Source organism: Anomaloglossus baeobatrachus, chromosome 4 (assembly GCF_048569485.1).
Source record: "Anomaloglossus baeobatrachus isolate aAnoBae1 chromosome 4, aAnoBae1.hap1, whole genome shotgun sequence".
In the NCBI taxonomy this organism is placed as follows: Eukaryota; Metazoa; Chordata; class Amphibia; order Anura; family Aromobatidae; genus Anomaloglossus; species Anomaloglossus baeobatrachus.
In genome coordinates, this window is record NC_134356.1 from 524,235,120 (window position 1) to 524,307,208 (window position 72,089).

Here is a 72,089-nt window from a genome sequence, read left to right on the forward strand (position 1 = left end):
GCCCTGGTCACATGTCTGCAGAGCTCTTCCTTTAGGCCCTGGTCACATGTCTGCAGAGCTCTTCCTTTAGGCCCTGGTCACATGTCTGCAGAGCTCTTCCTTTAGGCCCTGGTCACATGTCCGCAGAGCTCTTCCATTAGGTTCTGGTCACATGTCCACAGAGCTCTTCCGTTAGGCCCTGGTCACATGTCCACAGAGTTCTTCCGTTAGATTCCAGTCACATGTCCACAGTGCTCTTCCATTAAGGCTGTTTTACACATTACAATTTCATGTGCGATCTCGTATGCGATGGCACCCGCCCCCATCGTATGTGCGGCACGCTCAATTTGTTGCCCGTGTCGCACAAACGAGTAAACCCCGTCACACGTACTTACCTTCCTAACGACCTCGCTGTGGGCGGCGAACAACCACTTCCTGAAGGGGGAGGGACTTTCGGCGTCACAGCGACGTCACACAGCGGCCAGCCAATAGAAGCGGAGGGGCAGAAAAGAGCAGGACGTAAACATCCCGCCCACCTCCTTCCTTCAGCATTGCCGGCAGGACGCAGGTAAGCTGTGTTCATCTTTCCCGGGGTGTCACACGGAGCGATGTGTGCTGCCTTGGGAACATTGAACAACTGGACGTTCAATGTTAAGAAAATGAACGACGTGTATGTGATCAACGTTTTAACGCACAATCAGGGTCGCGCGTAGGTGTCACATACTACGCTATCACTAACGATGCCGGATGTGCGTCATTTACGACGTGACCCCGCCGACACATCGTTAGATATATTGTAGCATGTAAAGCCTGCTTTAGGTTCTAGTCACATGTCCACAGAACTCTTCCGTTAGGTTCTAGTCACTTGTCCGCAGAGCTCTTTTGTTAGGCTCTCTTCACATGTCCGCAGAGCTCTTCCACTCTTCCATTTCTCTGTCCCATTTAGAGTAGACGAAAGAGATAAAAGGAATAAGTATTCTGTGCATTTCTGTGTCAAATAGGCACAGAGGGGCCCATTGCTTTATATGGGACTGGGGGTCTGCTTTCCGTTTGAGGTTTATTTTGAGAATGAAAGAAAGGGTTCTTGCAGGAGTTTTATCTTGTTCTAAAACTAAACAAAGGTTTTGGTGACTAGTTAGCTGAAAAAAGGCTTCACAGCTTCAAGATTATTGCCTTGTTTCTCTCACTGAGAGCAACTAATTCTTGTTTTAAATAAACGACATACAGAAATCCAGACCAGACAGACCCCATAGACATCAGCGGGGCCCCTCTGCTAGCATGTGACTCAGGAAAGCGCAGGATGCAGATCTCATTCATCTGTTCTGTCGGTCTATTCTAAACAGAACAAATGAAAAATCTGTATGGACAGATGAACAGAGCCTGCCTTCTGCTAACTGGATTGTGGATGCAAAAAAACAACTTTTTTTTTGTTAAAAACAAGATAAAAATGAACACTTCTGTTTTGCTTTCTTATGCCATGTTATTTCTTTTATCATGGTTTTTATCACCAGTCTGGGGCTGACCTTTTTATTAAAGCACAGCAATGAGCAGACACAGACTGGTGATTATACTAAATAATATTAATTAGAAAAAATAAAATGCCCCTAATACCAGACTAAAGGCCCGGGGACCGAGCTTCCAGGTTGGGAGTTGCTGCCATCCCATAACCATCCAAGGCCCCCCCTCACTGGCAGAGTAGGTTACCACAAACACCAAGAGGGAAGCTAGGCACCACCTGAATAATTAGAAAAAGCCAAGTGCCATGTACCAAACATTAGGACCCAAAACAGCAAAAAAAAGTACAGGGGGAGCAAGTAGGTGTATAGGACACTTCCGGGCCCGATTCTGTAATAGCGGCGGCAGCTGTGGATTAGAGACCTGCATGGTAACAGAGCCTGCTATCACCATTCTGGTAAGACACCTGCTCTCACTCTGTATAATCATCTATCCCCCTCTCTGATAGGGCAATTATTTTGTTGGGGATGTATTTATAGACCCCCACAGCACATTAGGTGTTCTCCTGATGAAGCCAGGTTGACTGGCGCAACGCGTCGGGCTGCTACAGTTTCACTCCTGGTCCTGCAATTGTGCTCTGGTAACTTCATTGGGGCTTTCACTCCTGGTGCTTATCATTATTTTTGGCTACTTAGCCTTTTTGCACCATTCCCAATATATATACAATTTTTTTTTTCCAAGCCGCCATCGATAGTCTTTTTGGCTTTCCACCAGCCATTACTTTTGAGCTTTGCAAGTACTCTACATAGCACACAGGGGATATTGACAAAGGTATCTTGAGTTCCTTATAAAGGTTCACGGAACTTATTGTATGTGTCATTATTTCCAAATGATATCCCATGCGTGTTATTTCTGACCTAATCCATGGAGTCGATAGTGTACTATGTTCATGTTTGATTTTAACTATGTATGTGTCTATTGCCACCATGTTTAAATAAATATTGTATATTTTTGCACTGTTCAAGGTCCGCCCTGGTTATTATCTTCTATTCAAAGCCTGGTGCCACACATGTACTTTTTTTTTTTTTGCTGTTTTGGCAGAGAAGGTTCACATAACCGTATTTTCGGTCTGAATGCTGTCCATGGAAAAACGGATGAAGCAAGGACCAATGTTTTGTAATAGGACAGCGCCGATGAGCGATTTTTTTTTTTATTTTTTTCTTCACTAACCGATTCTGCCTGTGAGACAAATCGCAGCGTGCTCTACTGTCTTCCTTCTGTTGCATGGGACTCATCCATTCAAGTCTGTGGGTGCACAAAATAATCGGATGCCATATGGAATCACGGTGTAGCACTCGTTTTTTTATGGCTACAGTATATTATAAGAAATTGTAACCGGCCTTGTAATATATATAACATCTAACGTGCAAATTTGCAGTTAACAAAAAATTCTCCTCTTCTTTTTCCTCACCTTTTGTGGCATACAAAATCAGCAGCTTTATCAACTGTAATTCCCATCACGTAGTGTATAATATTATTTGTACCTCATGTAATTTGCAATACATTGGTTGTACCATTAGAAAATTAAAAAGAAAAGGATTTCTGAACATCTGTCCAATATTGAAGGCAAAAACACCACATATTCTCGTGCTGTAGACGTGTCTCAATCCATGACAGTGACATCACTCATTTTCTCTTTCATGGATTGGAACATGTCTCACACCCTATTAGGGGAGGAAAATGGCAAAAATTATTAATGTTATGAGAGGCTTTTTGGATACTTAAGCTCAACAGAAAATTTCCCAATGGAATGAATCACAAAAACAATTTATACTTCATATATTGATGCTTCTACTTCAAATTCAGATATTTTCTATGTATATAAGTCACAATATACCATTGTCATCTTAAATTCCACTTGTGTGTGTGTTTGGCATGATTCTTTTCTTGATAGGTGGTGTCTGTTCAATAAAATATTCATATTTTAATTTATTGTGTATTTTTTACGTTATATGCTTTATGTATCTATGTTCAACAGAGAATGTTTTGTTTTTAAGAGTTTTTCTATGTATTTGTTTCTTCTAAATAATTAATTTGGAATTTTGTATGTATTTTTTTCCTGTTATCCATTATATTTGGTGCAGGATAACAACTCATCAACAGTTCATCGTTTCATGTACAATATGCTATAAACATATACTGGAATTTTGTCTATGCTGACTATATGATGTTCTGGAGGTGATGCTGCTGATTAACATAGTTTTTTTGTCCATTTTGCACGGCTATTGCAGATTTTTTTTTTGTGGTTTCTGATCGTTCTAACATGTGATGCCACAAACCTACATTGAACCTCTTCTCCACTGCATCGCGATTCTTCTTGAACATGAACCACCTTTGTATTATTCTTGCCAGTTGGCACGGTATTTCCTTTGTTCACTGCAGCCTATTGTGAAATGTTCAGGTGTGCATTAAAGTACATCCACTGCTGTGTCTCTAATTAACTCAGATGTTGTCAATAAACCTATCAGAAGCGTCCAAATTCATGACATCATCATATTGGCCGTCCTATGTTGTTCAAAGGCATAGTACTCTTAGTGTATATAAACTTTTGACTTTGCAGCAAGTAATAAAAATGCCTTAAAACATTCTCTCTCTCATTATTCTGGCATTTGGCAAATATAAATCATTTTGGTTCCTAATTGACCTAAAAAAGGAAAGGTTTATTCTAATCTCATGTCAGTGAGTGAGAAAAACATGTATAGAGAGTGTATGTAAACGTCTGGTTTCAACTGTACCTGTGGTTTAGGTTTTCGATAAACCATGAGAATTTCTGTCTATATGATGAGTCCTATACACAAGCGCATAGTCCAATTACATCTCTGAAATAAACATTTTGAAGGTCTTAATAATAATAGTAATAATAATACAGCCAGCTGTTTACATCTTCGTCAGTTTTGATTTATTTAATACTCTTCATTTACAGTCTTGAGGTACATAAAATATTCACAGTGTCTGAACATTGGCTTTTACCTCGCAGTCCTTGCTTGAATACTAGATAAAGTGATAATTCTTGATACCTTAAATCACAAATTTGGTGATCACAATAGTGACAGTGCAATTGAAACGATCCCTCGACTATGACTACTTGCTGTGCAAAAACAATGTGCCGCAAACAAAAAAGTTCAGTTTTGTTGGATCAAAGTGGAATTCTGCTGTGAAGACTAAGAAAAATAAGAGGAAGTGTGAGGTCACGATTGTTGGTAATTGCTGTCATTTGGCACATTTCTAAGTCCATTTCCTAGAAGAAGAAAATTTGTAAGTTTATGACCATTCTAGTGTATTGATTAAGTATACAATAAATTTTAGGTCCCATCAGAGTAGTGGACAATATCTAAAAATAGGCATAGCTACATGGTTTCCTCAGTAGATACATTATTGTGAATATCTGCTGTCCTTATTGTATGTGTATCTTCTGGTCAGAAAATGCATCTTGTGCTTCTGCCAACCATTAACTAGTGTTCACACCACAAGACAAAAGACATTCATGCCCATAAATTAATCAAGTAGACATAGAAACTTGGCACTCAAGATGAATGTGAATAGTGGTCTTTTATTGAGAAGAACTTGTAGGACCAGCACAAGAACAGACGTTTCGGTCAAAGACCTTCATCTGTGTGCGTGCAGGGGGTCCTCAGAAGGTATAGCAACTGGCGTAGTCAGGTATGACGCGGTGTCACCCGCTGTCTATGTGGCGGTGGACACCGCATCATACCTGACTACGCCAGTTGCCAAGTTGCTATACCCCCTGCATGCACTGATGAAGGTCTTTGACCGAAACGTCTGTGCTTGTGCTGGTCCTACAAGTTCTTCTCAATAAAAGACCACTATTCACATTTATCTTGAGTGACAAGTTTCTACATCTACTTGAGACAGTTTTGGACCCTACTTGAGCACCACCCCAGAAGTGCCGTGTGTATCAACTCATAAGTTAACCAAGACTATGAAGCAAATTGGTTCAGCAATATTGATGTCTTCACTTCTTAGGCTGGAGTCATATGAGTGTAAGAAAAAACGGTCCCATTCTCATCCAGGAGTGTAGGACGATTTTTTCTCACTTGTCATCCGTGTGCTGTCTGTGTGCTGTCCGTGTGCAATCCATTTTTTTCTCAGCAGCTATTAGTCATTTACAGGACCATTTACAATGTTCTGTGCTACATGATAGTAATGTATCCATAAAAATGGACATCACTAGAATGGTCCGTGTGATGTCCATTTTTTTCTCGCACCCATTAACTTGTATTGGCGAGACTCACATGATTTCGGCAACAAATCGCAGCATGTTATGACTTTTCGCTCATCCAGAATCTGGATGAGAACAAAGCTGACCAACTGCTCTCCCTCACTGACTAACATTGGTCTGAGTGCAATGCTATATTTTCTCGCATTGTACTCGCGTGACTCATACGCTCGTGTGAATGTACCCTTAAAGAGATTATGGTACAGATGCAGCAAGGAGTATATAAAACTTAATCTGATTCATGTTGCCAAAAGCATGGTCAGCATGAATCCGAGCCTGGCTGCACAGTTTCAGCCAGATGTATAATTCTATGAAACACTCCTGCATTTCAGAAAATATACAGTTAAATGATCTGACCGGGAACCAGAGCCGAGCCTAGTCCGTTGCCTTCCCTGTATAGCTCAGCACTACTGCAGGTGATTTACAGGCCTCTCTCTATCACCTCTAGCAGCGCTAGGAAGAGCTGGCTGTTGGGCGCCACCGGACTATTCTCATCTATGGGTGTGGTCCCCGGACAGATCTTGTCTTTTCTCTGAGAAGCTGGAGTCTATTTATTGCAATACATAGAGTAAATCTCAGTTTTCCATTGAGCTCAGGCCCCTGGCTACCATGTAAACCTATTGGTTCCTCATGATCGTGTTTTCGAGGGCTGATGCGTGGAAGCAGCAGTGAGGATTCCATCTAAAGGTGCCTGACAGCAGCATCTAAATGATTAATGGATGGGTCTGTTTGCAATACATGCTGGCTATATAATATAGCTGGCATCAGCCTTGTTTTGAGGGAACTCCTGAAAACTCTCCATCTGTGTCTAACAGACGCAGTCATCAACCATTTAGTTGTTTCTCTCAGACACCTCTAAGTGGAATGCACACTACTTCTTGCATGCATCGGCTCTCATCGGCTGGCGCAACACAATCGCTCGGCAATGATGGGTTAATATGGTAGCCAGGCGCTGAGCACCCTCCACACATGCAGACCACTTCCCAGGGCACTAATTTACGTGCTGTTGTGGGCAGGGGTTAACCTCTAGTTTCTGCAGAACAGATGCAGAGATTAGAACACTGAAGTTATGTTTTTGTAAAGGGGTAATATCTCCTACAAGGCGATGTGCTTAGTTCATTCTGTCAGTTTGGCTACAGTCAGGATGGAATCAGAGGCATCTGTCCATCATAAGGAGCCACTGTAAAAAGAAACAAATACAAAATAACCTTCACCGCATGGTATACCTTTCTTTGTAATGTCCCTTTGTATAGGAAAACGCTGTCTGCTATAGTTTCGTATGCAGTAAAACAAATATTGTGAAGTCACACACCGGCAAGATGGAGGCCAAAATGACACACTTTTGACCTCTATTTGCTGAATGGAAGCAGAGCGGAATGTTACAGTATAAGGCCTCTTTCACACGTCCGTGAAAAACCACGCACGTTTTTCACGGACGTGTCAGAGGTGCGTTTTCCCCTCCGTGAGCCGTGTTTATGGCACACGTGTGTTCTCCATGTGTTATCCGTGATAACACACAGAGAACGGGAAATTTCTGCTCACCTGTCCCTAGCGTCGCTGTCTTTGGTGCTGATCTACGGTCTCCGGTCCTGCCGACTCCCCGCTGCTGCTGCTTCCGGCCGCAGTGAACTGAATATTCAATGAGCATAATGAGCGGCGGTGGGAAGCAAGTGACAGCAGCGGCAGAGACACCAGTGCTGGAGAAGGTGAGTAAAGTTTTTTTTTTCTCAAATGTGTGTTTTCTCCGGCGCGTGTCACACGGAACACCTCCGCGTGGTCCGTTTGCGTTCCGTGTGACACCCGTGATGCCGGAGAAAAATGGACATGTTCACATGTGGAGCACACAGGAACACGTATGCTCCACACGTACACACGGTCCATGGCAGAACACGCACGTGAGCGCAGACCCATTGATTTTAATGGGTCTACGTGTGCTCGTGTCTCCGGTATGTGAGGAAACGGACCAAACACGTACCGGAGACACGGACGTGTGAAAGAGTCCTAACAAATAGTAGAAAGAAACACACAAGTATCCAGTACCACCTGGAGGCTTTAAAATCCTTACCCCTTTTTTGCACAAGGTGTGACTTAAAGCACCACTCCAGTGTTTTTTATGATTTCATCGCTAGAGTGATATTTCTAATCTAAGTCCCTAGCCCTAGTGTTATACTCACCCTCCGGCATTTCCATTGTGACCTGCCGGTTGCTCTAATGTTTATTGGAGGTCACTCTTTAATGCAAGTCTATGAGAGCCCTGTGTTGCTATTATAGACTTGCATTGAGTGCTTGTGACATAATTTTTGACTTCCGGCCAGTCAGAAGTATGTCAAAAGATGGCACTACGGGAAAGGAGTGATGCCGAAAAATGGTGAGAACACCGGAGGATGAGTCTACGAGTAGGGGCACCAACCTTAGGTTAAAAGCACCTCTCCAGTGCTGAAAAAATACAAACTCAAAAGTGGTCTTTTAATGACATATTGGAGGAGGGGAATGATGGTCATAGGGAGCGGTGTGATTGGGTGTTGTATAGTATTTTGTATGTATTGAGTGTATTGATATGGTTCGTTAGTTGTTTTTAATTCTTTTCTATGCTACTACATATTAAAGTGTCACATATTTTATTGGCTTCAGTGGGCATTGATAATACTTATTACTTCGTATCATTTTATTGGTTGCTACTGTTAATTGTTAATATATAAAAAATCCTTAATTCCTTATTTCCATTAATTAACTTTAATCCTCATACGTGATAAAAAAAAAACCGCTAACTACTGACTAATGTGAGTTTTAACACTAAAAGTCCCATGAATTTCGAGCTCCATAGGGTTCCAATGGTAGAAATGTTAAATGACCCCTCTCTGGGACTTCTAGTGTTAGGCCGAAGCATCATATAAGTGAGGTAGAGACATGTAGACTTTCACAGTAGTCTTGTACAGTCTTGTACAGTTTAGAACCTGTCTGAGGTTTCCAACCTCCTATGAAGTGAAAGACCCAGTGAAATAAACGGGACATCCCGGTAGAGGTCTCCAAACTATTGCCAAAGACTGTGGGAACTCTAAAGAGCACTTTTTGGAAGGTGTGACCACACGGATCCCTACTGATGCCATGTTGTCACTCAAGCATGTGATATTTTAGATATCTGAAAATCTCCTTGGGCTGGAAGGATGTTCCCGGTGCTGATGTAGCACATTGTGACAGCATCTATAGCAATGTATGTAGAATATATAATGTGTTTTTGTGGAGGAAAAGGGAATAATAGTGATATATTACCAATTTACACATTGTCTTGAATGATCTGGACGCTGAGCAAGAGTCGCTGAGCATGATGAAATGGCTAATAGTCCATCAGTAGAAGAGGATCCAACGACAGCAGGCAGAATGCAGCCAAAAGCTGTAGACGAACCTTTACCATTAGGAGGCAAGTTACTCAGGGAACCAGCATAAGCTCCATTAAAACGATTTGGCTTTTTATTACATGGATTTTCTGTGGGGAAATAAAAGAAAAAAGTAATTTCCTCAAAGTAAATATAAGCAGAAATACATTACTTAGCCCAGAATAAGCACAGAACGTATCCTACAAGTTGACAGAGTATGTAGACGCTGGTACTTCCTATGGTCCCAGGGCCAGTGAGGCCAAAATTCTGTATCTTATTTTGTTTTTTTATCCTGTATCTTTTCAAATGGGGTTATAATGTTAATATTGCTATAAATATGCCCTGTAAGAATAGCCAGCAGATCTTAATTCAGATAAGTACTGGTATACACCGGACAATTCATTCTGGCTACAGTGCAAAAGAGTTACAATATGGAAAGTCTGTCCAATTTAAGAAGTAAACAATATACACCATTAGTTTGGGTGGTATTACATATATTTTTTCCATGTGATACAATCATTTTCGATACCATTTTATCTTTGTAGAGTGGAAATACAGCGGATGAACTAAGTATTGAACACATCACCAATTTTCTAAGTAAATATATTTCTAAAGATGCTGTTGACATGAATTTCTCACCAGATGTTGGTAACATCCATCTAATACACACAGGCAAAGAAATCAAATCAAAGCTGTCCATAAATTTAGTGATGTGTAATAATGAGAAATGGCACATGGAAAAAGTATTGAACACAGGAAGAAAGAGAAATGTAAAAACATGTAAAGTCATGGCACGAGCTGAAATCTATCAGTAATAAGAATCAATTCTGGCCTTAGTGAAAAAAAAAATATCAGCTGGTTTAACTGATAGCCTATAAAAAGGTGTATCATTACCAAATTGCCACACAAGAAACATCTCATGATAGGTAAAATCAATGAGCTGTCTCAAGACCTTGGCAACCTTATTATTGCATGACATACTGATGGCCCGTATGCACACTCACCACACAAGTCTCTATTGCTGATCAAAAAGCAAGTCCAAGCATATTTAAAGTTTGCGCAACAACATTTAGATAAGCCTGTGAAAATCCTTGGAGAATATAGTCTAGTTAGATGAGACGAAAATTGAACTCTTTGGATACCATAATACACACCATGTTTGGAGGCCCTGCATATTATCCCAAATCACCAAATTAACAATGAAGGTTGGAGTTGGGAAGACCATGGTGTATGGCTATTTTTCAGTATACAGCAATGGCAAACTTCATTAAATTGAAAGAAGGGTGAATGGACAAATGTACCGAGACATTCTTGATATAAATCTGATGCCATCTACCAGGATGATGAAGGTGAAATTAGGGTAGACATTTCAGCAAGAGAATGCACACAGTTCCAAGGAAACTCTCAATTGTTTTCAGAGAAAGAAAATAAAGCAAGCTGTTACAAGGGCCCAGCCAATCACTTGACCTGAATCCAATAGAAAAATTATAGAAGTAACTAAAGCTCAGCGTTCATAGAAGGAGCACATAGAACCTTCAGGATTTGAAGAGTGTTTTCATGGAAGAATGGACCAAAATAACAGATGAGCAATGCATGCGACTAGTTTATCCATGCAGGAGGTGTCTTGAAGTGGTCATCACCAACAAAGGTTTTTGTACGAAGTATTAGATAAATTTCAGTAAGTGTGTTCAATACTTTTTCCTGTATCATTTCTCATTATTACACATCACTAAATTTATGGACATGTATGGTTTGATTTCTTTGCCTATGTGGATTGAATGAGTTGTTACTGACATCTGGTGAGAAAATCATGTCAATAACACCTTTAGAATTATATATATTTAGAAAACTGGTGACATGTTCAATACTTAGTTCACCCACTGTGTGTTTCAGTCAACAGTACTTTGAAAAACCATGGCATGTAAAGAAAACAAACCTAATTACCATTTTAGTGCCATTAAATTCAAAGTTATTAATTATAGGGGTTCTCTGTCAATGACATTTCCTATTTCCCTGCCCCGTTAGGACCCAGTATGTCCATGCTTTGCATTTTAGATCACCAGCATGTACTCCTCTGCTGCCAGCAGAAGACAAATTCTCGTCTGCCTAGTGAGGATCTATGGGGCATCTAGGTACTTAATGCTGCACTTACTCTGCTCCACCTTGGCTTTGGCACTGGACAGTCTTATGTGGGTTCCAGTTTTCATATGTTTATTAAGAGAACTGTTGCAATTGACAGTAGTTATAGCTCGTATAGTTTGGGCTCCATTCCAGGTTAAGGGTTTATGATGTGTGTATCTTCTGGCTGCACAATGTGTAGGAGGAGGCGCTCCAAGTGCACCTAGGAGGCTAGAAAAGCCTGTTGAATAGCCCAAAGGAAATGGGTGCGCTGCAGCACCTGTCTGTGCCACTGTGTCTATTGTGCTGTTTCCCAAGTAGGACACAGGAACATGGGTCATGCTTCCACCTGTCTCCTGGCACATCACTAGTGCTTGATGAAACCGAGTCTGAAACAAAATTATATAACAAATAGTAAAAATCCACTCCACCATTCACTTACAGGTATCTTTATCAGGACTTAAAAATGTTAATTTAGAATTATTATATTAATACATGAATATTCAAGGATAGTTTTCCATTAATTATGATATAAGAATTATGGGTTGCGTTTGTCCATAAGGGAGAAACACTTCATATGTTCTTATTATTCAAAAATGGTAGTACATGAGTTGTCAGTATGAGGTACATGTACATAGAGGTGACAGATTTAGAGACAGGTAAGTCTAGGCGCATTCTTATATCATAGGTCTTTATTTCATACTTGATTTGCAGTTTGGGCATTCAGAAGACTGTGGTCAGGTGTTCTGGGCTCCTGAATGCTGAACAGTCGGTAGACATGATCTACAATGCCCAAGGCTCGAAGGAGCTTCTCTCTTTGCTGAAGACCTTGTAGTCGTTCCATTTCCTCTTTTTCATCAATTTCTATTGGCTTCATAGAGTCTACTTTTACTTCTTCTGCCTATACAAAAAAAGGGTAAAACCAACTGAATGTTATACAAACAAGTAATCAAAGTACTAACTGCAAACATGATGGATCACTTTCTGTGTCCAAGGTTACTATCATTCATCGACCTCAAGAATTCTGCAGTTATAACAACAGTTGTGGCTACATCCCAGTTGCTACAAGGACCTTGGGCGTGGGCAGCTTGGCTAGTGGTCATGGCTGGCTTGGTTGATGGGTGTGGTGATGTTTCCTCCTGTTCACTATAATGATGCAAGGGGGGCTTCACCCCCCTGCACCTCCCCATTTGTGGATCTTACCCCCAGATGCCCGTTTCTTTTATAAACAACTCCATGACCATGTGGACTTAAAAAAATAATGTTGCTTCCTGGTATCAGCTATGTTGGAAGCCCCGCCCCTTCTGGTCACATGGACATGAAGTCAGCAGACGTTCCTTAGCCCACTGGGAGTTAGCCATTACCTTATAACGACTGGGAATTGTAACTTATTACATTATGCAGTCGGTTGACATGATCCATTACCTGATGAAATCCCTATTGTTGTAGCATCACGGCTCCAATGTTCCCGAACGGTACCTTTGTACCCGTGTGACTTCTGCATCACATGGCAGATGCAGTTAAGTATACAGAAACTATAAGGGAGCAACAGGGAATTCATGGAGAAAGTAATGACTCTTGATATTTTATGCCATTTACTGTTTTTAGGCAAATTTTTGTTGATCCCCCCCCCAAAAAAATCTTCGCCCTGCTTACACTTTACCCATTATTTCCCATTCCAAACATTGTAAAACCACTAATTGTTTGCAAATATGTGTAATATTCCCCTTTATTTGGACTAGTGTACAAGTATGATAATACCTCTTAAAACAGTCATCATTCTGGTTATTCATCCTTACAAAATGAAAACTGCATGCAAATTAGAATTTCTCTATAAAGGTAGGCTGCAAAGGTGTAACAATCATGGTTTCAGAGGTTGCGACTGGGCCCTTAGGTGAAGTGGTCCCACCGACCTCAGTGCCTGCATTACCTGGATGTGTGTGCGAGGACATACGTCCAGCTGAGATGCATTCCTGCACAGAGACCTGTCGGGTCCCTGCACTGCAATACACGCTGTACAGAACAGAGGCCAGTCACTGACGCCAGCGGCACCGTAACTGGGGGCGCATGGCAGTGACACCATGCATCGCCATAGCAGGCACGCCGATGTCAGCTGCCGGTCACTGCAACTGCTATATAGGAGGAGACAGCATGACATGGTGCCAGGGAAGGTGAGTAAAATATTTGTTTTTTTTATTCATTACAGGCAAGCAGAATGGGGACTATATATACCAGGCAAGGGCTCAGGATAAGGACATATATACGAGGATGGGGGACAAATATAACAAGATGGGGGACACATTTCCCAGGATGGGGAAATATTTACCAGGAACATTGCCCATAATAGGGACATAACCAGGATGGGGACATATTTACCAAGAAGGGGCCCAGAATAGGGACATATATACCAGGATGGGGGACATGCAGTATATACCAGAATGGGGAACATTTTTACCAGAAAGGGGCCCAGAATGGGGGACATATATACCAGAATGCGGCCCAGGATAAGGACATATATACTAGGAAGGAGCCCAGAATGGGGGACATATATACCAGGATGGGCGGACACATTTATCAGGATGGGGACATATTTACCATGAAGGGGCCCAGGATGCGGGCATATATACCAGGATGGAGGACATATACCATGATGGGGACATGTATACCAGAATGGAGGACATATTTACCAGTAATGAGCCCAGGATGGGAGGCATATTTACAAGAAAGGGGTTTAGAATGGGAGTGGAGTGCGGGACATTACTACATAATGAAGGGGGGGGCAACACTTACACCTTTATTGGATTTGGAACACTACAAGGGCATTTGAGCAACATGCAGGAAGGGGGGGAGGTACGAGTATACACCGGGGCCCATCAGACTCTAGGTATACCACTGGGAGGCTATTTACACATTGGTGTCTTTGATTTGGCTAATATGCTTAGTCATCTTTCAAGGCTCTTTAATGGTTCAGACATTCAGAATAGCTACCTATAGAGAGACAGTTTTCTTCCTCTTGGAGGAAAGCAAACTTTGATTGAGATTTCACATAAGACTCCTGACACTAACTAGATCTCGTCAAGGAAAACCAGTACCTCCTGACAGCAAAATAAAATCTAAAATTCAATCTGCTACTCATCCAAAAAATTCTCCCTAGTGCTGGATATGCCTTATCCCTGACTACCATCAAACCAAAGCTCTTCATTTATTCACTACAGCTATTATCCTCCTACGTTGCGATGCTCTGCTCTTCTCTTGTGCTGCACGGATAATCTAAAAGGTTGTATATATCAGACTCTTTTTTTTAAAAGGAACCTGTCATATCCAAAATCACTATTTACCTGCATATATGATGGTAAACTGCAGGTAATTAGCATTTAAATCCTGTTTCGCCGCCTTACTGGAGAAACTACTATATGGAGAAATTGAAACCTATAGGCCTCTTGCACATGTTAAGTATTGGGTGATGTTTTGGTTTGGCTTACAAACATTGAGGTAAAAACCTCACCAAATGCTCAATGTGTGCACGTGGCCTTATTCTCCCTGCCTGCAGCTACTTGCTTCCAGTCAGCAGGGTGGTGCAGGAAGAGGATACAGTTGATCAATCTAAAGTGAGCTCACGGTATTCACTCCCTGACACTTTGACTGACAGCCTACTCTTCACACATATGCGGCAGACCAGGCTGTCAATAAAAGTGCCGGGGAGTGATTACAGCCGTACTCTCCATTCAGTGAGCGGAGACTGTAACAGCTTCCTGCACCGCCCTGATGACTGGAAACTAGCAGCTGCAGGGAGGATAAAACATAATTCTTCTCCCTGCAGCTGTTGCTCCAGTAAGCCAGCTAAACAGGAGTTAAATACTATTTACCTGCAGATTAGCACTATATCTTCATGTAGTGTTTCTAGATGTCTCAGGTTCCATTTAAGGGTGAGACCAGATGTGCTGTTGGCCAAACCTCTGGTGACCAATAGCCACATGACTTTATCTTTTAATTGCCATTGGGCACCATGGGTGTACAAGTTTTCGTACATGGCTAACCCCCACGATAGATCTGGTTCTTGATATTGACAGTTTTAAGTGTTCCTTGAAAACACATTTTTATCGGGCTACTTACAGTTTAGTGCAGTTCTCCTTCTCCTCCTATTCCTTGCCCCACACAGTACTTAAAATCCATACATGAATTCAGATCTGATGACAGATACATGCAGGTTTATTTTTAAAGTATCTAGTGCCAAAATCAGCTCCGTGACTGAGTTTGTGGCTCTACTTTCCCCCTTTATATATTAAGTGCTAAATGGATCTTTTCCCTTAACTCACAATTAGCAGATACTCCTATTCATTCTTCACTTACTTTCATGGCACCATTTTGCAAATGTGTTAGGTAAAATATTCCTGCCCGCTGGTAATGACGAATCTAGTTACGGTATATACACAATTCAAAAATAGGCATTAAAGTGAAGATATTATAAGAGATAAGAGGTGAGAAGAAATTCAAATGCAGTGAAGACCATAACACAGTAACAGGAATTGTGGTATAAATTGTGTGAACTGTCACAAAATCCTAGTTGTGGACACATGTGACTTTTGGAATTTCTCCGCCAGTTCAGGCCTGCTCTACTAACTTTTTGAAAGCACATATGATACTAAATGTCTGGGCTCCATATGTAGACAAATGTATTGCAGTATAGAAAAGTAAATTGACTATTGACTCTAAACATGGCGGACGACTCCTCAGCACATGGACAATGACAGACTTTGACTTTATTGCTCCTTTCTATCATTTTATAAGTACAGTGGAACCTTGGATTACGAGCATAATTGGTTCCGGGAGTGTGCTCTTAAACCAAGTTACTCTTATATCAAAGCGAATTTTCCCATAAGAAATATTTGAAACAAAGACAATTCGTTCCACAGCACAAAAATATTTTCTGTATTTATACAAACATATTACAGTAATACATAATACTGTACTGTATCCATATAAAATTATTACAGTACACTAATACAAAATACTGTACAGTGCAATAAAAAACATAAAGCAAATTAAACTGCACATTAGCTTACAATACAAATGTTGGTGACCAAGAGGTACAGTACAAGCAATGTGCTGTACTGGTTAGCCAAAAATGCAAATTGATAGACATGCTATATAGTATATACTGTACTGTGCAATGGTATACTGTATACAGTAAACAGTACATATGGACAGAAAGTTACCTCCAGAGCAGGTCAGAGCGTGGTGAAAGGACAGAACCGGAAGTATACACAGTGGGAATTTGCTCTTATTGCAAATCATTGCTCTTAAACCAAGTTACACATTTGTAAAGATCTTTGCTCGTCTTGCAAAACGCTCTCAAACCAAGTTACTCTTAAACCAAGGTTCCACTGTATATTGATTAGTGTAATGATAGAACCAAAGGTCTAGCTTACCTTTATCTCTACATTTCTATGGCCACTGGATAGAGCCCGCGTAGAAGGTCTTCTTGTCACCTTGTATTTCACTGGCTTTTCACCTGCTGACTCTCCTTGCAAGGAATCTTTTTGGTCTTTCTTCTTCTTTGCAAAAGGTATGTCTTTTTGTTCCTGTTTCAGTCGTAGCTCTTCTAGCTGCTGCCTGTCACATAAAAGTTTAATGGTATGTATACAGTTGCAACAAAAATTATTCACCCCCTTTGAAAATTAGGTTTAATAGCAAAATTTACAAACTTTCTTCTGTTTGCAATAAATCAATCAATTAAGAACAATTTAAAACCTCAAGACAACTACACAAGAGGTCAAAATTGCTTTTTTTCCAGAAATAATGTAATCTACATTGATCAACATTTGAAGGGGTTTTTTTTGTAAGTGGTACACCATGCAACTACAACAGGGTTTTACAAAAGATCCAAAGTTTATCAATATAAAACCTTTATTTTGCCCAAAATGGGATGATTATAATTAGAAAACAACAATGACTGTTGCACAGAGAAAGATTATAAGTAAATCTTCTGAAGGTAACAACAGTCACCAATCAGTAGGAAGTGTACAGGCCTTTGCTGTGAATTACTTCATAACATCTGCGGCCACAGGACATCACTAGTCCCTTACATTCTCTGGTGGGATTTTGGTCCACTCTTCCTTCAGTCTCTTCCACAGTTCTTTGACTCTTGTGGGTTTCTTGGCCGTAACTTCGTTACCAAGGATTTTCAGAGGTTTTCGATTGGGTTTAGATCATGACTCTGGGCTGGTCATTTCATTGTTTCAATGTTTTCTGTTTCAAGGAACTGCTTTACCCGTTTTGCTGTGTGACAGGGGACATTGTCCTGCATGAATAATGCTGGTTGATTGAGTGATGAATGCAAGTAAGAAACCACGTATTTTTGAAGAAGGTTCTGATACAAACTTGCATTCACTCTGCCATGTAGCTGTATGAGAGGCCCAACTCCTGCTGCGGAAAACATTTCCCAAACCATGACACTTCCTCCACCACCTTTCATTGACTTCTTAACACTTTGGGTTCAGTCTTTCCCCAGGTTGTTGATGAACATACTGTTTCCCATCAGACCCAAATAGATTAAACTTGCTTTCATCACTAAAATGAACTGTGGACCACTTCTTCGTCTAGCCTTTTGATTATTTCTGCTAATGAGAGGTTTGGTCACTGCAGAATGGGCTTTCAGTCCAAATGCCCTTAAACGTTGTGACACTGTATAACGAGACAGAACCTTAGTCTGTTCAGAGCTGAACTGGCAAGCAATGCCAGCTGCAGTGTTGAAATGATTACCCATGGAGATTCTCTGCATTATCCCGTCCTCTCTTGCATTTGTCTTTCAAGGGCGCCCAGCTTTCTTGTGGGACTTGAAAGAGTTTGTGATGTTGTAAAGATGCAATATTCTCGAAATCACAGACTTGGAACGACCAACTTCCCTTGCAATGGCTGATAGGGTCACCCCTTTGGCCTACATCTGGACAACCTGCTGCCGGAAGGTTTCAGTCACTTTGGAACGGCACACCATTTTTGAAAAGTCATTGGAAACTGGAAAGTTAGGCTGTCAGTTACATAGGGTTTATCAGATAATTAAGAAAATTAGCACCAGGTGCCAGATTAGCACCAATAACTTGCAGTTATCTGAAAGTGTTCTCTAATTTTCATCAGTGTTCTTTTTCATTTATCACATTTACGTTGTTACTAGAAGGTGGCCCAATTCTACGCATGGGGTATTCTAGAATTTACGTATTGTGTAGTTCATGTATGATTTTTGTTATATATATATATATAGATGTTGTTGTGTGTAGTTACCAAGTGTTTGTGTAGGGCGCTGTACATGTTCTGGGTGTTGTCTGGGTGTGGCGGGGAGTGAGAGCGGTGTTGTTTGTGTGTTGCGTTGTGTGTGTTGCGTGTGTTGCATTGTTTGTGGAGCGCTGTGTGTCTGTAGCATTGTGTGTGTGTTGCGTGGTTTGTGTGTGTTTTGGGGGAGGTATGTTTTGTGCAGTGTGTGTGTTGCGCGGTATGTGCGTATATTTATGTATGCCGCGGTGTTTGTGTGTTGGGTGTTGTGTGTGTGCAGCGTTGTCTGTGTGTGTGGGTGTTTGTGTAGGGCGGTGTTTGTGTTTCCCAGTGTGTGTGTGTTGTGCAGTGCACGTGTGTGTTGGGGGGAGGTGTGCACCTCCCATCGTGCTCCATCCCCCATGCTGTGCACCCCCCATCGTGCTCCATCCCCCATGCTGCGCACCCCCCATCGTGCTCAATCCCCCAAGCTGCGCACCCCCCATCGTGCTCCATCCCCTAAGCTGCGCACCCCCCATCGTGCTCCATCCCCTAAGCTGCGCACCCCCCATCGTGCTCCATCCCCCATGCTGCGCACCCCCCATCGTGCTCCATCTCCCATGCTGCGCACTCCCCATCGTGCTCCATCCGCCATGCTGCGCACTCCCAAACGTGCTCCATCTCCCATGCTGCGCACTCCCCATCGTGCTCCATCCGCCATGCTGCGCACTCCCAAACGTGCTCCATCCGCCATGCTGCGCACTCCCAAACGTGCTCCATCCGCCATGCTGCGCACTCCCAAACGTGCTCCATCCGCCATGCTGCGCACTCCGAAACGTGCTCGATCCGCCATGCTGCGCACTCCCAAATGTGCTCCATCCGCCATGCTGCGCACTCCCAAACGTGCTCCATCCGCCATGCTGCGTACTCCCAAACGTGCTCCATCCGCCATGCTGCGCACTCCCAAACGTGCTCCATCTGCCATGCTGCGCACTCCCAAACGTGGTCCATCCGCCATGCTGCGCACTCCCAAACGTGGTCCATCCGCCATGCTGCGCACTCCCAAATGTGCTCCATCCGCCATGCTGCGGACTCCAAAACGTGCTCCATCCGCCATGCTGCGGACTCCTAAACGTGCTCCATCCCCCATGCTGCCCGCAGCATCAGCCTCTGTGCCCGCAGCATCAGCCTCTCTGCCCGCAGCATCAGCCTCTGTGCCCGCAGCATCAGCCTCTCTGCCCGCAGCATCAGCCTCTGTGCCCGCAGCATCAGCTTCTGTGCCCGCAGCATCAGCCTCTCTGCCCGCAGCATCAGCCTCTGTGCCCGCAGCATCAGCCTCTGTGCCCGCAGCATCAGCCTCTCTGCCCGCAGCATCAGCCTCTATGCCCGCAGCATCAGCCTCTCTGCCCGCAGCATCAGCCTCTCTGCCCGCAGCATCAGCCTTTTCTGTCCCCAGCATCAGCCTCTCTCCTCCCAGCCTACCCCAGCCTCAGCCTCCCCCAACATCAGCCTCTCTTCTCTCAGCCTCCACCCTCCCAGCCTTCCCCAGGATCAGCCTCTCTCCTCCCAGCCTCCTCCAGCACGCTGTGCTCCTCTGCCGACACTCACAGATCCGATCGTATACACACACACACACACCCACCCGATCGCATACACTCACACCCACCCGATCGCATACACTCACACCCACCCGATCGCATACACTCACACCCACCCGATCGCATACACTCACGCACACACACATTGACGATATTACACATACGCGCTCATACTCACAACTTCTGGCCATGTGATCCTCCGGCAGGTCCTGAAAGCTCACAGCACAGTATCGCGGCCGAGAAGCAAGCGATATCCCAGGATGTTGTGAGTGTGTGGATGTGATGTGTGTGTGAGGTGTGTGTGAGAGTGAGTGTGATGTGTGTGTGTGTGTGAGTGTGTACTCACCTGGGGCTCCGTGTCAGTTGGGGGAATGCGTGTGGGGGGCGGGGCCAGAGCGAGCGTGCATTGCGTGAGGGGGGCGGGGCCTGCAGAGAGCCGGGGCGAGAGGCCAATCCGTGTGGGGGGGCGGGGCCATGGCGAACCCAGCGGCCAATCAGCTTTGTGTCACCGTAAGGACATGTCACCGTGACACAATTTTGGAGCATGACAGACAGACAGACAGAATAAGGCAATTATATATATATAGATTATGTGCTTTTGAAAAAAAATCAATTTGTGAAATAAGCTTAAAATATTGCTAGTTTACTCATGTTAGGATATAATAACATAGGACTACACAATGACCTTAACATTTAAGAAATTGTGTGTTGTTCTCTAATTTTAATCTCTAGTGCAATTAAATAGTTTCTCCATATTCAAAACATTTAGACCAATTCATTAAGGCTAGCATTGCATATGCCAGTATAATGATGGGGTGTGGTGGGGTAAGTTGCACCAAATTCATTAAGAGATGTGAACCTCACTAGAACTGCTATTCTAGCTAGGGACTGGACTAACATTTCTGGTGTAAGAAACATCACACCCTGTCTGTGCTCTGGCCACTTTGGTGGAGCTGGTTGGAGCATGAACAGGGTGTGAGGTATCTTACATGGAGCACATGAAAGTGCCAAAAGTCGCACACTTTTTGTGAAAATTCTCATTACACAAAACATATGTAACTTTTCAAAGAGCTTTAGACCAGTTGATATAAAAACTTTGACAAATCAGCCCCAAAATGGTTCTTGTAATAAAGACAGCAGACTTATAATTCTTCAACCCTCATTATTTGTCTGAAGCATACCTGATGCTATTAGTCAAGCGTTTCATTAGAAATCTGCATTTGATTGAGTATTAGAAATACGGCAAAGTCAAAAAAGCGATCCAAAAAGTTGAGAGGAGAGATCATTGCCCAGCACAAACAAATAACAGGATACAAAAAGATAGCCAAGGCCCTGAATGTTCCTAGATATACAGCCGGAAAAAGAGGTCACAAGTTCAGTTATAGGAACACTATGGTAGCTACAATACCTGGATATGGCAGTAAGGGGGAGCTATCACCGGCTGTCACCAGATTCAGATGGGAGAGATTCACCAGATGGGAGAGAGGTGTTTAAAAACCACTGAGTGACTGCAAAAGTCCTGCAGCAAGATTTCGTGGCAGCAAGCACGGAGGTTTCAATTTGCACTGTAAAGTTAATACTAAACGCTGAAGACCTCTATGACCAGATTCCAATGGCTCAAAAGCACCAGAAAAGTTGTTTCCAGTATGCTCAAAGCCATATAAACAAAAACAGAAGATTTAGGATTCTGATCTGTGAAGAAATGAAACAAAACTGGAACATTTCAGGCTAAGGGATTAGCCATTTATCTGGTGGGGGAAGAATGAAGCATGTTGTAAAGAAACCAGCAGGGGGAGCTGGAACACCTGGAGAGTGCTAGGCAGAAACTCTCCACTAGATGGCACTAGACTGTAATAACCCAGCAATGGGAGCTAGAGCATCAGTAGGTGCTAGGCAGAAACTCTCCACTAGATGGCACTAATCCCCCTAGTGGAAGGAGTGGAAGGTCATACGGGCAGAAGTCAGAGCCATGAAGTCGACGAGGTACCAGGGATCAGACAGAGGCAGAGTCCAGGAAGAGCCGAGTCAGAAAACCGAGAGAGCGTCAGAGACCGGGGAAGAGCGAAAATCAGAGTTTAAATACAAGCCAAAGTGGGGAAGAGGGAGAGCAGGTAATAGCAGACAAATACAGGAGGATGGAACAACAGAGGAGGAAGGACGGGTGTCAAAGAGGAACGGATGCAGTCAGGATGGGAAGCAGGGAGGACTGACAGTCAAGATGGGAGACAGGGAGAACGTACACAGTCAGGACGGGAGCAGGGGGAAAGAGACACAGTCAGGATGGGAGGCAGGATCAGAACTTACAAGGATCAGTGGCACACTGCAGAACAGAATTATAACTGGCGCCGCATGAACAGGAATGCTCCATAGATAAGGCGCCGTGATCCTGGGAACACGGCTCGGAGGGGGGGCCCCTCCCACTGGCCATGCTCCGGGGAACCCTGACAGCCGTGAGTCATGACACAAGTGTTGAAAAGAACACCTCACCCACAGTCAAGGATAGTGGTGGCTCAGTGGTGCTCTGTGGCTGCCACTGGAAACCTTCTGCATGTGGAGAGCAAGGTTGATTGAGATACATTTCAAAAAGACCTAAGAGAAAATATCAAGTCTTCTGTGAGGAAGTTGAAGCTTGGTCATCATTGGATCTTCCAACAGGAAAATTATCCCAATGATAACTCAAAGTCATTCAAGTCTTAGTTTTAGAAGGAGTCCTCAAAGAAGATTCTGGAGAGACCATCACAGTCGACTGACTTGAACGACATGGAAAATGTTTGTGGGATTTGAAGAAATCAGTTGCTGCACACAATACTAAGAATATTAGTGAACTAGAGGCCACTGACAATGAGGAATGAGCTAAGACTTCTCAGGAACGCTGCCAGAAGCTGGTGTCTAACTATGCATCATGTTTGCAGTAGGTAATAATAGCCAAAGGGGCTCTATGACAAACTAAAGACACTTGTCATGAAAGGGGGTGAATAATTCTGAGACTGCAGTAGTCAGTAAAAGTGACATTTTGTGTTGAATTTGGAGGAACCACTTGTTATATTAGTTGTGTTGAGCTATTTACATTGTTCTTGTTTTAATTATTGTAAACAGCAGAAAGTTTTTAAATTTTACTAAGGCTAAGTTCACACTTCCGTTGTTTTGCATCAGTCACATGCGTTGCATGTGACTGATGCGTTGTACAACGGATGACAACGGTGACAAAGAAAAGAATTTCTTTGTCGGACTCCGTTGTGTGCGGGGGGCGGAGTTCGGGGGGCGGAGCTGAGGACGTCAGTGCAGTCTGCATGGCTGGGGACAGGTGAGTGAGTGAGTGTGTGTGTGTGTGTGTGTGTGTGTGTGTGTCTACATGCGTGTGTACATGCGGAGTGCGGGAGGGGGCGGAGCGTGAGGGGGCGGAGCCGAGCGGAGCCGTGGAGCTGAGGACGTCAGTGCCGCGGGGACTGCAGGGCTGGGGACAAGTGAGTGAGTGTGTGTGAGTGTGTGTGTGTGTGAGTGTGAGTGTGTGTGTACACATGCGGAGTGCGGGAGGGGGCAGAGCCGAGTGGTGAAGTGTCGGCCTCCTTGCACACTGTATCCAGGGTAAATATCGGGTAACTAAAATCAAAGCACTTTTTGCTTGGTTACCCGATATTTATCTTGGATACCAGCTTAGCGCGGGCTCCCTGCACCCGTAACCACTGTAAATATCGGGTAACTAACCAAAGCGCATTGCTTGGTTACCCGATGTTTATCCTGGTTACGGGGGCGGGGAGCCAGAGAGCGCATGCGCAGCGAAATCCAACGGATCGCGCTGCTCAAAAAACGTTACAGGCTACGTTGCTTCCGCCCGGCGGTCAGTTAAAAAACGACTTGCCGCGACGCAGCGGATGCAATGCAGCATCATCAGTCACAATCCGTCACTAATAGAAGCCTATGGGGAAAAACAGGATTCCTGCAAAATATTTTGCAGGATACCGTAATTCCTCAAGGCTACGGATTGTGACTGATGCAAAACAACGGAAGTGTGAACTTAGCCTAATAAGCCTAATTTGCAATGGGGTTGAGTAATTTTATTACAATTGTATATATACCATATATATGCTCCTTCCCCATTTTGTTATTGTTATGTCTACACTGTGTGCAGAATTATAAGGCAAGTTGTATTTTAGAGGATTTTTTATTATTATTGATCAACAACTATGTTCTCAATCAACCCAAAAGACTCATAAATATCAAAGCTTAATATTTTTGGAAGTTGGAGTGGTTTTTTTTAGATTTGGCTATCTTAGGAGGATATCTGTTTGTCCAGGTAACTATTACTGTGCAGAATTATTAGGCAACTTAATAAAAACCAAATATATTCCCATCTCACTTGTTTATTCTCACCAGGTAAACCAATATAGCTGCACAAAATTTAGAAATAAACATTTCTGACATGCAAAAACAAAAACCAACAAAATTAGTGACCAATGTAGCCATCTTTCTTTATGATGACACTCAACAGCCTACCATCCATAGATTCTGTCAGTTGCTTGATCTGTTTACGATCAACATTGCGTGCAGCAGCCCCCACAGCCTTCCAGACACTGTTCAGAGAGGTGTACTGTTTTCCCTCCCTGTATATCTTACATTTTATTTGGGACCACAGGTTCTCTATGGGGTTCAGATCAGGTGAACAAGGGGGCCATGTCATTATTGTTTCATCTTTTAGACCTTTACTGGCCAGCCACGCTGTGGAGTACTTGTATGCAGGTGATGGGGCATTGTCCTGTATGAAAATTATGTTTTTCTTGAACGATACTGACTTCTTCCTGTACCACTGCTTTAAGAAGTTGTCTTCAAGAAACTGGCAGTAGGTCTGGGAGTTGAGCTTCACTCCATCCTCAACCCGAAAAGGTGCCACAAGTTCATCTTTGATGATACCAGCCCATACCAGTATCCCACCTCCACCTTGCTGGTGTCTGAGTCGGAGTGGAGCTCTCTGCCCTTTACTGATCCAGCCTCTGGCCCATCCATCTGGCCCATCAAGAGTCATTCCCATTTCATCAGTCCATAAAACCTTTGAAAAATCAGTCTTAAGATATTTCTTGGCCCAGTCTTGACGTTTTATCTTATGTTTCTTGTTCAAAGGTGGTCGTTTTTCAGCCTTCCTTACCTTGGCCATGTCCCTGAGTATGGCACACCTTGTGCTTTTTGATACTCCAGTAACGTTGCAGCTCTGAAATATGTCCAAAATGGTGGCAAATGGCATCTTGGCAGCTTCACACTTGATTTTCCTCAATTCATGGGCAGTTATTTTGCGCCTTTTTTGCCCAACACGCTTCTTGCGACCCTGTTGGCTATTTGCCATGAAACGCTTGATTGTTTGGTGATCACGCTTTAAAAGTTTGGCAATTTCAAGACTGCTGCATCCCTCTGCAAGACATCTCACAATTTTGGACTTTTCAGAGCCTCTCAAATCTCTCTTCTGACCCATTTTGCCAAAGGAAAGGAAGTTTCCTAATAATTAAGCACACCTTATATAGGGTGTTGATGTCATTACACCACAGCCCTCCTCATTACAGAGATGCACATCACCTGATTTACTTAATTGGTAGTTGGCTCTCAAGCCTATACAGCTTGGAGTAGGACAACATGTATAAAAAGTATCATGTGATCAAAATACTCATTTGCCTAATAATTCTGCACACAGTGTACAACACCATTACCATAATTATGTATGTCACAAGTAGGACTGAGTAATCCATATGATGCAATTAGCTGCAAGTCCTACCCAGTAATACAATGTACCAATAATGTGCCAATACCAGGGTGACTTGCTAGGATCAGGTATCAAAGTCGGCACCCTTAAGTAATTCATTACCTGGCACACTCCTCTCTGGCCCTTGAAGCAGCAGTCTCCTGGAACAATGACCCGCTGTGTTTGAAGAACTTCTCGTATTTGTCTGCTGTGGCCTGAGGGTAAATCCGTTGATAACCTCCCAGGTAGCGGTCTTCATACTTTTCAACTTGTTCTAGCCAAGCAGCCTGGGTGCTTTCCAACTGCTCACGCCTGTAGACAAATATAGAAGTAAGTAGCAATGTCAGTGACGAAGTGAAGAGGGTGAAATAAGTCAAGTGCATTCAATGTTTTAGTCACCCGCCATCCATTGCATCCATGGCCACATCATACATTACTAACACAATTGAGCACTGAAGTACATGGCACATTGTCTGATTACATCACTAGATGATTGATTACTTATTGGTAGACAATACTTGTGCAGCTGATGCTAGCTCAAGGGTCTGTCCTAACATCTCGATTCAGGAGCACACCGCTCCTCAGCCTCCCGGCTGCACTCCCGATTGACTAACAGTTTAGACCTGCAGCGTTGCACTGCTTGCCTGGACTGTGCACCCCTGGATCCTGCTATATGAGGTAGATTTGCTTCTGCATCAGAAGAGCAGTGAGACTAAGGTGGATGGGATGGAAAGATATGAGCACATTCCTGCAATCCCAGCTAGTAAGAGCTTGTAAGCATTGTACAGTGTGGGCCATAAGTATGGATACACCCCAATAAAATGTAAGTGGTTGCTGATATCACCTTACCGTTTCTGGGATATTAGTATATGGGAGGGGCCAAACATTTGAGGCCGGGTGACACCCATGGCGGCCATATGCAAAGCCTTTATTTTGAATTCAACTTTACTTTTTTCAATGGGAAGGGGGTCATGTGACACATCAAACACATAGAAAATTGCACAAGAAAAACAATGGTGTGCTCCATTTTATCAGCTTTATTCATTATCGAGTTCTTGACACGTTTGTGACATGTAGCAACGACAGTAACCCACTAAAGGATGTCCTCAAAATACTACCCATTGTGTTGAATTGTCAACACTATTCTCTTCTCCCACTCTTTATACATCGAGAGCAATACCGCAGATCCAGGATGTGGGGCACCAGAAACAACGGATACAGGAGGCCTGTGGTAGCATTTCTTCTGTGGTATTGCTCTCGGTGTGTCAAGAGTGGGAGAAGAGAATCGTGTTGACAATTCAACACAATAGGCAGCACTTTGAGCACATCCTTTAGTGGGTTACTGTCGTTCCATGTCACAAACATGTCAAGAACTCGATAATGAATAAAGCTACGTTAAAAATGAGCACACCGTTGTTTTTCTTGTGCAATTCTCTACGTGTGTGATGTGTCACATGACCCCCTTCCCATTGAAAAAATTAAAGTTGAATTCAATGTGGTCAGTCCGGGCATTGCAGTTCATATACAAACCATGGAATAAGCTTGTGTGCCCCAGCCTAATCCAAAGAATAAAATCTGTTCTGCAGCACCAAGCAGTGGCTACTACACATTGAATGAAGCTGTAATTTACAAAACGTTTACATCCTTACAGTTGATCATTAGAGGTGTCAGAAGCTGGACCACCACCCATCTGATATTGATCACCTCCCTAAAGGACGGCATTCCTACGTATAGGTCATCAATACGTTGTGCCGATACAATCCCTTTAACTGCTTCAAAACAGGAATGTATTCTTGTCACCTGTTTTCTTTGGGCAGATTCCGCTGAAGTAATCGTTCCTTAACTCTGCGTTTATCTTCTTCAAGAACTTTTCTCTTGTCACAAGCTCGAAGATTGATCAAATTAAGGGTATCATACAGTAGAGCATCCTTCACTTCTCTGTCCAAGTGTGAGTCTGTGGTAAAGCTTGGGGAATGATTCACCTACAGAAAACAAGAAGAAATCTTATACAAAAGAAAACCCTATCGCTCAGCACAAGTCTCCAGGGCATTTATATCTATTTCTTATTAGTGCCCTAACTTCGAAAAGTGTCAACCATTTGGGCATGGTCCCTTTGGCTGCTTTTGGTCCTAGGGTGCAGGCCAAAAAGGCACAATTATATAAAACACTAGCAGACCTGTAGAAGGCAAGTGGTATACCTTTGTGAACATTTCTTTATTGACATTAGACATTTTACCTCCAGCAGCCAAGGTTTTAGTTTTTTGTCCACTAAGATGTCAAATCCTAGGATCTCGAAACAAGCGCTGCCTGCGATATGATTTGGGAAGCAGGTTCTATAGTTGTGCCTGAGGATGGGGTGAGCAGATATGAGAGTCTTGATAATTACATCCTCGATATCTTCCCACAGCTTTGCGGTGTTGTACTTGTTGCTCTCCAGCCAGGTCTTCAGAGTTGATAGTTTTCTATTACAAAAAATATAAATAAAATGTACGCAGTGCACGCTTCATACAAGAATCGCCCCCATTGCCGCACACACCACTCACCTCTTACTGCCCGTCATATCATCTCTGATAAAGTTGTCGCTGTGCTTGTTGATGGCATAATTGGTCAGGTGCATACAGACATCGTCCTGTCACAATGAATTTTACATACTGTGTAATATACTGTTCAGTTACCAAATAACAAATATTGCATAGACTTTAGGTATAAACCATTATATGCAGCAGTGAAAAAAAATGGAAAGACAGAAGCAGATGGGATGAAATTACAGAACGAACTATACTCGACTTCTCTTTTTCTCTGAGAGCCAATGAAGACGCTCCTGCAGGTCCTTGTATACAAATGGCTGGCCCATGACCGCTGCAGCCAATCATTGGTTTTAGTGGTGTGTAGTGTGTCTACTCACTCGATTGAGGTTTGAGGTAGTCACAGGAGCGGTTTCAGTAAAGCGTCTGGGCTGGTTTATTTAGACTGCATAAAACATTCAGTATAAAAGAAACAAAAACTGCCTTTTTTTGGCACAAAGGGAAAACATAAAGCAAATAGTCCATACAATAGTGCGGATTCGCCCGCATGGGTCAATGTCCAGCTCTCATGCATAGCAAAGAAAAATAACACTGCACACCCCCACACACAGACTTTGAATGAGACAACTGGTCTCCATTTTACCTGCCATACCACGCCCCAGGGTAGGGATATGTGAGCATCCAGTCCCACCCATCTCTGTGACTGCCTGTAAACCCGGCCTTGAGATGACCTATTAAATCTCTCAGCACATGCTGGAGCCTGCTTTCAGGCTTACATCAACGAGGCTACCAACCTCAATGATAGATATCTTCCCCTCGAGCACCTGTTGTTACGTCCCCACCGGAGACCGCTCCAGCAACTTCTACTTCGATCACCAGGCGACGCCGTGTTCCTGCCATGGATAGTGCTGGTGATGGGAGAGGAGTTGATGCCAGCGGCGCTGGTGGGTGCAGGCTCCGCTCATCCACTGGGCTGGGTTTCCTTGGGATCTGCATTACCACTGGTTGACTGTAAGTGGCGTGTGTCTTCCAGCTGAAGTTACCATCATTCATCTACTACCAATGGGAAGACACCACACCCTTCTTATTTCCCTTCCTGTTTGCTGACCACTGCCAGAGATAGGTCTTTATCCTGGTTCCTGTCCCGCCCTGTTCTGTTTAGTGATTCTGGTGTTCTGACTTCTGCTAGTTTCCTGACTACCCCCCAGCCTGCTGTTTATGTACCTCACTGCCTGATCCGGATTTGACCTCTGCTTTGTTTTCTGATTACGTCCTTGTCTGCCGATTCTGTCCCTGTTTTGCATTTCCCGGTTCAACCCTGCCTTACTACTACTCTCATCGGACTGCAGCCTTCCACAAGTAGCGATCACCTCGGGCCCTGTGCAATTCCAAATCCCTGTATAGGGGTTAAAGGGTTTCAGGGTTCTAGGGGTCCTGCTTGTGAGTGGTTTTCCTCTAGCCTGTCTATTACAGCCCGTCTAAGTCTGTGGATCCAGTTACACCTGTCCAGTGGACATTCTACAGGTGCCATACTATTGAAATACGTGATCCCTTTGTTGAATTACAATGCCAGTATTACATCACCTGAGACCACTGATTGGCTACCATGGTCACGTGGCGGCAGCTTGCAAACAAACACCTGGGGAATTTCTGCTCTAGATTGATGGGGAAGAGGAGGTGAGTATAATATATATATATATTTATCATATCTGTTGTTTTGTTTTTTTAAGTTGGTAATCACAGTAAATGTTATATGGTAGAAAATACTTTTAAAAAGGAACCTGTCATGACCGAAAATGCTGTAGATTTGCAGATATAAAGTTAATCTGCAGGTTAATAGCGTTATGAACGCGCAAATCATTTTATACAGATGCCGGCTTTCAGTTATACAGGCATGGCAGCACACTTACCATCACCATTCACAACACTGAGCGCATATAACCCACACCCTGGCACTGACTGACAGCTCTGCAGTGTATCAGTAAAGTGTCGGCTGTCAGTCAATGTTGAGGATGCTTATTGTTGCTGCTGTTAGTGCTGGGAGCAGCGACTGTAGCTGAGTCGGCACATCTGTATGACTGATAGCCAGTGGCTCCCAGGAGAAATAAAGTTTATGTTTACCCAGTACTTTCAATATTGTAACCAGGCACCTTAATATCGCTAGTAACCTTCAGGTTAAACATGTATGTGCAGCTTAATTGTTTTATCAGATCTGACCGGTTCCTTTTAAAACAAGATACATTTTTGCAGAGGGTACTTTTTAATATCTTAAATGCTACTTACTAGATTGCTGTGACTAGGTTCTGTGTAACTCATGGTTGCAAAACGTGCAAGACCTTCCTTGTAGATAAAAATACGCAGAGGTTCACAAGATGTCACAAGCACATATATACGTAGATCAAATTTGTATCTGTCAATCAGGAACGGCTGTGGAAATATACCTGTATTAAGCACGGTGATATAAAATCTGAGGATCATGGCTATGGTAGGATATTGATGATCTTGCTTAGAAGGGTTTGGTCCCTCACAAACATTAAACTCAAGTCAGACTGTTACTACTGAGCCCTTCCTTTCACACTGGGATGAACAAACCTGGGGAGACATTAAACCTGCAAACAGCCCTAAAGGTAATTAAAGATAATAATTCTCTAAGGCAGCGCTCACATCAGCGGTATTTTGCCGCAAAACCGGATCCATCACAAATGTGTTTCAGTTCTATTAATTTCCAATGGAATCGCAGCAAGATGCAGTCACATGCGGTTGCGTGCGTGATACACAACCGCATTTGATCGCTTCTTGCCGTGACGCCATTGGAAATGAACTGAACTGAAACGCATTTGTGACAGATCCGGTTTTGGGGCAAAATACTGCGCATGTGAGCGCTGCCTAAGGATAAATAGGGTATACAGCAGAAGAGATCCAGTAAAACATAACCTTTAATAGATATCAATAAAAATAGGCATATACCAAGAACAGATACTACTGTTGGCTTCCATTGAAACAAGATATCACACTAACAAAAATAATAATGATAAAGTGCAAGTGCAAACCAGTGCAGATAATAAATGTGTCAACCTTACCAATGTTGTAGACTGAATCACTGAGTCCATGGAGCCATGGAGGAGACAGACACATCAAAGAAAAACAGCCCTGACTGTGCTGTCGAGTACCTTGTTACTAACATGGGAAGTTCCCAAGTTTGGGACTAGATTTGATGTCCCCCATAGGTGAAAAAAAATCCCGCACAACACGTTTCCCTCTCAATAATAAGAGATCATCAGAGGAGTGTATTTGTAGGAGGGAAAAAAAAGATAAGTAAGTCTACCTTAAAAAAGAAGTATGTGACATTGTTTGGGTGCCGCAGTGGTAGCCAACCCCCAAAATTGTGTGCATTGCACTATCGCAAAGATTTCATATAGTGTAACACCCAATTTTGGTAAGATTGACACATTTTATTATCTGCACTGATTTGGTCTTGCACCTTATTACCATTATTATTATTTTTGTTAGTGTGACATCTGCTTCTAGCAGCTTCTGGTAGTCATTGTACATCTATATAAACCAGCCAGTGCAAGCGAGGTGCTGAGCGTGCGAGGTCCTGAACTGAAGTAAAGTGCTGAATTTAAGATAAGTGCATAGTTTCAACACAATTACATAGTGGTGATAACTGTAATTGTTGAATTTCATTAGGGAATTGTGTGTCTGTTTGTGATTCTGTGAAAAGGAAAAAAAAAAAAAAAAGTTAGTCTTGTGATTTAATTAGTAGGATTAGTCACACCTGTTTCTAGAAGCTTCTAGCAGCTTCTGGTAGTCATTGTACATCTATATAAACCAGCCAGTGCAAGCGAGGTGCTGAGCGTGCGAGGTGCTGAACTGAAGTAAAGTGCTGAATTTAAGATAAGTGCATAGTTTCAACACAATTACATAGTGGTGATAACTGTAATTGTTGAATTTCATTAGGGAATTGTGTGTCTGTTTGTGATTCTGTGAAAAGGAAAAAAAAAAAGTTAGTCTTGTGATTTAATTAGTAGGATTAGTCACACCTGTTTCTAGAAGCTTCTAGCAGCTTCTGGTAGTCATTGTACATCTATATAAAGCAGCCAGTGCAAGCGAGGTGCTGAGTGTGCGAGGTGCTGAACTGAAGTAAAGTGCTGAATTTAAGATAAGTGCATAGTTTCAACACAATTACATAGTGGTGATAACTGTAATTGTTGAATTTCATTAGGGAATTGTGTGTCTGTTTGTGATTCTGTGAAAAGGAAAAAAAAAAAAAAAAGTTAGTCTTGTGATTTAATTAGTAGGATTAGTCACACCTGTTTCTAGAAGCTTCTAGCAGCTTCTGGTAATCATTGTACATCTATATAAACCAGCCAGTGCAAGCGAGGTGCTGAGCGTGTGAGGTGCTGAACTGAAGTAAAGTGCTGAATTTAAGATAAGTGCATAGTTTCAACACAATTACATAGTGGTGATAACTGTAATTGTTGAATTTCATTAGGGAATTGTGTGTCTGTTTGTGATTCTGTGAAAAGGAAAAAAAAAAAAAAGTTAGTCTTGTGATTTAATTAGTAGGATTAGTCACACCTGTTTCTAGAAGCTTCTAGCAGCTTCTGGTAATCATTGTACATCTATATAAACCAGCCAGTGCAAGCGAGGTGCTGAGCGTGTGAGGTGCTGAACTGAAGTAAAGTGCTGAATTTAAGATAAGTGCATAGTTTCAACACAATTACATAGTGGTGATAACTGTAATTGTTGAATTTCATTAGGGAATTGTGTGTCTGTTTGTGATTCTGTGAAAAGGAAAAAAAAAAAAAAAGTTAGTCTTGTGATTTAATTAGTAGGATTAGTCACACCTGTTTCTAGAAGCTTCTAGCAGCTTCTGGTAGTCATTGTACATCTATATAAACCAGCCAGTGCAAGCGAGGTGCTGAGTGTCGCGGGCAGGGAGGAGGGTGTCAGCACACTACGCTCACCCCTTCTGCTCGGGTCCGGTGGCTGCTGCTCAGTGGTGGCTCGAGCTGTGGGCCGGATCCCGGGGGTTTCTCGAGCGGCACTCCTCGCCCGTGAGTGAAAGGGGGTTGTTGGATGGGGGAATTGTTTATTGTCCGTGACGCCACCCACGGTTGTGGTGATTTCACCACCGCTGCTCAATATGGGGGTCCTGGGGATGGTGATGCGGAGCAGCCAGGTGTTGCGTTGCCCCTCCGTGGGTAGGGGTTGGTGATCCCGGAGCCCGGTGATGAGATGGGAGATGCAGGGCCTGGTGGGCGCAGGGACGCGGGGGCAGCGCTGTGCCTTGCGGCACTGTGGTACTCACTCAGCCTGAGACGTTGACACTGTTTTACGGTAAACCACACGGATGGAAAGATGGTTCCCACGGACGGCTGCACTTGCTCTCCCAGTAGGTGACGGTGATGTCCCTTTTCCTTGCACCCTCGTTTCTGTGTTGGTAGCGATGGGTTCCCACCGGTAACCCGCTCCCCGGCTTCAAGCTGGACCGGGGGAGCTCTACTCTTTGCCCGCAGGCGCTGGCCCTGAGAAACTGGTGCCTTGGCATTGGCGGTGTCTCTCCTACACTGGTTGGGCAGTTGCCTTCAATTGGGACTTGGCTGTTGGGGGATCTACGTCCCCTTCACTGACGGATTTGGCAAATTCTGGCGACTCCAAGCCTTGCCGGGGTCCGAGAGGCCCCTGCCCTGGTGCTGACTGTCCTTCGGAACACTGCTCCAGACCGCCGGGCCACTACCCGTCCGCGGTCCTTCCAGGAACTTCCAAACGGTCCCCCTCCAGACAGTCACCGCCGTTGCTGACCTTGCTGACCTGTCCTGCACACAGCTGGACTACTTCAGGCTTTCTTTCTGTCACCTTTCTTGCTTTCCTCCTTTACCACTTCCACTTCTACTTCCACTTTCACTTCCTTAGCTCATCTTAGCTCGTTACTCCTTCACTCCCTCACTGGACTTCACTCCTCTCACTTCCTCCTCCAAACTCTATCTGCCTGGTTTCTCCCGCCTCCAGAGCTGTGTCCTTCTCGGTGGGCGGAGCCAACCGCCTGGCCCACCCCCTGGTGTGAATCATCAGCCTCTGGAGGAAGGCAACAAGGATTTTTGGTGAGCTTTGGTGTTCCTAACTGGGATGTAGGGTGTGGTGGTGTGTGACCTGAGTCCCCTGGCTTGCCCAGGGCGACACATTCCCCCTTAGCAAAATGCAGACCGTCCGCGGGCTGCCGTCCAACACCGGTTTTATTTTTCTGTAAAAGATAACATGGTAAAATAATAACATATGTACATTTTTAATAAATCTTCCCTTAACGGGAGGCACATTTCTTAAACGTTGCATAACGGTTTACGGTTACGGTTTCCGCTCTCTCCCACCCAAGCAACCTGGCCCTGATGCTGCCCCTAAAGCCCAGGCAGCACCCCTTGACCCACAGTCCAGCACAAGTTACCCGAGCGGGATCTGTCCTTTCCCTCCAGAGGGTAGCCACCGGTTCCTTTGGTGGCTGGGCCCCAGCCTGCTCTGCTGAGGGCCCTCCCTCCAACCTGCCTCTCCGGAGGCGGCATTGCGGAAAACGGTAACGGTAAACAACTTATTTACAAGCCACTAACGTTTGTGGTTGCCCTGCAAGTTCACGGGCTTGTCCATGAGCAGTTCCTCATGCAAAACTTTTTAAACGGTCCCCACGGGGACAACGGTGCCGGCTCCGGCCGGTTGCAAATCACACAGACAATCAGGTTAGGTACTCGGTATCATCATTTTCATCATTAGCGGAACTTTCAAACTTTTAAACAACAGTTCACACAAACTTCCTGTGGTGGTCCCAACGGGGACGGTGCAACGGGCATCCGCTGCCCTACTCGTACTTTTCTGCTGAGGCGGACCCATCCTCTGCCACCAGCACATCAAACATGCACTGACATGCCTGCGGTGACAGGGGCACCCGGTACCCATTTCCACCGGTACGCGGGGTATGGACAACCACGGGGCCTCCTACATAGCGGGAACGCTCACTTGCCTCTTCAAACTCAACAGCGGACCCGAGGCTGGGGTAGGAGTCATCACCTCTTGTTCCTGCGTCAGGCGTGTTGCCGCCAGCTGTCGCAGCCTCCTGGCCTCCAGCATCCAACACTTCAGCCCCTTCTGCAGTAGCACGGAGCAGCAGATTAGGCGAGCTTACACTGAGGTGCCCCATAAGTAACGGCAAGGGTGATGCATAGGCCGAGACTAGGCCGGGCCCCTCAGCCGCAGCGGCCGGTCCAGGTAGGACATAGGGACGTGGGTCACCAGTCGACTCTGCTACATCCATTCCCCCTCCGTACCTCGGGGTAGTCGTAGTCAGCATCTCCACCTCGCTGGTCCACTGCTCCATCATCTGGAGGATTTGTTCCTGTTGACGCTGGTGGAACTGAATCACCTGGGCCCTCATCCAGGCCACGGTCCCGGGCTCAGGGTCTGGCACAGTCTCTACTGGGACTTCTGGCACCATGCTGTTAAGGGGCCGCGGTTCTAGCGGTTCTCCCTGGTGTACTTCAGGGACGTCCCGGACGTCTGCAGCCGGCTGGTCCGCCGGAGCGGCTGGGCAGGGTATCGCTACCGGTTGGGCAGGTAGCGGGCCTAATGGTGGGGCGGCAGCAGCTATTACGGGTAGCAGGGAGAGAGGTAGGGTGAGCGGAAGCCGGCCGGGCCCCTCAGCTCCAACGGCCGATCCCTCAGGAATACAGGGGCGTGGGTCGCTTACCCGCTCCTCCAAATCCTCTTCTGCCTCGCGTCTCCACATAGCAGCCACCACGTCCGCCATGTCGGTCTCCCACTCCTCCAGGAGGAGTTGCATATGGGCCTGCAGACGATTACTCAGCGGGACAGTCCGGTCCCTCAACCACGTCGCCGTGCCGGGCGCAGGGGCTTCCTCGTTGGGAGTTGGGTCGTACATCTTGGCAATCGTGCCTTCCAGGAACCCAGTATTGCTGCAGAGTCCCGGCGTCTCTGCTTTTATAGCTGCAGCTACATGCGTCCAGCCGCCATCGCGTCCCCCTTAGCTCTTTCCGGCCCCTCCTCTCTCGGGGCGGGGTTTTGGCCTTCGCGCCTCTGCTACTCGAGAAGACGCTCGAGCGGGAACTTTTCGCGCCAAAGATGGCGACTTCTGACATTTTTCAGCCGGATACCTCCGGCGGTAACAAGGCGCACCTCTACCAAACGGCAGAGCGGTAAGATCCTGATCGTGACGCCAAGTTGTCGCGGGCGGGGAGGAGGGTGTCAGCACACTACGCTCACCCCTTCTGCTCGGGTCCGGCGGCTGCTGCTCAGTGGTGGCTCGAGCAGTGGGCCGGATCCCGGGGGTTTCTCGAGCGGCACTCCTCGCCCGTGAGTGAAAGGGGGTTGTTGGATGGGGGAATTGTTTATTGTCCGTGACGCCACCCACGGTTGTGGTGATTTCACCACCGCTGCTCAATATGGGGGTCCCGGGGATGGTGATGCGGAGCAGCCAGGTGTTGCGTTGCCCCTCCGTGGGTAGGGGTTGGTGATCCCGGGGCCCGGTGATGAGATGGGAGATGCAGGGCCTGGTGGGCGCAGGGACGCGGGGGCAGCGCTGTGCCTTGCGGCACTGTGGTACTCACTCAGCCTGAGACGTTGACACCGTTTTACGGTAAACCACACGGCTGGAAAGACGGTTCCCACGGACGGCTGCACTTGCTCTCCCAGTAGGTGACGGTGATGTCCCTTTTCCTTGCACCCTCGTTTCTGTGTTGGTAGCGATGGGTTCCCACCGGTAACCCGCTCCCCGGCTTCAAGCTGGACCAGGGGAGCTCTACTCTTTGCCCGCAGGCGCTGGCCCTGAGAAACTGGTGCCTTGGCGGTGGCGGTGTCTCTCCCACACTGGTTGGGCAGTTGCCTTCAATCGGGACTTGGCTGTTGGGGGATCTACGTCCCCTTCACTGACGAATTTGGCAAATTCTGGCGACTCCAAGCCTTGCCGGGGTCCGAGAGGCCCCTGCCCTGGTGCTGACTGTCCTTCGGAACACTGCTCCAGACCGCCGGGCCACTACCCGTCCGCGGTCCTTCCAGGAACTTCCAAACGGTCCCCCTCCAGACAGTCACCGCCGTTGCTGACCTTGCTGACCTGTCCTGCACACAGCTGGACTACTTCAGGCTTTCTTTCTGTCACCTTTCTTGCTTTCCTCCTTTACCACTTCCACTTCTACTTCCACTTTCACTTCCTTAGCTCATCTTAGCTGGTTACTCCTTCACTCCCTCACTGGACTTCACTCCTCTCACTTCCTCCTCCAAACTCTATCTGCCTGGTTTCTCCTGCCTCCAGAGCTGTGTCCTCCTCGGTGGGCGGAGCCAACCGCCTGGCCCACCCCCTGGTGTGAATCATCAGCCTCTGGAGGAAGGGCAACAAGGATTTTTGGTGAGCTTTGGTGTTCCTAACTGGGATGTAGGGTGTGGTGGTGTGTGACCTGTGTCCCCTGGCTTGCCCAGGGCGACACACTGAGCGTGCGAGGTGCTGAACTGAAGTAAAGTGCTGAATTTAAGATAAGTGCATAGTTTCAACACAATTACATAGTGGTGATAACTGTAATTGTTGAATTTCATTAGGGAATTGTGTGTCTGTTTGTGATTCTGTGAAAAGGAAAAAAAAAAATAAATAAATAAAAAAGTTAGTCTTGTGATTTAATTAGTAGGATTAGTCACACCTGTTTCTAGAAGCTTCTAGCAGCTTCTGGTAGTCATTGTACATCTATATAAACCAGCCAGTGCAAGCGAGGTGCTGAGTGTGCGAGGTGCTGAACTGAAGTAAAGTGCTGAATTTAAGATAAGCGCATAGTTTCAACACAATTACATAGTGGTGATAACTGTAATTGTTGAATTTCATTAGGGAATTGTGTGTCTGTTTGTGATTCTGTGAAAAGGAAAAAAAAAAAAAAAGTTAGTCTTGTGATTTAATTAGTAGGATTAGTCACACCTGTTTCTAGAAGCTTCTAGCAGCTTCTGGTAGTCATTGTACATCTATATAAACCAGCCAGTGCAAGCGAGGTGCTGAGCGTGCGAGGTGCTGAACTGAAGTAAAGTGCTGAATTTAAGATAAGTGCATAGTTTCAACACAATTACATAGTGGTGATAACTGTAATTGTTGAATTTCATTAGGGAATTGTGTGTCTGTTTGTGATTCTGTGAAAAGGAAAAAAAAAATAAATAAATAAAAAAGTTAGTCTTGTGATTTAATTAGTAGGATTAGTCACACCTGTTTCTAGAAGCTTCTAGCAGCTTCTGGTAGTCATTGTACATCTATATAAACCAGCCAGTGCAAGCGAGGTGCTGAGTGTGCGAGGTGCTGAACTGAAGTAAAGTGCTGAATTTAAGATAAGTGCATAGTTTCAACACAATTACATAGTGGTGATAACTGTAATTGTTGAATTTCATTAGGGAATTGTGTGTCTGTTTGTGATTCTGTGAAAAGAAAAAAAAAAAAAAAGTTAGTCTTGTGATTTAATTAGTAGGATTAGTCACACCTGTTTCTAGAAGCTTCTAGCAGCTTCGGGTAGTCATTGTACATCTATATAAACCAGCCAGTGCAAGCGAGGTGCTGAGTGTGCGAGGTGCTGAACTGAAGTAAAGTGCTGAATTTAAGATAAGTGCATAGTTTCAACACAATTACATAGTGGTGATAACTGTAATTGTTGAATTTCATTAGGGAATTGTGTGTCTGTTTGTGATTCTGTGAAAAGGAAAAAAAAAAAAAGTTAGTCTTGTGATTTAATTAGTAGGATTAGTCACACCTGTTTCTAGAAGCTTCTAGCAGCTTCTGGTAGTCATTGTACATCTATATAAACCAGCCAGTGCAAGCGAGGTGCTGAGCGTGCGAGGTGCTGAACTGAAGTAAAGTGCTGAATTTAAGATAAGTGCATAGTTTCAACACAATTATATAGTGGTGATAACTGTAATTGTTGAATTTCATTAGGGAATTGTGTGTCTGTTTGTGATTCTGTGAAAAGGAAAAAAAAAAAAAAGTTAGTCTTGTGATTTAATTAGTAGGATTAGTCACACCTGTTTCTAGAAGCTTCTAGCAGCTTCGGGTAGTCATTGTACATCTATATAAACCAGCCAGTGCAAGCGAGGTGCTGAGTGTGCGAGGTGCTGAACTGAAGTAAAGTGCTGAATTTAAGATAAGTGCATAGTTTCAACACAATTACATAGTGGTGATAACTGTAATTGTTGAATTTCATTAGGGAATTGTGTGTCTGTTTGTGATTCTGTGAAAAGGAAAAAAAAAAAAAGTTAGTCTTGTGATTTAATTAGTAGGATTAGTCACACCTGTTTCTAGAAGCTTCTAGCAGCTTCTGGTAGTCATTGTACATCTATATAAACCAGCCAGTGCAAGCGAGGTGCTGAGCGTGCGAGGTGCTGAACTGAAGTAAAGTGCTGAATTTAAGATAAGTGCATAGTTTCAACACAATTATATAGTGGTGATAACTGTAATTGTTGAATTTCATTAGGGAATTGTGTGTCTGTTTGTGATTCTGTGAAAAGGAAAAAAAAAAAAAAAGTTAGTCTTGTGATTTAATTAGTAGGATTAGTCACACCTGTTTCTAGAAGCTTCTAGCAGCTTCTGGTAGTCATTGTACATCTATATAAACCAGCCAGTGCAAGCGAGGTGCTGAGCGTGCGAGGTGCTGAACTGAAGTAAAGTGCTGAATTTAAGATAAGTGCATAGTTTCAACACAATTACATAGTGGTGATAACTGTAATTGTTGAATTTCATTAGGGAATTGTGTGTCTGTTTGTGATTCTGTGAAAAGGAAAAAAAAATAAATAAATAAAAAAGTTAGTCTTGTGATTTAATTAGTAGGATTAGTCACACCTGTTTCTAGAAGCTTCTAGCAGCTTCTGGTAGTCATTGTACATCTATATAAACCAGCCAGTGCAAGCGAGGTGCTGAGTGTGCGAGGTGCTGAACTGAAGTAAAGTGCTGAATTTAAGATAAGTGCATAGTTTCAACACAATTACATAGTTTGACACAAGAACATAGTTTGAATTTATCCTTATACGTTTTCCATTGTTTTTTTTTTCTCTTTGTTTTACTACTTTAACGTTGATCCCCATTTAATAGGTGCTCCATGGACAATGCTACCAGGTGTGTATCTTGTCAGATGTATGCATGCTTTGAGCAGCCGTTCGAGGGTGACTATGTCTGCACTCGATGCAAGCATGTTGCGTATTTGGAAGCCAAGGTAACTGATCTAAATAAGCAGCTTGCAACACTAAGGGGCATTGCAAACCTGGAGAGGAGTTTAGAGCTCACTGAGCTTTCTCTGGCTGGGGCCAGTGATATGGAGGAGGGTGGAGGTGGGGAAGATCAGGACCCAGAGGTAGGTAGCTGGGTAACAGTTAGAAGAAGAGGTAGGGGGAAAAGTGTCAGGGAGCCTAGTCCAGACCTGGCACAACCTAGTAAATATGCCTGTTTGGCTGATATTAGGAATGAAGGGCCTGGACTAGGGTCATTACAGCAGGATGTTGCTCCTAGCAACCAGGAAAACAACTGCTGTAGGAAGGAGGGAAATAGGAGTGCAGCAAAGCCCAGACAGATGTTGGTGGTAGGGGACTCTATAATTAGGCGGACAGACGGTCATCTGTCGCCGAGACCGTGAATGCCGAACAGTGTGTTGTCTGCCGGGTGCTCGGGTTCGGCATATTGCGGATCGGATAGACAGATTGCTGGGTGGGGCTGGGGAAAACCCAGCGGTCATGGTGCACATTGGTACTAATGACAAAGTTAGAGGCAGGTGGAAGGTCCTTAAAAATGATTATAGGGAACTAGGAGAGAAGCTGAAGTCCAGGACCTCCAAGGTGGTGTTTTCAGAAATACTACCTGTGCCACGAGCGTCACTAGAAAGACAGCGGGAGCTTAGGGAGATAAATATGTGGCTTAGAAATTGGTGCAGGAAGGAAGGGTTCGGGTTCATGGAGAACTGGGCCGACTTCTCAGTCGGCTACAGGCTCTACGGTAGGGACGGGCTGCACCTCAATGGGGAAGGTGCAGCTGTGCTGGGGGAGAAAATGGTCAGACGGATGGAGGAGCTTTTAAACTAGGATCGGGGAGGAGGGAGGGTAGTGGAGCAAATAAGGGGAGAGATAGAGCAGATAGAGACAGTGAGACGGTAGGGGTCAATGAAGGATTAGGGGGGATGGGACATACAAGGAACGTAGGGAGGCTAGGAGTAATAAAGGTGTTAATAGGATTAAATGTCTACTGGCAAATGCAAGAAGTCTTGCAAACAAAATGAATGAATTGGAGACTCTTATGTCAACCATGGATTATGATGTGGTGGGCATTACGGAAACCTGGCTGGATGAAAGCCATGACTGGGTGACAAACATACAGGGTTATAGTACATTTAGGAAGGACAGGAAAGGCCAAAAAGGTGGTGGGGTGTGTATATTTATTAAATCTAACCTAAAACCTGTGTTGTATGATGACATTGAGGGGAACAGCAACAATGTAGAGTCAGTATGGGTAAATGTACATGGGGAGGGGAATAATGGAAAAATGCTAATTGGAGTTTGCTATAAGCCTCCTAACATACCTCAACAAATAGAGGGTGAAATGCTGGAACAAATTGAAAAGGCAGCTAATAATAATAATCGGGTTCTTATTATGGGGGATTTCAACTATCCAGACATTCAGTGGGACATAGAATCTTCTGGTTCTGCTAAAAGCTGTAAGTTCTTATCTACTATTCAAGACCATTTCCTCTCTCAGATGGTAGGTGAACCGACCAGGGGAGATAATTTGCTAGATCTGGTCCTGTCAAATAGACCGGATACAATTTCAGATCTACAGGTTCGGGAGCATTTGGGCACCAGCGATCATAATATGGTAAGCTTCAACATAATATTCAATAGAACATTTCAAAGGGGGAATGCTAAAACCTGGAATTTTAGGAAAGCTGATTTCAACAAATTAAGGGAAGAGCTTAAATGTGTAGATTGGGACAAAGTCATAATAACTGGGGATACCGAACATAAATGGGGTAAGTTTAAGGATATAAATTGTAATAAATCTGTGAATTTTCACTTTTTATATGATGCATGCCAATTTCAGATCGTGCTGGCTCCCCTCTCTCTCTGTTTGGTCGTAGTTATGCTACAAATTCTGGTGGCCGGTCACCACCATGCCATGCACGCCTGATTTTGGTTTGCTATGTATTCCTCCTGTTGGTAGCTGTTCAGATTCAGTTACCTCACCCCTTTCCACAGGCAATGCTAATTAAGCACCATCTTGGATCTGGTCCGCCTTTATCAATGGTTGCTGTTTGGCACTGGGAGGATCAGTTCTGATATAGTCCTGGTATGGTGCAGAGCTTGCTCCACATGCTGGGACCTGGGCTGGTCTCTATCCACAAGTGCCTTTTTTGCAACATAGAAGCGATTATATACAAGTTACAGGTATGTGTGCTCATTATGGTTCTGCTTTTAACTTTATCTAGGAGGCCGCATGGCACATGAAATACAGAATGTAGAGTAGGACCCCCCTATTGAGATTTGCCGTGACGTTGGCAGGGGTGGCTCAAAAAATTGATCAATTATTTGCTAAAAATCTCATTTTTTTATTGTAGTACAGTTGGAATAAATCTGTGAATTTTCACTTTTTATATGATGCATGCCAATTTCAGATCGTGCTGGCTCCCCTCTCTCTCTGTTTGGTCGTAGTTATGCTACAAATTCTGGTGGCCGGTCACCACCATTCCATGCACGCCTGATTTTGGTTTGCTATGTATTCCTCCTGTTGGTAGCTGTTCAGATTCAGTTACCTCACCCCTTTCCACAGGCAATGCTAATTAAGCACCATCTTGGATCTGGTCCGCCTTTATCAATGGTTGCTGTTTGGCACTGGGAGGATCAGTTCTGATATAGTCCTGGTATGGTGCAGAGCTTGCTCCACATGCTGGGACCTGGGCTGGTCTCTATCCACAAGTGCCTTTTTTTCAACATAGAAGCGATTATATACAGGTTACAGGTATGTGTGCTCTATTATGGTTCTGCTTTTAACTTTATCTAGGAGGCCGCATGGCACATGAAATACAGAATGTAGAGTAGGACCCCCCTATTGAGATTTGCCGTGACGTTGGCAGGGGTGGCTCAAAAAATTGATCAATTATTTGCTAAAAATCTCATTTTTTTATTGTAGTACAGTTGGAATAAATCTGTGAATTTTCACTTTTTATATGATGCATGCCAATTTCAGATCGTGCTGGCTCCCCTCTCTCTCTGTTTGGTCGTAGTTATGCTACAAATTCTGGTGGCCGGTCACCACCATGCCATGCACGCCTGATTTTGGTTTGCTATGTATTCCTCCTGTTGGTAGCTGTTCAGATTCAGTTACCTCACCCCTTTCCACAGGCAATGCTAATTAAGCACCATCTTGGATCTGGTCCGCCTTTATCAATGGTTGCTGTTTGGCACTGGGAGGATCAGTTCTGATATAGTCCTGGTATGGTGCAGAGCTTGCTCCACATGCTGGGACCTGGGCTGGTCTCTATCCACAAGTGCCTTTTTTGCAACATAGAAGCGATTATATACAGGTTACAGGTATGTGTGCTCTATTATGGTTCTGCTTTTAACTTTATCTAGGAGGCCGCATGGCACATGAAATACAGAATGTAGAGTAGGACCCCCCTATTGAGATTTGCCGTGACGTTGGCAGGGGTGGCTCAAAAAATTGATCAATTATTTGCTAAAAAATCTCATTTTTTTATTGTAGTACAGTTGGAATAAATCTGTGAATTTTCACTTTTTATATGATGCATGCCAATTTCAGATCGTGCTGGCTCCCCTCTCTCTCTGGATGAAAGCCATGACTGGGTGACAAACATACAGGGTTATAGTACATTTAGGAAGGACAGGAAAGGCCAAAAAGGTGGTGGGGTGTGTATATTTATTAAATCTAACCTAAAACCTGTGTTGTATGATGACATTGAGGGGAACAGCAACAATGTAGAGTCAGTATGGGTAAATGTACATGGGGAGGGGAATAATGGAAAAATGCTAATTGGAGTTTGCTATAAGCCTCCTAACATACCTCAACAAATAGAGGGTGAAATGCTGGAACAAATTGAAAAGGCAGCTAATAATAATAATCGGGTTCTTATTATGGGGGATTTCAACTATCCAGACATTCAGTGGGACATAGAATCTTCTGGTTCTGCTAAAAGCTGTAAGTTCTTATCTACTATTCAAGACCATTTCCTCTCTCAGATGGTAGGTGAACCGACCAGGGGAGATAATTTGCTAGATCTGGTCCTGTCAAATAGACCGGATACAATTTCAGATCTACAGGTTCGGGAGCATTTGGGCACCAGTGATCATAATATGGTAAGCTTCAACATAATATTCAATAGAACATTTCAAAGGGGGAATGCTAAAACCTGGAATTTTAGGAAAGCTGATTTCAACAAATTAAGGGAAGAGCCTAAATGTGTAGATTGGGACAAAGTCATAATAACTGGGGATACCGAACATAAATGGGGTAAGTTTAAGGATATACTACTAGAGTCCTGTAAAAAACGTATACCCTCTGGTAATAAAATGTCCAGGAATAAAAAGAAACCACTATGGATAAATAAGACTGTACAAAGTATAATAAAACAAAAACAAAGGGCATTTAAAATCTTAAAGGCTGAGAATACAGAAATAGCATTTCAGAAGTATAAAGATATCAATAGGAAATGTAAAAAAGAAATCAAACAAGCAAAATTAGCTACTGAAACAAAAATCGCCAATGACATTAAAATAAATCCCAAAATCTTTTATAAATACATTAATGCCAAAAGGAAAACAAAGGATAGTATCGGCCCCTTAAAATATAATAACAAGTTAGTTATAGAGGACAAACAAAAGACTGAGATATTAAATAAGGATTTCTCATCTGTATTCACCAAGGAACTGACTGTACCAGGGATCATTCAACAAGTGAAAAATCAAAGTTCACCACCCGATATAATTAATTTAACACAAGATGAAGTACGCCTACGTCTGAGTAAATTAAACATTGACAAATCCCCAGGGCCAGATGGCATTAATCCACGAATATTGAGGGAATTGAGCTCCGTAATCGACAGACCGCGTGTATCTCATCTTTTTAGACTCACTTGTAACAGGGTTGGTGCCTCAGGATTGGAGGATTGCTGATGTGGTACCGATATTTAAGAAAGGTAAGAGGGTAGATCCAGGCAACTACCGTCCAGTAAGCCTGACATCAGTAGTATGCAAAGTTTTTGAAGGCATTTTAAGGGATGACATGCAAAAATATATTGCAGAAAATAATATGATAACTGACAAACAGCATGGATTCATGAAAGATAAGTCGTGTCTAACCAACCTGTTGGGGTTCTATGAGGGGGTAAGTTCAAACCTGGATATTGGTAATGCAGCTGATGTGATTTATTTGGACTTTGCAAAGGCATTTGATACTGTACCACATAATAGCCTTATACTAAAGCTCCAGAAGCAAGGATTAGGGGACACAATATGCAACTGGGTAAGGAATTGGCTAAAAGATAGGAAACAAAGAGTAGTCATAAATGGTACATTCTCTAAATGGGCTATAGTCAGCAGTGGGGTGCCGCAGGGATCTGTGCTTGGACCGATTCTTTTTAATCTCTTTATTAATGACCTTGTGGATGGGATTGATAGTACAGTGTCAGTCTTTGCCGATGACACCAAACTATGTAGGATATTAAAAACTGACCTGGATAGTACAATATTACAAAAAGATCAGGTTAAGATGTCAGAATGGGCAGATACTTGGCAAATGAGATTTAATGTTGATAAATGTAAAGTAATGCACCTAGGACGGAGTAATCCTATAGCTGCATATACATTAAATGGAAGTAAACTCGGGACTACAGAACAGGAGAAGGACTTGGGTATTCTCATTACAAATAAGCTGAGCAGCAGCACTCAATGTCAAGCAGCAGCTGCTAAAGCAAACAAGATTTTAGGGTGTATAAAAAGAGAGATTAGATCCCGTGATCCCAACGTATTGTTACCCCTCTATAAATCACTTGTAAGGCCACATCTGGAATACGGGATCCAGTTTTGGGCTCCACATTTTAAAAAGGACATTCAGAAGTTAGAGTCAGTTCAAAGGCGGGCAACTAGACTATTACAAGGAATGTAAGGCCTCCCATATGATGACAGGTTGAAAAAGTTAGATATATTTAGCTTAGAAAAAAGATGTCTCAGAGGAGATCTCATTTATATGTATAAATACATGTGTGGTCAATATAAAGGACTGGCACATGACTTATTTCTTCCAAAAACAATACTAAGGACCAGGGGGCACTCACTGCGAGTGGAAGAAAAGCGATTCCAACAGCTAAATAGGAAAGGGTTCTTTACAGTTAGAGCAGTCAGACTGTGGAATGCCCTACCACAAGAGGTAGTAATGGCAGATACTATAACAGCTTTTAAAAAAGGGCTGGATGATTTCCTCAGTACACAAAACATTGTTGGTTATAAATGACTTAGTGACTAAATGTAGAACTGGTGGAGGAAGGTTGAACTAGATGGACCTAGGTCTTTTTTCAACCTAAGTAACTATGTAACTATGTAAGAAGTATCTGTTTTAGGTTAAATTAATATTCTTATTGACACCTATTAAAGGTTATGTTTTACTGGATCTCTTGTGCTGTGTACCCGAGATGTTAAACCTGCAATCTACAGGTCTCTATACAGACTAGGAGTTAACTGATACCTGACCCTGGTTTGTCCCTGCCTGACCACGAATGTTGGTGCCCTGAGATAACGCAATGGCGCCCTCACGCAACATCGGCTGACCCCAAGTGTCATTAACTGCACCCTCAGCTTTAAACCAAGTGTAACACAAACCAACAGAAGACATAAATGAAAGTGTACACAGGCAGAAGGTGAGACACAGGGCTAAGGACGTGTAAACACAGTCATACAAGAAAGATAAAGGAAAACAAAAGAAACCCAAAAGAATAACAGAATACGTGTAAACCCTCCAATTCCGAAAATAAACTGAATAGGAGAAAACTGGGAAGGGAATCACACAAACAAACTGCTGGGAAGAGCAATGCCAATAACTCAGAAAGAATCATTAACTGAGGAGCTGGGTCTCCAGACAACCATCCATCTAGAAATATAGCCAGCACTGAAGGCATGTGAGTAGTAAGTATAAATAGCCTCTCCCAAGATGTATTAGGGCAAACAAAACAAGGAAGTGTACACACCTGAATAAAAGTGAAACAGTAATGAAAAACAAAGGAAAGACAAGAGACCCATCAGCAGTTGGACCAACACAAAACGTGCTGTGGTACAAGAGAGAGAGAAACTGACCACACAACCTTAGGATGTCTCATGGCAGCTTTCTTGGCTCTACTAATGGAAAACACTATAACACTGACAATAAAATTCATGTTACCTTTGAAATATATTGTTGACAGATCATGTGATCACCATGTTTAATGTCCTTCATGTTTTTGGATAGAAAAATACCCCTGCCTTGGCAGCCACTATCAGGCTTGCAGATGTAAGTCTTGTTTTTCTTTGTGCGACAATAAGCTTGTAAATCACCATAACTGCAGTAAAAGTAGAGAAAAGATCAAGCTGGATATTAATAAACATTGATAAAATTCATATCCACAGTACAGAAATAAAGCAAGTGTAATTTTTAAGAATTATTCATAAACTGACAAGTTGATGGAAAATTATCTTCAGCAGATTGAAATGAGCCCATAGTTCATGCATCATCTAAGGGTACATGCACAATTGCACACATTGTGGATTTGAGGTGGATTTTCTTTTGCGTTTCTGCTGTAATTCCGCAATAAAACCCACACTTATTATATGGGGATGTTGTTGAGAAATTCACCCTATTCATTGTAAGATCTAGGACCGCAATGAATCCCGTGCAAAGAATTGACAGACGGCGGATTTTAAAGTGCGCAGAGCAGGTTAATTTATGTGCAGAAAATTTCCACAATGTCTACATGAGTTTTTTAAAATCCTATTAACCTATCTGGTACTGTATTGCACTGTGGATTTTCCGCGTGCAAATCAGCACTGGAAATTTACACCAAATAAACACTGTGCATTTAGCATAAGTCTGCTCATCCAAGTATATAGCAATACAGACTTGAAGGACTTTTTGAAGATCAACAGGAAAATTTTAACGCTTACAGTTTTAGTCGACATTATTGACAATTTGAACATTGAGTACACAATGTAAATTATCTCCTGAAATAAAGTGTTTAAAGCGGGTTATCCAGTCAAGATAACTTACCATGCTCTATGATCGCACACTGTAATTTCAGATGTAGCAGAGCTGAATCGTCGTGGGATCTCGTGTGGATTACGTCGGAACTTCAGGAGTGTTTTGGGGTTAAAGTGGTGAAAGAGGGTGTTTTTTTGTCTTTTATTCCAAATAAAGGATTATTTACTTTCACTTACAGATTAGTAAGTGTGGTATCTCATAGACACCTCCCATTCCTAATCTAGGGCTGAGTAGCACCTGTGAGCTGACATTAACCCCATTATTACCCCTATTGCCACCTCACCAGGGCAGTCGGAAAGAGCTGGGTAAAGTGCTGGGATTGTCGCATCTAATGGATGCGACAATCCCGGGCGGCTGCAGACTGCTATTTTTAGGCTGGAAGGGGCCAAAAAGCATGGGTCTCCCCAACCTGAGAATACCAGCCCCCAGCTGTCGGACTTTATTATGGCTGGGTATCAAAATTGGGGGGAACTGAACGTCGTTTTTAAATTATTTAAATATTTTTTTTCAAAAAAGCCGCATGCCAAGATAAGTACACGACCGGGGGCTGTAGCCGTATTCTTTATCTGTGCTGGGTATCATATTATGGGGCACCCTACACCAAATATTTTATTTATTTATTTTTATACCACGATAGACGCGCAGACTGGGTCTGTGGTTGCAGGCAATCAGACACTGTCACACAGACTGGGGGTGCGTCTGACTGCAACCAATCACAGACACTGATGGGCGAGGAAAGCAGTGCATATGCATGAAGGCTAATGCGGGGCCCTTGAAGTGAATAAGAGGCCGCGGGATCAGTTACAGCCACGCTGATGACTCAGTAAGTAAAGCGTGCTTGCTCCTATCCCCCTATCCCTTCTACCACCATTTTTAATTGCTGGATTCTGGTCCCCATTGACTTATATGGGGACAAGCATCCGGCCAGATACACAAGATCACTCATGGGCCAGAACCGGATTTTTTTAAAAAGCTGTTTAGGATGGCCGGTCTTGGTTATCTGCAAGTTCACCCATCACTATACATGAGAAATAACATTATTATATGACTTATACACGGCAGTTTCAACAGTTTTCCCCTGGGTATGCAGTATCTTTGATTTACAGTTGTTTCTTAGCTGGTGGTAGGAGACTTGGTGCTTTGATGTCTTCTATACACAGTACACAGAGACATAAAGGATTCCTCCTCTCCTATCTGCTGTTTTGAAGTACCATTACTATTTTATGAATTTTGACATGCATGTTTTTATAATAATTATTCAATAAACTATTTTTATATATTGAAATCACTGTTTTTCTTGTTGAGTATTTTTTTACTCCACAAATGTTGTCTTGAACTTATTAGAACTAGCAGCACCATCTGTGTGTGTCTCTGGTTCTCTCACACACTGCTTCCCATTCCTTCTCACACTCCCCTCTCCATAGACTTCAATAGGCAGCTGTTATCTGATTTCTCAGTAAGTAGTCAGCACATCAAGACTGATTGATAGTGTTTTGTGAGAGTGAAAGGTGAGTTCGGGAGGCAGAGACGAGTAGAAGAAGTGATTCATCAGTGTAGAAACAATCATATTTCTCTGATATATCATGTTATACAGTCTCTTATATTTGCTTGTAATATTGCTTTATGAAAAGTTTACATAACTGTGATCATTTACATGTATGCAGACCTTGATGTAGAGGCACAGCCCTCGTCACACAAGTGTATTACGACACCTTATAACTTACACAGAGCCATAATACTGCACCCACAGAACATGACACCATATGAATCTAATTTTATATGGAGGGATATGTTGTTTTTTTGTATAGGGTTGTGTATGAATCAGACAGAAAATAAATTGCAGCATGCTCCATCACATTTCTGAGATATTCTTGAAGTGAGTATATGGTCTCTGTAACATGCTGCTGTATAAAGGCACCATATGGCATGATAGGCTATCAGTGATCGAACGGTAGCGCTGTATTGTAAATGTGATGGCCTGGGGTACCAAGCGCAGATGTTCATATGGAAAGGCCACTGTGCCTGATTAAAAAATGAAAATGATGGTGGACTTGCAGTAATTCCAAAGCCATTTATTTCTCCTGATTAGCGTGTTCTCCAGCTCAAACCTCAACTGATCAAAAATTGATTGCAAACCCTAAGTGCTCGCAAGTGATAAAACATCGGATTGTACTCCATGTTATGCTATGGAGCTGTGCACCTGTCCGTTTTTTTTTTTTTTTGCTCAGACCGAGTCGGTACACGGGAAAAAAAATCGCTTCATGTCACAGTTGGGGGGAAAAAAAATTCTCCATCTTCTCATCCGAGAAAATCAGATCACATTCTGATCACACTCTAATCAGAGTTAGATCAGAGTGTGAGTTGCATAATTGACCCAATTCTTTAGGATGAGAGAATATAAACTGGTGTGACCATAGCAGCCCATTATTGTTATAGTTCTCATTCCAGAACACCCCTTAAAGGGAACTTTTCAAGTTCAAATTCTTCCTAGCAGCCTCCAGCTTTCAGCCATAGAGAAATGGCCGGTGTGGCTTCAGTAGCGAGCGACTGTAACCATGCCCCTGGCACTGACTGACAGCTAGCTCTGTACAGAGCCGGCTGTCAGACAGTGCTGGGGTGAAGTTACAGCCGCTGCTCACTGTGAACTGAGCGGTGACTGAAGTCGCGCCTCTATAATTGAAAGCCCGAGGCTGCCAGGAGGAATAAAGGTAATTTCCTCCTGGTAACAGGGCGTTAAGTGCAGCGGCTGCACAGCTTTAGAACGCTATTACCCTGCAGATTAACCCCACATCTGAAGGTTTGGGGACATGACAGATTTCCCTTAAAAGTGCTGGGAACTGGAGGCTTATAAATATTAAAAGGACCCTCAAAACTGCAGTCAAAATGTGGTACTCACTCAGCAGGAAGGCACCATGTTCGTGGAAAGATGTTGTAGTCTTTTGGAAAAAGTTTTAGTAGACGATTCATATTTCTTGCCAACAAGTCCTTCCTGCATATCTCACTCATTCCTGGGAAGTGGTTAATTTTCTGTTCAGAAAATATATATTCAGTGATAAAGAAGAAAAATTGGAATATTTCTGTATGGAAACCTATTTGCCGGAAAACTTGCCTGGAATCTCTTCATGTCCATTACACGCTCCAGTGAGACCGAGCAGTCTGTCCAGTAAACCGTCCATTCCTCTTCGTCTCCGACTTCCTTCAGCCCACTAACACGCGCAGCGCGACGGACTGAAATGAGAGCAGATGCTGAGGACGCAGAACATCGCTACCTCATCCATACCAATTTTATTATTGAAAGTATCACTGGAGGAAAAACAGATCATAAGGCATTCAACAGATCCGTATCATGAATGGAAGCCAGTGTGAATAGAGCTCAGCTTTTATATGGTAAAGCACACATGCAAGATGATATTTCAACACAGGGAACATTTCATCATAGAAAATCATCAATGTAACTGTCAACATCTTGCATTATATGCCCCTAAGGACTGACAAAGTTGGTGAAACAATATTTAGATGCTGAGTGGATTGGAAGCGACATGCCTGACCGTTCTTCCTCTTGACATCGGGGAAAGAGTCAGACGGGGAAAGAGTCAGACGGGGAAAGAGTCAGACGGGGAAAGAGACAGACGGGGAAAGAGACAGACGGGAAAAGAGATAGACGGGGAAAGAGACAGACACAGAGATACAGAGAGACAGACACAGAGATAGAGATAGAGAGAGACAGACACAGAGATAGAGCGAGACAGACACATAGACATAGAGAGAGACTGATACAGAGACAGACAGAGAGATAGACACAGACAGACACGCAGAGACAGACAGGTAACGAAACAGTCAGACAGACAGAGACTGGGAGAGAGACAGAGAGACAGTTACTATCCCGGGCAATGCCCGGGTACTACAGCTAGTAATAATATAACACCCAAAAAATAGCGTAAACAGAGATCCCCTAATATTATATTTATTGCAATATTAAGAACATGCAAATTATATAACAGTTTTTGGTCAAAAAAAGGAAAAGTGCCTCAATAAAGGGGAAAGGAAAATGATAGGGCTCCATAAAAAAAGGGTCTAATGATAATATGGGGTAAACGGATCAGAAGGTATGATATTATAAGTATACAACTGTATTTAGTCCACTTACCGCTCTCATACTTGCAGCTGGTTAAATTGATACCAATTAACCTAAAATAAAAAATTTAAAAAAAGTATTAATCTAATGATTGGTTGGGGTCTTGGCATCTGCAACCGGCTATTTTGTGACTTGTCTTTATAGTGTTTCAAAGGCTTTTCTTGCGTTCTTTGCTCAGGAGCGCAGCGCTCCCTATCCTCCCGGCTTCCTGCTTGCCAGGGGATGGCGCATTTATGATGATTGATGATATGACTGGTAGCTATAACTCTACTATATCCCAGGAGTGCAGGGCACTCAGCATGCCGGTTCCAACCAATCTAAACCACAAAACAGCGGACAAATATGTCCTGAAAAATGAATCTAACAGGTTATTCAGCCCTTTTTTATGTACAGGCGGGTCAGCTAATCAGGACATTAGTAACTGCAATGTTGTCTTACAGGTGTGATGGCAATAACAAGTTATAAGAAAGATGTCCCAGATGTCCATATATTGTTCCTATCAGATAGTAAGGCTACTTTCACACATCCGTGTGGCACGTCCTACTATTGTCCGTGTTTTTTCTCGGACAGATCACTGACCCATAGAGTTTCATTGATCCATATACATAGTTTTAAAAACGGATCCGTCTGTTGTGAGACGAAAAAACATGTCTTATTCTCGTCCATCTTGGGGATCTAACCATTATGGGAATCCATGAGACATGGATGAATCTAGGAAGATAGACTTTATACTTTAGTTGCCATCAAAGTTTCATTTGTTTTTAGCTAATATATTAAGAGTTAAATGGATAAAAAGGTTCAGTCTACTGCTTGAGTAAAAAAAGAAGGGATGAAAAAAAAATGATGCAAGTAAGAAGTAACTAGGATGAGATCTGAGAAAACATACTGTATTTTTTGGACTATAAGAAGCACTTTTCCTCCCAAAAATTTGGGAGGAAAATGAGGGGTGCGTATTAAAATCTGAATGTAGTTTAACGGGGGGTGGTGAAGAGGGGTCCAAGGAGGCAGGGGCAATGGTATGCGGTGTGCTGCCCACGCTGGTCTGTGCGGCGCTGTTCTGTGCATCGGGAGGCGTGGCTCTGCTCTGTGCGCGGCTGATGACGTGGCTCTGCTCTGTGCAGGGCTGCTCTGCTCTGTTCTGTGCGGAACTGCTCTGTGCGGCGGGCGGTCATTCTGAAGATGTCGGCAGTCAGGGCTTCAAATAATGGCGCCTAGAGTCAACGCATGCGCAGATGGAGCTCTCAGCTGAAGCTCTCATCTGCGCATGCGCCGACTCCGGCCGCCATTATTTGAAGCCCTCACCACCGACATCTTCAGAATGGCCGGTGACTCACCGCCTCCCGCGTCACCAGCCCTGCACAGCAGAGCCACGTCACCAGCCCCACACAGCAGAACCGCGTCACCCGCCCCGCACAGCAGAGCTGCGTCACCAGCCCCCACAACAAAGCCATGTCACCCGCCCCGCACAGCAGAGCTGCGTCACCAGCCCCCACAGCAGAGCCACGTCACCAGCCCCGCACAGCAGTGCCGCGTCACCAGCCCCACACAGCAGAGCCATGTCACTATCCCCGCACAGCAGAGCCATGTCACCAGCCCCGTTCAGAGCTGCGTCCGCAGTGAGTATCTGGGCCCCCCTCTGTACCACTGGTAGCATTGCAGTACTCCAGTACTGCTCCTGCTTCCTGTGACCCCCGCTCCGCTGCTGCCTCCTCTACCTGATAAAACACCACCGGATTATAAAACAGACCCTATATATTTTTTTTCTCCCTTTTTTTTCTCCAAATTTGGGGTGCGTCTTATAATCCGGTGTGTCTTATAAAACAAAATAATACGGTAGTTCTGCTTCTCGGATGGTAACACTCATATGGATGTGTGAATGGAGCCTAAAGGCCACTTTACACACAGAGATAAATCTTTGGCAGATCTGTGGTTGCAGTGAAATCATGGACATATTGTTCCATTTGTACACAGCCACAAACCTGGCACTGATTGTCCACAATTTCACTGCAACGACAGATCTGCAGCAGATTTATCTCTGTGTGTAAAGTGGCCTTTAGGCACATGTCTATAGGGCAGATTCCAATATCGGCTAAACACCTGCGTTTTTTCTTCTTTTTCTTTTTAGACTGGTCTGTTGTATCTGATGTGAATTCTGTCTTTGTCTCTTCAGTTGCATGGTCCCACGTGTCCTGAGTTTGACTTTCCTCTAATAAATTACTTTGCTCAGGGTCTATAGTCTTAATTTTGGTTTCCTTGTCTGCTGGGATTGTTCGACTCAAGCTTTCGGCTTCTGATTCTTCCTCATCTTCATCATCTTCCCCAGAATCATCCTCTGATTCACTGCACACTCGGGTCTCAACTTTCATTGTATAAGCCAACACTTAAGCTGTAAAATAAACAGATGATATAATGAAAGAGTAAAATGATGGGAAACTCCAACAGAATTCTTCCCCGCACCCACTACTAAAACTATGGAGGCAACTTTCCAAGAAAAATGCTACGGGTCCCGTTACACGTCTCGATGTTCCAGCGATCCCGACAACGATACGACCTGGTCAGGATCGCTGGTACGTCGCTACATGGTCGGGACACCAACGATCAAAAAATGAACCAGGAAGTTCAGCGGGGGACTGGTCGCTGCTATGTGTCACACGTAGCGAGATCACTAGTGTCACAAAACCTGTCAAGTTTCAGCGATCTTACTTTAGTCACGTAAAGAGAACCTTTCACCACTGTTTACATACTAAACTGGCCAAGGCATGATAAAGTGGATGACATAATACATAAAGCGTAGTTTTTATTATTTTTTTATTTCTTGTTTCTGTTGTGAAGATATTAGCTTGTAAAGTTTCTTTACTTATTTCCCCTTTTAATGAAGCTAGCAATAGTGAGATTCTTCTCTGGGAGCATTTACTTTTTACCCTGTATGCGGTTGCCCATTCATAAACTAGAGGGGTTATACAGGTGAAAAAAGGCAAATGCCCCCGAGAAGTTATGAAACACCTGTTTCACTCTGATATAATAAGAGTCATATATTTAATCAGGTCACACTGAGATCTCACTGCTGGTGCACACTGTCACTGCAAGCGCTGCATCAATATCAGGCATGGGGAAATAATGATATAATAACTGGGATAGATGCAGAAGGGTGTGAAAAGCTGCTCGCACGCTGTCCTCTGTCAAGACATTCATAATATAATGACAAGACAGTGCTGTGAGACGAGAGCTGCAGCGTGGCACATACAGCATTCTGCATCTAACCCAGGTATCAGCTCATTATTCCCTGATACCTGGGATTGATAATATCCACAATGTTGTATATAATGACATTAAAGCACAGTTCTCCCTCTCGCACAGCACTTTTTATGACAGTAATGAAATCTCAGTGTGATCAGGTTAGACATATCAGTCTTACCAGAGCACAGTGAAAAAGCTGCCTCTAAGCTTCCCTAGGGGTGTTTTGTTCTTTTCAAATAGCACCTCCGCATATATATCAGCCCCAGCACCTATGTATAGATCAGCTCCAGCACCTATATATACATCAGCACCAGCACCTATATATACATCAGCGCCAGCACCTATGTATACATCAGCACCAGCACCTATGTATACATCAGCCCCAGCACCTATATATACATCAGCGCCAGCACCTATGTATAAATCAGCCCTAGCACCTATATCTACATCAGCGCCAGCACCTATATATACATCAGCCCTAGCACCTATGTATACATCAGCGCCAGCACCTATGTATACATCAGCGCTAGCACCTATATATACATCAGCGCCAGCACCTATGTATACATCAGTGACAGCCTCTCTATATATATCAACACCAGCACCTGTATATACATCGTTCCCAGCACCTGTATATACATCAGCCCCAGCACCTGTATATACATCAGCCCCAGCGCCTGTATATACATCGGTCCCAGCGCATGTATATACATCGGCCCCAGAGCATGTATATACATCGGCCCCAGCGCATGTATATACATCAGCTCCAGTACCTGTATATACATCAGCCCCTGCGCCTGTATATATGTCAGCCGCAGCACCTGTATATACATCAGCCCCAGCACCTATGTATACATCAGCCCCAGCACCTATATATACATGAGCGCCAGCACCCATGTATACATCAGCCCCAGCACCTATATATACATCAGCGCCAGCACCTATGTATACATCAGCACCAGCACCTATGTATACATCAGCGCCAGCACCTATGTATAAATCAGCCCTAGCACCTATATCTACATCAGCGCCAGCACCTATGTATACATCAGCATTAGCACCTATGTATACATCAGCCCCAGCACCTATATATACATCAGCGCCAGCACCTATGTATAAATCCGCCCTAGCACCTATGTATACATCAGCGCTAGCACCTATATATACATCAGCGCTAGCACCTATATATACATCAGCCCCAGCGCCTGTATATACATCGGCCCCAGCGCATGTATATACATCGGCCCCAGAGCATGTATATACATCGGCCCCAGCGCATGTATATACATCAGCATTAGCACCTATGTATACATCAGCGCCAGCACCTATGTATACATCAGCGCCAGCACCTATGTATACATCAGCGCTAGCACCTATGTATACATCAGCGCCAGCACCTATGTATAAATCAGCCCTAGCACCTATATCTACATCAGCGCCAGCACCTATGTATACATCAGCACCAGCACCTATGTATACATCAGCCCCAGCACCTATATATACATCAGCGCCAGCACCTATGTATAAATCAGCCCTAGCACCTATATCTACATCAGTGCCAGCACCTATGTATACATCAGCACCAGCACCTATGTATACATCAGCCCCAGCACCTATATCTACATCAGCGCCAGCACCTATGTATACATCAGTGACAGCCTCTCTCTATATATCAACACCAGCACCTGTATATACATCGTTCCCAGCACCTGTATATACATCAGCCCCAGCACCTGTATATACATCAGCCCCAGCGCCTGTATATACATCGGCCCCAGCGCATGTATATACATCGGCCCCAGCGCATGTATATACATCGGCCCCAGAGCATGTATATACATCGGCCCCAGCGCATGTATATACATCAGCTCCAGTACCTGTATATACATCAGCCCCTACGCCTGTATATACATCAGCTCCAGTACCTGTATATACATCAGCCCCAGGTCAGCCCCTGTATACACATCAGCCCCTGTATACACATCAGCCCCTGTATATACTGTACATCAGCCCCTGTATACACATCAGCCCCTGTATACACATCAGCCCCTGTATACACATCAGCCCCTGTATATACTGTACATCAGCCCCTGTATACACATCAGCCCCTGTATATACTGTACATCAGCCCCTGTATACACATCAGCCCCTGTATACACATCAGCCCCTGTATACACATCAGCCCCTGTATATACTGTACATCAGCCCCTGTATACACATCAGCCCCTGTATATACTGTACATCAGCCCCTGTATACACATCAGCCCCTGTATATACTGTACATCGGCCCCAGCATGGATTCGCACACAGGACTGATCACTGCTGTAACTGAGCCCGCACAGCACTTATAAAACTTTCATCCTACACACACGGCTGCGGGCCGTTGCTATGGACGCTTTGCTTCAGTTCTCGCCATCGCCGGTCCTACCGTACAGAAGTCCGTAGTCTCCGGGAGCTTTACCTCTTCACTCTCATACATAGCGCAGATACATACCCGACTCCCGGGCCTCCCAGGGACAACAACTTCTCGGTAACCATGGAAACCGGGCATAGCCGCCACAGCTGGGGGCGGGGTGGACGGACGGGACTTCGGGTCACTGCTCAGGGCAGTAATGGCAAATCCGAGCGCCTTGTGGAGAATACTGTGGCCGGGGCGATACCGGAGAGTGAGCATGTGACAAGGGGGAACCACCATACACAGGGGACGACCACCCTGCGAGGACAAGGAGGAGCAGAGAGCACATGTGCATACATATATACTGCTGTAGACTGATTGATGTATGCTGCTATTATATACTGATGTATACTGCCATATATAGTGGCTATGCTATACACTAATATATACTAATATATGCAGTTATATTCTTTTTTATATATATATATATCTATATATATATATATATATATACTAATATATACTGATATATTCTGATGTATACTACTATACACTAATATATAATAACTAGAAGGTGGCCCGATTGTAACGTATCGGGTAGTCTAGAATGTGTATGTAGGTTAGCAGATTGAATAATAAGGTAATGAATGGACTGGATGGGTTAGGTTTAATTTAGTATTCTTATAATTGTTTATTGGTTTTAAAATGGTGTGTGTGTGTGTGTGTTCAGTGTATACATGCGGAGGGCGGAGTGTGGGGGGGCGGAGCCGAGCGGGGCCATGGCGCTGAGGACGTCAGTGCTGGGGACAGGTGACTAATCGTGCGTGTGTGTGTGTGTTCAGTGTATACATGCAGAGGGCGGAGTGCAGGGGGGGTGGAGCCGAGTGGGGTAATGTGTGCGGGGGGCGGAGGCAAGCGGTGGGTATGTGTCGGCTGGGTTGCCGGTGTGGGCTCCCGGGGCTGCAGCACTCACTGGGGAGTCGGGGCTCCGTGTGGGTGCGGGGAAAAGTGTCGGGCGTCGTCCTGTCGGCCCGTAGTTCGGGCTGTTCGGTTAGCTGAGCCGTTGGTCGCAGGCTCTTTAGCGCGTGCGGTGTGGCGACGGTTGTCACTGTAATGACGTAATTTTGGAGCAAGACAGACAGACAGACAGAATAAGGCAATTATATATATATATAGATAATATTTATTCACTTATATAGCGCTATTAATTCCACAGAGCTTTACATACATTGTTATGATTAAGTACAAAAAAGGTGAAAAAGTTTTTTTACCAAACATATACAGAACACGTTAAAAAGTGCAGTGTTACATGATGTTGACACACAAAGATGTGTAGGACGATAGCGCTTGATTAGAAGTATTGGATAATTTTCAAATAATGAATAATATATATTATAATTTCATAAGACTCCTTCAAATACAAAAGGTAGAAATTTTAGCCATGAATATACATATCGTTTATACTATGCTAGATTGTGAATGGGTATCCTGTTAACAGCCTTAGATTGATACATGGATGTACACTTGCCACAATGTGTGAGTAATGCTTAAATAGCGTATGTTATCAGCCAATTAGCTATCTCTATAGGGAAAATACATGCTATTTAAAAACACTATCTACAAAGTGCGACAAATGCAAATTTACACATAATTAAATGACTGATTATTCTGAGTCACTGTCATTTGGTGCAAGGCGATAAGATTGTGGTAGAGGTAAAAAGAAAAATCTCTGGTCGTTTGCAGAACGGTGATGTTTTTTTGCATGATACTCTGCACTGATCAAACTGCGGCTGTAGCTGTGGAGGTTACAATTTATGTTGATTGATAAACTTCTATTCAACCATTTAGTAATCCACATAACGTGGCCATTCAGGCTGCAATCGCGGTGTTTCAGCTAATTGGTTATCCCTATATAAGATAGCATGAGAACGCTACAGATTGTGGAAAATGGCGCAAACAGTGCACCACTTTTATTGGACTAACAGCTGATTTTTTTTTAACCCCTTAGAGAAAAGTAAACTTATACATGTTTGGTGTCTACGAACTCATACCGACCTGAGGCATCACACTGACACAACAGTTTTACCATATAGCGAACACAGTGAATAGAATTCCCCCAAAGCAATCACTTTTTTTTGCAAGATTTCTGTTCTTGGAATTTTTTGCCGTTTTCCAGCCCACTATAATGGTAAAAGTTTTGATTTAATTTAAAAGTAGAACTTGTCCCACAAAACAGAAGCCCTCATGTCGCAAGCTTGATGGAAAAAAGGGGAGCAAAAAAAAAATAATGAAAAATGGAAAATCGCATGGGGAGGAAAGGGCTTAGGCTGCTTTCACACTTGCGTTCAGCGCAATCCGCCGCTATGGAGAATAGCGCAGTCCGTTAAGGCACTGCGCTATTCTCCATAGACTTGTATTGACGACGCATCGTAATGCAAGTGTCTGCGTTGCATCCGCTGGACGGCGCTGTGTCGTTATTTTGACGCAGCATCTGGCAGAGGGAACGCTGCATGTAGCGTTTTTTGGGCCGTTAAAATTATGCACTTTGACGATTCCGTTAGAATCCGCAAAGGTGTCTAATGATTGTCTGTGAGGGCAGATTCCGCCGCAATGCACTAAGCGGCAGAATCCACTGACAGATTCCATCACGCATGCTCAGCATGTCCAGCAGAACGATCTAAATGATTTAAAATCACTCCTGGTCTCTCTCCCCCCTCTCACTCCCTCTATCATACTCACCAATCACCAGCGCGGCGCTGTACGGCTGTCACACTCCTCTGGCGACTTCTCCTGCTTTTGAAAATGCCGGCCACTCATTATTCCATCTCGTATTCATTGCTTTCCCCGCCCACCGGCGCCTATGATTGGTTGCAGTCAGACATGCCCCCACACTGAGTGACAGCTGTCTCACTGCAACCAATCACAGCCGCCGTTGGGCGGGTCTATATCGTGCAGTACAATAAATAAATAAATAATTTAAAAAAATGACGTGCGGTCCCCCCCAATTTTGATACCAGCCAAGGTAAAGCCACACGGCTGAAGGCTGGTATTCTCAGGATGGGGAGCTCCACGTATGGGGAGCCCCCCAGCCTAACAATATCAGTCAGCAGCCGCCCGGAATTGCCGCATCCATTATATGCGACAGTCCCGGCACTCTACCCGGCTCATCCCGAATTGCCCTGGTGCGGTGGCAATCGAGGTAGTAAGGAGTTAATGACAGCCCATAGCTGCCACTAAGTCCTAGGTTAATCATGGCAGGCATCTATGAGACACATTCCATGATTAACCTGTAAGTGAAAGTAAATAAACACATACACCCGAAAAAATACTTTATAATCGACAAAAAACACCCTCTTTCACCACTTTATTAAAATCCCCAAATACCCCTCCAGGTCCAGCGCAATCCACACGAGGTCCCGCGACGCATCCAGCTCTGCTACATGAAGCTGACAGGAGCGGCAGTAGAACACCGCCACTCGCTGTAAGCTCCATGCAGCAACTGCAGGGAGTCGCGCTGTCAGCGGGGACGTCACTGAGGTATTGCCTGTGTGTGTGCAGTGATGATGGGGGCGGTAGTGCCTGCGTGTTCGGTGATGATTGGTGCGGTAGTGCCTGCGTGTGCGGTGATGATGGGTGCGGTGTGCCAGTGTGTGTGATGATGATGATTGCGGTAGTGCCTGCGTGTGCGGTGATGATGGGTGCGGTAGTGCCGGGATGTGTGTGATGATGAGTGCAGTAGTGCCGGTGTGTGCGATGATGATGGGGGCGGTAGTGCTGGGATGTGTGTGATGATAATGAATGCAGTAGTGCCTGCGTGTGCGGTGATGATGGGGGCGGTAGTGCCGGGATGTGTGTGATGATGATGAGTGCAGTAGTGCCTGCGTGTGCGGTGATGATGGGGTCTCTCTCTCGCGCGGCTAGAAAACTTAACGCAACACGTTATTTCCCAGGAATCCGTTGCCCTTATTATCACACTATTTGCAAGGCATCCGTCACATGCGTTACATAACGCAATGCAACGGATGCCGTTCAACGCAAGTGTGAAAGTAGCCTTTAAGGCGTTTTCCTGCATCCTGTTAGTGCATTTGTTTCTGTGGCCAGGGCAGGTAAACACTGTTGCCATTTTGTTGCTGTGAATTATTCTTGAATTTTGGGCAGAAAATTTAATTCCTCTTTTTGTGGTTTAGCTTTTATATCAGTATAGGGAGTCGCAAGATATGAGGAACCTTGACGTTTGGGTTGCGAGCTTGTGTATTTTGGCCAAAATATTAACTTATACCTCATATATATTTTATATATATATATATATATATATATATATATATATATATATATATATATATATATATATATATATATATATATATATATTTTGCACTTATCTTATTTTTATACTGGATGCAGTCAGGTCCATTAATGTAGGCTTGTAAACTAGGGTCTCCGTTCCTGTGTGGTGCATTTATCTATATAAGTGCTGGGCAGCCCGCCTACTCTAATAGTATGGGCATCACTAATAGGCTGTAAGCCAGACACTGTGCACCTACACGGCGCCCAATACAAGCCATTTGTGTGCAATTTTAATACTAAGCAATCACCCCCTCCATGGATTAGCAGTGTGTGAGTGGTTGATCCATCTGTGTTTTGCACCTGTTGCCTCCATCTTCATTAAGGGGTATTGCTGCATTCTGTGAGTGCATTTGATTTTTTGGCCTGGGCAGGTAAACACTGTTGCCCTTTTCTTGCTTTGAATTATTTTTGAATTTTGTGGGGAAAATTTAATTCCTCTTTTTGTGGGTTATCTGTGGAGATCAACTATCGCCTGGTCTCAGGAATCGGATAGCACTTCGAGTTCATCGACACATATGGTTCCATTACAACCTTGTGTTCTTGGGTACACCCCAGCAATTCCGAGAATAGGTCCCTGTTCCGCTGGAGCAACTTTCAGCACTGTTGTTTTTGGGCCTTCCACAGCGACACCACCACGGTGACCTCTTCAATGTCAGCTTCCAGCTTGGCGACTAAGCATGAAGTCTCAACGGTTCCCTATCTTGCCATGGCTTTATAAGATTGATGTGGTTCAGCTTCCATCTTCTGAGTTGATGAACCTTGTAGTTCACCTCTTCAAGTTTCTCTACCATTTCATAGGGGCTCTGCCATTTGACCAGAAACGTTCTTTCAACTGTGGGAATTAGCACGAGCACTCGGTCACCAGGGCTGAATTGTATCAGATCCCTGACTGACCGATTGTAGGCCCTTACTTGAGCCTCTTCAACCTGGAGTAGATGCCCCTTTACGATGGGCATTACCTTCACAATTCTCTCCTGCATCTTAGCGACGTGCTCGATAACGCTCTGGGGGGGTGTAACGTCTGCTTCCCAGGTCTCTTTTGCTATATCTAGGAGACCCTGCGGATGTTGGTCATACAGGAGTTTAAACGGAGAGAAACCGGTAGGGGTTGTGGAACCTCTCGGATAGAAAGCAGTAAATATGGGAGCAGACAGTCCCAATCCCAGACATCCATCTCTATGACCTTCTTAAGCATAATCTTTAAGGTTTTATTAAATCTCTCCACTTTTCCAACTCACACACCTTTCTTATAAAGTGAGTTCCTTGTTTAGTCAGGATCTCTTTCAGTTGTCCCGTCCGAGCAAAGATATTGACCAACTAATAGGCTATCTTCTCGCGGAGGAGTTTCTTAGGGGAACTGCTTCTGGGTATCATGTTCCATAGTCCAGGTTCAACAATATATACACATGTCAATAAGCAAATTTGACAAGTGAACCCACCAAATCCATGGCTATTTGTTCAAACAGCACCTCTATGATGGCTAACAGAACTAAGGGACTGCGGAACTGTGAGATTGGTGTGATTAACTGGCAGGTGAGACAGGACTTACAATAATTCAGGATCTCTTGGTGACATCCGAGCCAATAGAACCTCTGAAGAATCCGTTCTTGAGTTTTATATACAGTACACCCAGATGACCACCTGATATATGAATGCCTAAAGGGTCCTGGTATCAACAACTGCTCAATTACTTCTCTCATCTTGGTAACCCGGTACAAGTCCCCATTCATGAAATATGTAAACATGACGATTACATTATTGAATTTTAGAGTTAGGTCCCTAAATTGGACAGACCCAAAATTTCCCCTGGTCACCCCTAGCTCAGGAATAGTGGCCTCCGGGGACGCTACTTCCTCATCACCTACAAGCACACAGAAGGGAAATTCATCACATCAGACTCTGGCTGTGGTGGGGATTTTCTTAGGCGTGATCTGGCTCTTATGTAGGCCACCAGACATTCCCCTCTTCACCCACAAGTCCCAAGCCAAAGACCAAGCCTATTATGACTGGTTGTAATAAGTCCTGGATCATGTTGATATCATGGGACTCAGAACCATGGGGATGCATCATACGTCGATCTTCTTTCCCGTGACCAGCTGGAGTGGAAGTGTGGCCCTGACAAGGGTCACCAAACTCCGAGCCTAGCAATTCAATCATACGCACACCATTTAATTTTATGGGACATGCTTGTGATCTCCCGCTAGATGGACAGTCTGCAATGCAGGCTGGATATACCTAGCATGAACACCATCCACCTATGCTACAGTCCATCTGCTCAGTGGTCAAGGGACAAAGGTTAGCTATATGACATTGGCCAGCAAATCAGGTCTCCAGCGGAGGCCTTTGGCACTAGTTAGCCACCTTTTTAGATGCCCCTCCACTTTTTAGGTATCTTCTCCCTATTGGGAACCCCAGTATGGGGAGGGTAAGTTCTGTTGCCTCCCCAAAGAATCCTTTACCACCCAGTACCTTTGCACCAGTCTAACCAGATCATTGGCATTCCACGGTGTGTGACATATGGGGGTGTAGTGTGTGTGATATGGGGGGGGGTGCAGGCTGTATGGGGAGCAGGGTGTGTGACATATGGGGGCAGGGGCGTAACTACCGCGGTCGTAGGGGTCGGAAGGAGAAGAATGGTACTTGTTTTTTTATTTTGCTGGATGCATGACACGTAGAGGCCCGGGGGGGGCCTGGCTGCATGACACATGGAAGCCCTGGGGGGCCTGGCTGCATGACACATGGAGGCCCTGGTGGGGCTGGCTGCATGACACATGGAGGTCCTGGTGGGGCTGGCTGCATGACACATGGAAGTCCTGGGGGGGCTGGCTGCATGACACATGGAGGCCCTGGTGGGGCTGTCTGCATAACACATAGTGGCCCTGGAGGGGCTGGCTGCATGACACATGGAGGCCCTGGTGGGGCTGGCTGCATGACACATGGAGACCCTGGTGGGGCTGGCTGCATGACACATGGAGGCCCTGTAGGGGCTGGCTGCATGACACATAGAGGCCCGGGGGGGGGGCTGGCTGCATGACACATGGAGGCCCTGGGGAGCTGGCTGAATGACACATGGAGGCCCTGGGGCGACTGGCTGCATGACACATGGAAGCCCTGGGGAGGCTGGCTGCATGCTATATGGGGGCCCTTGGAGAGCTGGCTGCATGATACATGGAGGCCTTGGGGGGCTGGCTGCATGATACATGGAGGTCTATGGGACTGCATAATAAACATGAAGGACACCTTATACATGGACTATGGGTGCATTATTGTCACGCTCCCCGGGTCCCCTGTGCTGCCCTCCGGCTCACCTGTCACGCTCCCCGGCTCCCCCGCCTCGCTTCCCGGTTCCTTGGTCCGGTCACCGCCGCTCCCCGCTCTCCAGCACCCTTTGCCGGCGCGTCCCCAGCGTCCTGGTCCCCGCACCCGGCGTCCGTCGGCTTCACAGCCCCAGCCTGGCCCTGCTGCTTCCTCCTCGCAGCTTCCTGCTCTGGCTTCTGGCACTCGGGCCGCGCGCATGCGCATTAGGGCGCGCGCGCGGTCATTGACCCTTTCTTAAAGGGTCAGCGTCCATTAACAGGAAATGATGCAAAACAGGTACAGGGTATAAAGGGGTTTAATGTCCAAGGGGGCGGGGCCTGATCTTCGTGTTTCTTAAGCTAGGAGTCAGGTCTCCTGGTGTCTCTGTGCATATACTCACCTATCTCTCTTGTAGAGCCGTGCCTGCCTCGCCATCCGGTCCTGACCGAATCCCGAACCCCGAACGCTGTCCATCTGCCATCCTGACAGTCCGTACCATCTCGGATCCCTGCGGTGACCCGTCATCTCGCTCCAAAGGTTCCGGACCCCGCCTGACATCTTCTCGGCTTCCGAACCTGAGCTGCGTCACCCGGACTACCACCAGTGACTCCGTGGTCCCAGGGACTTCTCCATTATACTCGTGTGCACGGACTGTTCTGCTGCCTATAGTGCTCCAGCTACCGGACCCCTTACCACCATCTAGGAGTTCGGCCCAGTGGATCCACCTCCTGGGTCTGCCCGTCCACCTGGCCCTGACAGTAAGATCAGGCCATGGATCCCGCTGCAGCACTAGCAGCCGTACAGGAGGAACTCACACGCCTGCGTGAGACTCAGACCCGCATGCTGCAATTTATGTCTTCTGTGGACGCCCGCCTGAACACGCTACAAGCGGCAGTTACGTCTTCAGCATCCCGGGCCTCCACTAGTCAAGCCACGGCTCCAGCTCCCGTGGCGACGTCTTCTGATACTTCCAGACTTCGTTTGGCCTCACCACCCCGGTACGCCGGAGACCCCAAGACCTGCAGGGGATTCTTAAACCAATGCTCCCTCCATTTCACGCAGCTGCCGCATTTGTTTGCCTCTGACCAAGCCAAGGTCGCCTTCATCATGTCCCATCTAGAGGGTGAGGCACTGGCGTGGATGAACCCCTTGTGGGAGAAGGGGGATCCTGTGACCACGAACATCCAGGACTTCCTGCAGGCATTCCATGGCACCTTTGATGAGCCCGGACGCGCCTCCGCGTCTGCTTCGTCTCTTCTCCGGCTACGTCAGGGGACTCTGACGGTGGGCCAATACGCAATCCGGTTTCGCACCTTGGCTTCGGAACTCGGGTGGAACAACGAGGCCCTAACCGCCGCCTTCTGGGAAGGACTCTCGGGGCGAATTAAAGATGAGCTGGCGGGTCGTGACGTACCGACCACCCTGGATGCCCTGATCGCCCTAGCGACTCGAGTGGACATTCGCTTTCAGGAGCGATCCAAGGAAGTGTCCCGTGAGAGACGTCCAGTACGGCATTCCTCTCCTCCGCAGAAGCCCGCCGTACTTCAGTCTTCGACAGCTGGGGTCCCCGTCCACGAGCCCATGCAGATCGACAGAGTGCGGCAGTCTGAACAACATCGAGCTGAGCGGCTCGCCAAGGGCCTCTGCTTTTACTGCGGAGAGGGCACACACCTGCTACGCTCCTGTCCAGAGAGGCCGGGAAACTCCAAAGCCTAGGGTTGATAGGAGAGGCCACCCTAGGTGCTGGGACTCTCTCAGACCCGGTTACGTGGACTGTGCAAGTGACAACGGGAGAGACGCGGTTCACGGCTGAGGCATACCTCGATTCCGGGGCAGCAGGCAATTTCATCCAGCAGGCCACGGTGGACAAGTACCAGGTGCCTGTTACTCCACTCGACAAGCCCCTCGTGATTGCCTCTGTGGATGGGAGACCCCTCTCTGACACCATCTCCTGGATCACCAAGCCGGTGGAACTGCGTATCGGTGCCCTGCACACCGAGAACATCGCTCTCTACGTCCTCCCACACATGTCCCATCAAATCCTGCTGGGACTTCCCTGGTTGCGGACACACGAACCATCAGTCAGCTGGGGCACTGGCGAAATCACCCGATGGGGCTCTTCGTGCCATGAGAAGTGCCTGAAGACCATACAACCCATCCGACGACCTCCGGTTCCAGAGAACCTACCGGGGCTGCCCTCGGCCTATTGGTCCTTTGCAGACGTCTTTGATAAAAAGGAATCCGAGGTACTTCCGCCACATCGTCCTTACGATTGTGCCATCGACCTGCTCCCTGGAACAACACCACCTCGAGGACGGATATATCCATTGTCTCCAGCTGAAACAAGGGCCATGTCTACTTACATCACAGAGAGCCTGGCAAGGGGATTCATTCGGAGATCCTCCTCTCCGGCTGGAGCAGGTTTCTTCTTCGTCAAGAAGAAAGAGGGCGACTTACGCCCATGCATAGACTACCGGGGTTTGAATCAAATCACCGTAAAAAACAAGTACCCTCTGCCGCTCATCCCCGAATTGTTTGACCGGCTTAGAGGAGCTCGTGTGTTCACCAAGCTGGATCTTCGGGGTGCTTACAATCTGGTACGCATCCGCTCTGGGGACGAATGGAAGACCGCGTTCAATACGCGCGAAGGGCACTATGAATACTGCGTGATGCCCTTCGGCCTGTGTAACGCCCCAGCCGTCTTTCAAGAACTGGTGAACGACGTTTTCCGGGACCTTCTTTACGTCTGTGTGGTAGTGTATCTGGATGACATCCTTGTCTACTCTCCGGACCTCCAGACCCACAGAGAGAACGTACAGCTGGTTCTACAAAGACTGAGAGAGAATCGCCTGTACGCGAAGTATGAGAAGTGTGTCTTTGAGCAGTCTTCTCTCCCCTTCCTGGGGTACATCATCTCTGATACCGGACTGCAGATGGATCCGAAGAAGGTCTCCTCCATTCTCAACTGGCCTCCTCCTTCTGGACTGAAGGCAATCCAACGCTTCCTGGGATTCGCCAACTACTACCGCCAGTTCATACCTCACGTCTCGGCTCTGACTGCTCCTCTCTCCGCTTTGACCAAGAAGGAGGCTAATCCAAAGGACTGGTCACCTGCGGCCGACGCCGCGTTTGGCTCTCTGAAGCGAGCATTTGCCTCCTCTCCTGTACTCCACCGTCCGGAGTTAAACCGCCAGTTCACCTTGGAGGTGGATGCCTCCTCCTCAGGAGCCGGAGCAGTGCTCATGCAGAAGTCCTCCTCCGGGAAGATGGTGACTTGCGGATTCTTCTCCAAGAGCTTCTCAGCGCCTGAACGCAACTACACCATCGGTGACCGAGAGCTCTTGGCAGTCAAACTGGCTCTGGAGGAATGGCGCTACCTTCTGGAAGGAGCAGTGTACCCCGTGATTATTTACACGGACCACAAGAACCTGGAATACCTACGGTCCGCTCAGCGACTGAACCCACGGCAAGCCAGGTGGTCCTTATTCTTTGCCAGGTTTGATTTCCAGCTCCATTTCCGACCCGCGGACAAGAATGTACGCGCTGATGCCTTGTCCAGGTCTTTCATGCCCATGGAGCAGGAGGAGGAGACTACCCAACCCATCATCTGTCCTAGCAAAATCATTCCGGTGGCCCCTGTCACCCTGGCCCAGATACCGCCCGGGAAGACCTATGTCTCTGAGACAGACAGGCAAAAAGTGTTACACTGGGGTCATGCCTCGAAAACAGCCGGTCATGCTGGTCAGAAGAGAACATGGGGTGCGATTGTACGTCATTACTGGTGGCCATCCCTTCGCACGGACGTCGCTGCTTTTGTCTCTGCCTGCTCCTCTTGTGCCAGGAACAAGACGCCCAAACACCTGCCATATGGCCGTCTTCTGCCTCTGCCGATACCCTCAGTTCCGTGGCAACACATAGCGATGGACTTTCTTACGGACTTGCCATTGTCCTCCGGACACACAGTCATATGGGTCGTGGTGGATCGGTTCTCTAAAATGGCTCATTTCGTCCCTATGGCTGGATTGCCCTCTGCTCAGGAACTCGCGGACGCCTATATACATCACATCTTCCGCTTGCATGGCTTTCCATCACACATCGTATCCGATAGAGGAACTCAGTTCACCTCCCGCTTCTGGAGGGCTCTCTGCAAACATCTGGGAGTGACTCTGGACTTTTCATCTGCATACCATCCTCAGTCTAATGGCCAAGTGGAGAGGGTCAATCAAATCTTGACCTCTTTCTTACGTCACTATGTCAACGCCCATCACGACGACTGGTCCACGCTTCTTCCTTGGGCTGAATTCTCCCATAACCACCACATCAGTGAGTCGTCCTCCAGCTCTCCCTTCCATGTCGTTTACGGACTTCAGCCCTCCGTCCCATTGCCTGTATCCCCTTCTTCGGATGTCCCTGCTGCTGATACTGTAGCCCGTGACTTTGCAACCATTTGGGACTCTGTCAAGGCGTCCCTTGGGCGTGCTTCCCTGCGGATGAAAAGACACGCAGACAAGAGACGTCTGGACCCTCCGTGTTTCTCTCCTGGAGATCTAGTCTGGCTTGCATCCAAGTACGTCCGATTGAAGATACCATCCTACAAGCTGGGTCCTCGCTACATCGGGCCGTTTAAAGTCCTCAACAAGATCAATGAGGTCTCCTACAAGCTACAGCTCCCGGCCACGATGAGGATACCCAACTCATTCCACGTCTCCCTGCTCAAGCCGGTTGTCCTGGGTCCCTTCTCCGCAGCTGCCAGTTCGGCTCCTCCACCTATTGCCGATGACGACATCTATGCGGTAAGGGATATCGTGGCCATGAAGACCGTACGGGGTCGACAGTTCTTCCTGGTGGACTGGGCAGGGTATGGTCCTGAGGATAGGTCCTGGGAGCCCCGGGAGAATGTGGGTACTCCGCTGATCCGTGCCTTCCTGTCCCGGTTGCGGGGAGGGGGGCGTGGGGGGGGGGTACTGTCACGCTCCCCGGGTCCCCTGTGCTGCCCTCCGGCTCACCTGTCACGCTCCCCGGCTCCCCCGCCTCGCTTCCCGGTTCCTTGGTCCGGTCACCGCCGCTCCCCGCTCTCCAGCACCCTTTGCCGGCGCGTCCCCAGCGTCCTGGTCCCCGCACCCGGCGTCCGTCGGCTTCACAGCCCCAGCCTGGCCCTGCTGCTTCCTCCTCGCAGCTTCCTGCTCTGGCTTCTGGCACTCGGGCCGCGCGCATGCGCATTAGGGCGCGCGCGGTCATTGACCCTTTCTTAAAGGGCCAGCGTCCATTAACAGGAAATGATGCAAAACAGGTACAGGGTATAAAGGGGTTTAATGTCCAAGGGGGCGGGGCCTGATCTTCGTGTTTCTTAAGCTAGGAGTCAGGTCTCCTGGTGTCTCTGTGCATATACTCACCTATCTCTCTTGTAGAGCCGTGCCTGCCTCGCCATCCGGTCCTGACCGAATCCCGAACCCCGAACGCTGTCCATCTGCCATCCTGACAGTCCGTACCATCTCGGATCCCTGCGGTGACCCGTCATCTCGCTCCAAAGGTTCCGGACCCCGCCTGACATCTTCTCGGCTTCCGAACCTGAGCTGCGTCACCCGGACTACCACCAGTGACTCCGTGGTCCCAGGGACTTCTCCATTATACTCGTGTGCACGGACTGTTCTGCTGCCTATAGTGCTCCAGCTACCGGACCCCTTACCACCATCTAGGAGTTCGGCCCAGTGGATCCACCTCCTGGGTCTGCCCGTCCACCTGGCCCTGACAGTAAGATCAGGCCATGGATCCCGCTGCAGCACTAGCAGCCGTACAGGAGGAACTCACACGCCTGCGTGAGACTCAGACCCGCATGCTGCAATTTATGTCTTCTGTGGACGCCCGCCTGAACACGCTACAAGCGGCAGTTACGTCTTCAGCATCCCGGGCCTCCACTAGTCAAGCCACGGCTCCAGCTCCCGTGGCGACGTCTTCTGATACTTCCAGACTTCGTTTGGCCTCACCACCCCGGTACGCCGGAGACCCCAAGACCTGCAGGGGATTCTTAAACCAATGCTCCCTCCATTTCACGCAGCTGCCGCATTTGTT

At 45.4% G+C, this 72,089-nt stretch overlaps 1 protein-coding gene across 1 annotated transcript; it reads right to left on the reverse strand.

Annotated features, from left to right (window-relative positions):
- Positions 1–4,386: 4,386 nt before the first annotated feature.
- Positions 4,387–58,556, reverse strand: TTLL13 (tubulin tyrosine ligase like 13). The gene is made up of 16 exons (XM_075342798.1): positions 58,476–58,556; positions 54,842–55,130; positions 52,757–52,797; positions 51,719–51,837; positions 51,506–51,636; positions 47,758–47,914; positions 30,600–30,743; positions 28,335–28,420; positions 28,028–28,253; positions 27,592–27,773; positions 25,915–26,103; positions 16,653–16,836; positions 11,927–12,124; positions 11,258–11,612; positions 9,002–9,215; positions 4,387–4,732 (listed from the first exon to the last, which is right to left on the reverse strand). Exons 2-16 carry the CDS (start codon positions 55,108–55,110, stop codon positions 4,720–4,722), a joined length of 2,508 nt encoding a protein of 835 aa, XP_075198913.1. The 5' UTR covers positions 55,111–55,130; positions 58,476–58,556; the 3' UTR covers positions 4,387–4,719.
- Between the last annotated feature and the right edge of the window lie 13,533 nt (positions 58,557–72,089).

What these genes read in the sequence shown, in the direction of transcription:
- TTLL13 (XM_075342798.1), bottom strand. Translation starts at nt 55,110, where the DNA reads ATGAAAGTTGAGACCCGAGTGTGCAGTGAATCAGAGGATGATTCTGGG. An exon ending in AACCTAGTCACAGCAATCTA is followed by an intron (nt 28,421 to 30,599) that starts GTAAGTAGCATT and finishes TCATTGTGACAG; the next exon opens with GACGATGTCTGTATGCACCT. An exon ending in TAAAACCTTGGCTGCTGGAG is followed by an intron (nt 27,774 to 28,027) that starts GTAAAATGTCTA and finishes TGTTTTCTGTAG; the next exon opens with GTGAATCATTCCCCAAGCTT.